Here is a 53,291-nt window from a genome sequence, read left to right as displayed (position 1 = left end):
CTCCAGTGGAAAAGGCCATGCAGCAAGCAGCTAAGGCCTCTGGCCAACAGCCAGCACCCACCTGTGAGCCACTGAGGGAGCCACTTTAGAGGTGGCTCTTCCAGTCCCTGTGGAAACTTCAGGGGGCTGCAACCTCACTGACATCTTGACTGCAGCCTTTTGAGAGACTTGAGCTAGAACCCATCTAAACCACTTCTGAATTCCTGACCCTTGGCAACTGTGTACGATAACAAATCTCAATGACTGTTTTAAGCCACTAAGTTATGGGATGATTTATTGAAGCATAAATAAATGACTAATGCAGACACAATTTAAAATCTTTTCTTTTTTACTTGTTAGGGCTGCACCCATGGCATATGGACGTTCTCAGGCTAGGGGTCAAGTCAGAGCTGCAGCAATGCTGTGGGATCTGAGCCATCTCTGTGGCCTACACCACAGCTCAAGGAGGTGCCAGATCCTTAGCCCACTGAGCGAGACCAGGGATCAAACTTGCATCCTCATGGATACTAGTCAAGTTCATGACCACTGAGCCATGATGGGACCTCCCCAATTTTACATTTTAGTGGTCTCACAAATTGCCCTTCTAAAGGACAACAGCAATGGACACACCTACCAATACCATGTGGCAGAGTGTGAAAAATAGAGAAAGGGGGCACAGAAACTGACTCCTGATAAGGTCCCATCTTTGGGGCCTCTCTAAGTTGTGGAACTGTAAGTTGGCCTCTTAGGACCACCTCTGATCCTCCAGGCTGGTGGACAGGGATGTGGCCAGAATCTGGCCTGGGTGGATGAGCAGGGTCAGCAAGGAGAAATCTGAGCAGGGACAAGGCCACAGGTGTCGGGTCGCATGATCAGGCCAGGAGGGCTCAGCAAGTGTCAGCTGCAGAGACCTGGCAGTTGAGCAGGCAGATTGGCAGAAATCTCTCCAGGCTGCTTAGGAAAGGGGCCTCAAAACACACACACGCACACAACAGAGAAGCTGGGTTAATAGTGAAGCTGAGTGCGTGGGCATCGGCTCTTGGGACCAAAGAGCAGCTCAGGTCTGAGCATTTCTGGACCACCCTGGCCTGGAATCCCTTGCATGTGACGTTAAAGGACCCAGGCTCAGGAGGAGGCAGGATTGTTACTACGGCAGAGTCCAGAAGGTAAGGAAGGGACCCATGTGTCCTGAGCACAAAATATGTGCCAGGCCTGGAAGCTAGTAGACAATCATTCCCATTTTATAGATGAGGAAAACAGAGGCTCAGTGAGGCTAAACTACTAGCCTCGTTATCCGACCCCAACTCCTGTTACATCACACGGCCTCCAGGGCAGAGGCAGAACTGATTCGTTTGTTGATTTCTCTACTGCTCCCGTGAGAGAGAAGCCCACACACCATCTCCACGACCTCACTTTCAGAGCTGTCCCCTCAGGCCAGGCTCCGAGGTCAAGTGCTTAGAAGGTCCCTGAGAAGTTCCCACCGTGGCCCAGCAGAAAGAAGCTGACCAGTATCCCTGAGGACGCAGGTTCGATCCCTGGCCTTGCTCAGTGGGTTAAGGATCCAGCGTTGACATGAGCTGTGGGGTAGACGCAGCTTGGATCCCACGTTGCTGTGGCTGTGGCTGTGGTGCAGGCTGGCAGCTACAGCTCTGATCCCACCCCTAGCCTGGGAACTTCCATATGCCACGGGTGCGGCCCTAAAAAGACCAAAAAAAAAAAAAAAAAAAGGAGGTCCCTGAGTCAGTGGTAGGGGGCCTCGCTCACCCACCTCTGACTGCTCCAACCAATGGGGTATGTCCATAATGTGAAACACACACATGTGGAATTTGAAGGTGGCTGTCATGTGCCAGACAGCGTGCCAGGCCTACAGCAATGAGTAAGGGCAGAGTTTCTGCCCTTCAAGGAGTTCATAGTCCAAAGAAGGAGGAAGAGGAGAACCCGGCAGAATGGCATAAGGCTTACAGTAGAGGAAGACAGGGTGACACGAGAACCCCGAGAAGGGGCACCTAGCCTGGGAGCATCAAGGAAGCTTCCTGAAGTTCACCTCTGAGCCGAGTCACAAACAATGAGAAGCAGTCTGCCAGGGGAAGGAAGAGAGTGTCAGGCAGCGGGAACAGCATGTGCAAAAGCCAGGAAGAGTAGGGCTTTCTAGGAACCACAAGGTATTGCCTATTCCGGGAGTGTCCTCTTTGGAAGGGTTGAGGGAGGGACAAGAGATGGGACAGGAGGCGTGTGCAGGGGCCAGAGCCTAATGGCAGAGAGCTGGAAACTGCGGGAGAGATGTTAGCAGCAGCTCTCCGCTAATAAAGACTATCCTTACTGCAGGGGGGACCCTCAGGGCAGCATGAGGGCAGGGAAGCCGGTTAGGAGGTCACGGTCGAGACCTCGGAAAGAACCAACGAGGGGCCTGGATATGGAAGTGGAGGCTGGGAAGTGCAGGCGAGAGGCGTGTAGGGAGCATTGTCTGCAGGACTTCTCCCCCAAGGAGAGGCAAAGAAATCCTGCCCCCAGTCTGTGTAGTTCCATAACCCAAAATTTGTCCCTTTTTTTTTGGCTGCACTCACGACCTATGGAAGTTCCCAGGTTAGGGGTTAAATTGGAGATAGAGCTGCCAGCCTACCCCACAGCCACAGCAACACCAGGTCTGAGCCACGTCTATGACTACACCTCAGCTCACGGCAACTCCAAATCCTTAACCCACTGAGCGAGGCCAGGGATTGAACCCAAGTCCTGATGGATACTAGTTGGGTTCATTAATGGCTGAGCCATGATGGGAACTCTCTAGTTGTCCTTTTCTTCTTCTTTTTTTTTTTGGCCCCAACCTGGGAGCTTCCATATATCACAGGTGTGGTAAAAGAAGAAAAAAAAAAGAAAAGAGATAATTATACAGTTATCTCTATTCCTTCCTTCTTTTTATTTACTAGATCTTATTTTTTGGAGCAGCTTTAGATTGAAAGAAAAACTTAGAGAAACTACAGTTTCATACACCCCTCTCCTCCCTCCCCTTCCCGTTGTATTTTTTTTTTTTTTTAGTCTTTTAGGGCCACTGCCTCATATGGAGGTTCCCAGGCTAGGGGTTGAATGGGAGCTACAGCTGCTGTCCTAGGCCACAGGCACAGCAACACCACATCTGAGTCTGAAACCTACGTCATAGCTCACAGAAACGCCAGATCCTTAACCCACTGAGCAAGGCCAGGGATCGAACCCACATCCTCATGGATACTGGTTGGATTTGTTTCTGCTGAGCCATAAAGGGAACTCCCTACTTAGCAATTTTTTTTGGGGGGGGGTGTTTTTTAGGGCCACACCCGCGGCATATGGAGGTTCCCAGGCTAGGGGTCCAATCGGAGCTACAGCTGCCGGCCTATGCCTCAGCCACAGCAACGCCAGATCCAAGCGGTATCTGACTTACACCACAGCTCACAGCAACACCAGATCCTTAACCCACTGAGCAAAGCCAGGGATCAAACCTGTGTCCTCATGGAAACCAGCTGGATTTGTTTTCTCTGGGCTACAAGGGAAACTCCCTGGTTAGCAAAGGGGAACTCCCTAGTTAGTCTACATCAGGGACTTGGTGTCAAACAGGAGCCTGGGCTGGATATGGCGCCTACAGAATACATTCTTCTCTCTCCTCCAATTCAAAGAAGACAAGAAGCACATCGATGTGAGGGCAGAGTCGTTTACGCTGTTTATTTAAAAAGAACAACTGTAAGGTAAAAATACAGATGTTTTCTTTATGGTAACAACAGCAGTTTAAAAAGAGAAGAAATAAATATGACAGTAGAAGTTCTTCTGTAAAATACAAGAAACCCCTGATATCTGTGAGCAATTCCAAGAACTCTCAGCGTGTAAAAATTTCTGCTGAAGAACAGCTCCGCCCCAGCACCTTCGAGCAGACGCTGGAAACCAGCTGGACAGTGAGGACGGTCGTGACTTTGGGGATTCTGAAAGGCTCTGGATTTGTCACTTGGGAATGTCAGGGGTCTACTGTAATATAATTTGCATAGAGTCAGAGTTAACAGGAATGCTTCTACTCGTTAATATTACTTATAATCATCCTTTCATTCTTACAGTTAAATAGCATAGTATTTAAGGGTAGGAAAAGAAAAAGAGGTTGAAGTGGGACGAGGGATGAAAAGGATGCCTCTTGGGGGGGATGCTAAGAGGACAGGAGAAAGGGGATGGGAAGGAAGAGAACGTGTATCTTTTCACTATTTTGTGTCATCTGGGCACCGTGCCTTGTCCCCTGTTGGAGGAGAGGGGACAGACAGTGGTCCAGCCTGGACTGCCTTAAACCTTACCATCATCCAAGAACAGGATGCAGAAGCACCTGCCAGGGCACGGCTAAGAATGGGAACAGGGGAGCTGGATGGGAAACAAAGGAGAGAGGGCATGACTGGAGAAGCCCAGAAAAGGACCACCCAGGAAAGTGGGTGACATTAACATCACAGCCCTCCAGGGACTTTCTCCTCTGAGGACCATGAAAGAAAGACGTAGGTGTACAGATTAAATGGCAGACCAGGCTTAGATGCGGAAAGGAAAAAGAGACAAGGAAAAAGTCAAGGGTGCCAAGTAGAGGCACATTCTGGCTATGAGGAGGGCAGAGGAAGGGGAGCAGGAAAGAGACCAGGAGGGCAGTTGGACCCTCTGGGAGGGGCTCCTACATGGGGTTAAGAGCCACTCCCCGTGACCCCTGCGAGGCTGAGGAGTTTGCATCGAGTGGTGAGTGTGGAGGCTGGTTGGGGCAAAGGGTCAGCAAGGGTGAAGATGCCCAGTCAGCTCTCCCCGGGGCATCTGGGAGGCGCAGCTGTGGATGGAGGTCAAGGTCAGCCCAACTAGGTACTGAAAGTGGCCTTGAGTTCCCGGAAGGCTGCCTGGCGGAGCTTCCTCTTCTCTTCCGCCTGTTTCCGCTCCTCTTGCTCCGCTTTTAGTTCTGCTTCAAACTTACTGGCAGAGGACAACGCTTGGACCTGCAGAGAAACAGCGAGAACAGACCGACAGAGTGAGGGAGGAAAGAGAAACCTGGAGATGGAGCAGCCTATCCAAGAGAACTTGGGGAGCTCCCGTTGTGGCACAGCGGAAACAAATTCAACTAGGAAGCATGAGGTTGTGGGTTTGATCCCTGGCCTCGCTCAGTGGCTTAAGGATCTGGGGTGGCTGTGAGCTGAGATGTAGGTCACAGATGCGGCTCAGATCTGGGGTTGCTGTGGCTGTGGTGTAGGCTGGCAGATGTAGCCTGGGAACCTCCATATGCCTCGGGTGTGGCCCTACAAAGCCAAAAAAGAGAGAGAGAGAACTTGGTTGTCTCCAGCCACGTGATGCGTCATCCTCGTCCTGCTCGGGGCAGGACCCCCAGGCAAATACTCCCTCCCCTTGGGCTCCAGATGTTTGCTTTCTAATAACCAGGATGCTGTCTCTTTATTTGCTGCTGTGTTTTAAATGCTCCTCACTCTCTGCTCCTAACCCTAACCCTAACCCTTTTTTCCACCTCAACTTCTTTTCCAGGACACCCTTAACCATCCAAGTCTATTGTCCTCTTCTATTTCCCACTTTTTTTTTCTTTTAATGTTTTATTTGATTGTGAAGACACCAAATCAATATTCTACACAATTTTTTTTCTTCATATGGAAATTTCCAGGCTAGGGGTCGGATTGGAGCTGCAGCTTGCAGGCCTATGCCACAGCCATGGCCACAGCTATGCCAGGTCCAAACTGCATCTGTGACCTACCCTGGAGCTTAATGTCGGATCCTTAACCCACCGAGTGAGGCCAGGGATCAAACCTGCATCTTCGCAACACGACGTTGGGTTCTTAACCCACTGAGCTACTACTTAACCCACTGAGCTACTACAGAATTCCCTCTATTTCCCACCTTTAGTTTCACAAATGTTCTTTAGTTCTAGGGGGAAAGAAAAACAAAAAATAAACGAGTGCCCAGCGGGCATTCTGACTGGGATTCCATCAGTCTGCCTGGACAAGGGGATACCTTTATTGTATACAGTTTTCCCTAAATGACTCAGTTTTTATTTGATAGTTTTATTTTTAATGTTACCCACTAAAATGTTCAGTTTTCCCTGAATCAATCCTTCTAAATTTACTTCCAAATATTACCTGTTTTTTGTAGGTATTGTGAATATGGGATTTGAATCCATCTTCAGTAGCATGGGCTATCAGATAAATCCACCCTTTTTTTTTTTTTTTTTTTTTTTTGGCTTTTAAGGGCTGCACCCACCTGCTACATATGGAGATTCTCAGGCTAGGGGTTAGGGGTTGAATGAGAGCTACAGCTGTCGGCCTACACCACAGCCACAGCCACACAGGATCCGAGCCACGTCTGTGACCTACACCACAGCTCCCGGCAACACCAGATCCTTAACCCACTGAGCGAGGCCAGGGATTGAACCCTCAACCTCATGGTTCCTAGTCAGATTCATTTCTGCTGCACCACAATGGGAACTCCTTTATCCTCTATTTTAGAATTGATTCTTTTTCTCTCTCTCTCCATGTGTCATCAGTTTGGTAAAATTTGCAAACACATTGGGCATATACATTATTTTTAATAAAGACGGCTAAATTGCTCCCCAAAGCGGCCACTCCAATTGGCGCCCCACCATCATGGAATGCAAATGTTCATTTCCCCACAACCTTGCCAAGGCTTATCATCAACCAGTTTTCCGGTTTGCCAATCTGATAGGCAGAAAAAATGGCACCTGATGTTATTTCCTCTTTGGCGAATTACTCATTTGTATCCTTTGCCCACTTTTCAGCTGGTGTTGTTGGGTTTTTTTCTTTAACTCTTCACATAATTTAGGTTTAGTTTCTATTATATATTTTTCAGTTACTTTCCTCCTGCCTTTTGTCTTTTAACTTCAAGGTATCTTGGGTCATACACTATCTAAAATCAGCTATTTATTTTCTGGCTTTTGTATTTTATATCATGTTAGCCATCTTCTTTACCCCTAAGGTTCTCAACCCATTTTCCTGTAATTTCTTCTAATACTTTCCTGGTTTCATTTTCACATTCAGTTTTTGTTTGTTTGTTTATTCGTTGTAAGGCTGCACCCACAGCATATGGAGGTTCCGAGGCTAGGGGTCAAATCGGAGCTGTAGCCACCCGCTTACACCACAGTCACAGCAAGGTCAGATCCAAGCCGCATCTGCGACCTACGCCACATCTTAGGGCAACGCTGGATGCTTAACCCACTGAGTGAGGCCAGGGATCCTTTCTGCTGAGCCACGACTGGCACTCGCACATTCAGCCCTTTAAGTCCCCTCCAATTTATTTCAGGGAAGGAGCATAGTGGAAGACTTCACTGCATCTTCCTGAGTGGCTGGCCAACTGTCCCAACACAATCATTATTTTCCCACTGATTTGCAAATATTTTTGTATACTAAATTCCCACCATTTCCCCATTATTTTCCATCTTGTTCCACTAATTGGTCGTTATTCCTGCACTTGTACATTATCTCATTTATTGCTTTATAGAATGTCTTGATATCTGTAAGGAAAAACACAGATATTCTCTTACTGCGTTGAAGAAGCATATTTTTTCCTTATTTTTAAATGTTATCCCATATAACTTTAGATATCTAACTACATTGATCATAGTTTCTTATTTAATCTACTTATGATAAGAATGTTTTTAAGGGAGTTCCCGTCGTGGCGCAGTGGTTAACGAATCCGACTAGGAACCATGAGGTTGCGGGTTCGGTCCCTGCCCTTGCTCAGTGGGTTAACGATCCGGCATTGCCATGAGCTGTGGTGTAGGTTGCAGACGCGGCTCGGATCCCGCGTTGCTGTGGCTCTGGCGTAGGCCGGTGGCTACAGCTCCGATTGGACCCCTAGCCTGGGAACCTCCATATGCCGCGGGAGCGGCCCAAAGAAATAGCAAAAAGACAAAAAAAAAAAAAAAAAAAAAAAAAGAATGTTTTTAAGGAGTTCCTGTTGTGGCTCAGTGGAAACGAACCTGACTAGTACCCATGAGGATGTGGGTTCCATCCCTGGCCTCGCTCAGTGGATTAAAGGATCTAGCCTTACTGTGAGCTGGGGTGTAAGTCACAGATGCAGCTCAGATCCCATGTTGCTGTGGCTGTGGTGTAGGCTGGCAGCTGTACCTCTGATTCAACCCCTAGCCTGGCAACTTCCGTATGCATGAAGGAGGTTTGGCCCTAAAAAAACCAAACAAACAAGAATGTTTTTAAAATTATCCTTGCAATCTTAACATAGATTTCAAAGGTTATAATTGCATTCCACTTCTTAATGCTTAAGATTCTTACAGCCATATTCACTAGATCGATGTAAATTTTTTTCTGCCTCTGGGGTAGGCTGATGGCTACTGCTCTGATTAGACCCCTAGCCTGGGAACCTCCATATGCCAAGGGAGCCGGCCTAGAGAAAGGCAAAAAGAAAAAAAAATTAATTAATTAATTTAATTTAATTGATGTATCATCTCTCACTATTTTACTTTATTTTTTGCCTTTTTTAAGGGCCTCACTGTCAGCATATGGAAGTTCTCAGGCTAGGGGTTGAATTGGAGCTGCAGCTGCTGGCCTACACCACAGCCACAGCAACACAGGATCCAAGCTGCATCTGTGATGACCTACACCTTAGCTCACAGCAACCGGATCCTTAACCCACTGAGCGAGGCCTGGAATTGAACCAGTGTCCTCACAGACACTAGTCGGGTTTGTAACCTGCTGAGCTGCATCTCATTATTTTTAACTGTGGCCATCACCTCCGGAATTTCTCTATCACTTGCTTCCATGTCTGGGTGTCTTGTTAGTCTAGTCTCTGGTCCACTCATGCACTTCTCTGCACAGCTGAAATTTGCCAGTCCCTACAATGCTCTTTATTTAATCCATTCTGAGGTTTATTTCATTGTATCCATGGTAGCCCAGAGCAGATTCTCATATCTCTAGGAAAAATTATATAATATCCTTTTATGAAATTCTCCCTGCATGTCACAGGGGTGCACTTCTGAAGACAGGATCCCAGTGAAATTCTCAACAGGAAGCACAGTTTACGTTTTTACCCTTTCATGGATATTATGTTTTCCAAACTTCTCAGGCACTGGAGCCCTGCTCTGGCCCAGTGGTCTCCCTCCTGGATCCCTATGTTAGATTAGAGCCCCCAGAAACTGCTCTTTCTTCACGATGGCAACAAGTCCAAGTTGGAGTTTGCAAGAACCCATGGTGATCTACAAGCAGAGTTCAAGTTCCCATTCCCAAATGTCTTGGCCTGGCCCTAGTTTACTTTCTTTTCTTTTCTTTTTTGTCTTTTTGCCTTTTCTAGGGCTGCTCCTTCAACATATGGAGGTTCCCAGGCTAGGGGTCTAATCAGAGCTGTAGCCACCGGCCCATGCCAGAGCCACAGCAACGCAGAATCCAAGCCGAGTCTGCAATCTACACCCCAGCTCACAGCAATGCCGGATCCTTAGCCCATTGAGCAAGGCCAGGGATCGAACCCACAACCTCATGGTTCCTAGTCGGATTCGGTAACCACTGCACCACGACGGGAACTCCCTTAGTTTACTTTCTAATCCAAAATGGACACCGGACCAATCTTTGCAACAACATCCATGCCCTATTGCCCACTTCTACCCCCCACCTTCTCTCTTTTAATGTTTTATGTGCCTATGAAGATCCTAAATCAGGAGTCGACACAATTTTTCTTTTCTCTTTTTCTTTTTTTTTTTTCTTCACATCGAAGTTCCTGGGCTAGGAGTAAAACTGGAGCTGCAGCTGCAGGCCTACGCCACAGCCACAGCAGTGCCAGATCCAAGCCTCGTCTGCGACCTACACCACGGCTTAACCCAGCTTCCGAGACCTGCCCTCCTGCCCGACGCACTTCGCCTCTCCTCGCCCACTCAGCAGGTCTCAGCCGTGGACCAAGACCTTTGTCTGCTCCTGCTTGCAGGCTGAGCACCTGCTTTCCTTGGAAGTCTCACGAGGATGGTGTCTGAACCCCTCGGGAGGGAGGATTTCCAGCCGGGGCTCGGCCTTCCGTGGGGCTCAGCCCTCCTTCCCTCATCCCTTTCCCCACAGCCTCAGCCCGCAGGGATCCCGCCACTCCGGCGGCCCGTCTCCTCCTCCCTTGCTTAGAAAACACAGAGGAATGTGGTCTGTCCGCTCTGGACTCCTCGCCCACCCATATCTCCTTCCCCTGTTCCCTGTGCTCTGGAGTAGGCAGAAGTGAGACCCTGGGCACTTCACTGACCATCTCGAGGCCCAGAGGTGCACTGGAGCTGGCTGGTACCTGCCTGCAAGCCAGTGGTTTGATTTTCAGGAATGTTATGAGCTGATTGTTAAATACTAAAAATCAGATGTATGGAGTTCCCGTCGTGGCTCAGTGGTTACCGAATCCGGCTAGGAACCATGAGGTTGCAGGTTCGATCCCTGGCCTTGCTCAGTGGGTTAAAGAACCGGCGTTACCGGGAGCTGGGGTGTAGGTCGCAGATGTGGCTCAGATCCCACGTTGCTGTGGCTGTGGCATAGGCCGGCGGCTACAGCTCTGATTAGACCCCTAGCCTGGGAACCTCCATAGGCTGCAGAAACAGCCCTAGAAAAGGGAAAAAGACCAAAAAAAAAAAAAAATTGGTTTCTATACATTCACAATTTAAAAAATTATATTACAAACAAAAGTAATATATATTTAGGAGTTCCCATTGTGGTGTAGCAGTAATGAACCCAGCTAGGATCCATGAGGACATGAGTTCGATCCCTGGCCACACCTAAGGATCCGGTGTGGCTGTGAGCTGTGGTGTAGGTTGAAGACGCATCTCAGATCCCGAGGTGCTGTGGCTGTGGTGTAGGCCGGCGCTGCAACTCTGATTTGACCCCTAGCCTGGGAACTTCCATATGCCACAGGTGCAGCCTAAAAAGCAGAAAGCAAAAAGCAAAAAAAAAGTAGTACATATTTAAGTCATCACTTCCTGATTATTTTACTAGATTTTACTATTATCTTGTTCTTGCACTGTATTTTGTTTTCATCTTTTTCTTTTTACGGCCGTACCTTCAGCATAGAGAAGTTTCCAGCCTATGCCACGGCCACAGCAATGCCAGATCTGAGCTGCATCTCTGACCTCCAACACAGCTTATGCCAATGCCGGATCCTTAACCCACTGAGTGAGGCCAGGGATTGAACCTGCATCCTCATGGACACTATGTCGGGCTCTTAACTTGCTGAGCCACAACAGGAACTCCACTATTATCTTGTTCCTGAGGCTCTCTAGTCTACTTTATCTCTAAGGTGGAAATCCTACGTGGTAACGTGCTACTGTGACTCTTCCCAACCCCGTGTTCAGCAACATCTTGTTGATAGCTTGAAAGCCATCCATGGAGTATTTACAACTCGGAAACCAACAAACCCTACAAACTAGGGCGTGATTATTTTTCATTGACTCTCTAGACAATCTTTCTCTTTCTTTTTTTTCTGTCTTTTTAGGGCTGCACCCGAGGCATATGAAAGTTCCCAGGCTAGGGGTCGAATCGGAGCTGTAGCTGCTGGCCTACGCCACAGCCACGATAACACCAGATCTGAGCTTCATCTGCAAGCTACATCCCAGCTCATGGCAACGTCGGATCCTTAACCCAATGAGCAAGGCCAGGGATCAAAACCATGTCCTCATGGATACTAGTCGGGGTTCATTAACCACTGGGCCATGATGGGAACTCCTAGGCCATCTTTTTCAAGAAAGTGATGGAGTCACTCCTTGGGTGTGGTTTGATCCATGGCCTGGGAATTTTTGTATGCTGCAGGTGCAGCCAAAAAAGTGCAGATTAAACTTCAACATGTGTAGTGTCTGTAGCCTTTGCATTATGATTAGCTCCAAAATTAAAGGAACATTCTTCCAAGATATTTGAAAATTATTATCAAGTTCAGCAAAGATGTTGCTCCCGTCACTGAGGAATAAATGAAGTTCTGACATACATCCTTTCACTTTTTTCTTATAAATTAACTTTAGATCACAACTAATAAACCACATTGAATTCCAAAACAACCCCCCCCCCACACACAAAATATCAACCAACATTCCTGCTGGAACTACATCATTTCGTCAGTTGTGATCACGGGCTGGCTACAGACAACAGAGTCTAGCAAAAAGTCAAGGAGCCCTTTTTTGAGAATCAATAGGCGACATGGAATCTACAATAAAAAGAGTGCATATTTTATTAGTTTTAAATTGTGGGCTATGTACTCTTTTATATCATCAAAATATGTAACAATCTTAGGCATGTGTATGTATAGATCTAAATATATAGATAGATATGGATATAGATATATAGCTCCACACTTTGTCCAGAGAACCAGTTGCTAAACATTTACCAACAAGCCACTGTCTAAGCCTCAATTTTCTCGTCTGCAAAGTGGGTCAATCACACCTCCCTCCAGAGTGCTTCTGTGAGCACCAGATCAGACATGAATCTGAAGTTCTCAGCAGAGGGTCTGTCAATCGCCCCACCTGCCCACTCCTGGCCAGATCAGAGGAAGGCTGGGGGCCCTTGCAATTCCTTTACTTCTTGGGGTCCTTCTTCTCCACTATAAAAGTCTTCCTCTTCTCTCCATTCTCTGCTTCCCAAGTCCTTGTTCCATCAATCACCCTACTCTTTATCTTCCTGTTTCCTTCTCCCTGGAGCGCTTACCCTGTGACCTAAAAACACATCAACATCTATCTTCTCTGGGTTTTATAAAAAACAAACAAGCAGGGAGTTCCCATCGCAGCTCAGCAGTTAACGAACCCGACTAGCATCCTTGAGGATGAGGGTTTGATCCCTGGCCTCTTTCAGTGGGTTAAGGATCCAGCGTTGCCATGAACTGTGGTGTAGATCTCAGACACAGCTCGGATCCTACGTGGCTGTGGTGTAGGCTGGCAGCTACAGCTTTGATTGGACCCCTAGCCTGGGAACCTCCATATGCTGTAGGTGCGGCCCTAAAAAGACAAAAGACAAAGCAAAACAAAACAAAACAAAATCCAAAAGTTCCTTCCTGATCCTAAGCCGCCATCCCCACTTTGTCCAGGCCTCCCCTGCCAACCTTCTAGAGAGAAAAGCCAGGCACCAGGGCTCTTCCCCTCCCACCCACCTCTTGCCCTATCACTATCTGCCCTCCAGAGTGAACCTCATCTCTCAAAAATCGGACACATTTGCTGGTCCCAAGACCTCTGCTCTGGCCTCACCTGATTCGATCTCTTCCTGACCTTGCTCCTGGCCTCCACTTAGCCTTTTCTCCAGGGTTTCCTTTATCTCTGGTTCCTTCCTACCCCACAGCCCACTCACCATTACATCCCACTCGCGGTCCAGCCTCTCTAGTTCTTGGGTTCCCACCTGTATCTTGGGAGGACAGATCCTGTGGTCTGTGGGGCAGGGTGTCCGTGAAACATCCATTCCCTCCCTTCTTTCTTTGCACAAGATGCTCCCCTGGCACATGGCCCAAGGGTCTAGGGGAGACTGACCCCACCCCCGGGCTCCAGGAGCGAGCCCAGTCGGGGTAATGATGTCCCGGCCTTTGCCAGTGGTTGGTGCCGGAATGGACAAGCGTGGACGAGATTATTCCCTGAGCCTCAGTCTCTACTATGCCCATCTTCTTTAGGAGCAGAATCACAGCTGGGCACACGGATCTCCAGGAAAACAGGCATTTTGCAGCTGCCCATGTAGCTGGGCATGGCCAAGTTCTGGCCAAAAGGCCCTGAGCCGAAACTGTGAGCAAACAACAGTATGCCCTTTGGACAAGCGGGCAGGTCTTCCCTTTGTCTGCATTCACCTAGGACTTAACAGTAAAACTCAGCTTGTAGCGTTTCCTCCCTAAACCAGTCACATTCAGGGGTGGGAGGGTCTTGTCTTGATTTTTTTAAAAGATCACCACGCAGCTCCAGTAACCTGGTGCCATTTTGCTTCCCACCTCCAACCAAATGGTCAGAAATACACAGAGCTCTAGGGAGTTTGGGGTTCACCCCTACCTTCTCCCCAGACATCAGCGCACACTTTATCAGACTGACAATTCTCTTCCAGGTGTCTATGGAAGTCTGTGGAAACTCCCCAGAACCCAGCCCCTCCCCAGGCGAGTCCGGCCCCGTAGTGCCCACCACTGATCACGTCAAGGCCCTGCTCAAACCCTTGGAGGGCTCCCAGCTCCTGCAGCTGTGCTTTCCAAGCCTGGCTCTGAAATGGATCCACCTGCAAAGCCCAGGTAGTGCTGGGTGAGGCCTGGGAAGCAGGTTGGCAGGGGATCCAACCTGGAGATCCGCAGGATGGGTGGGGAAGGCCTGACCTTCCGGGGAACCCAGAGCTCCTTGTCCACCTGCATCCAGTAGGGACAGGGGCCAGCCTCCAAACACACCCTCCTCTCCACCCCCACCCCCGCCCCGCCCATGCCTCGGAGCCTTCGCTCTGGCCGTTCCCACGGGAGGAACGCCTTCCCTTCTCTGATTACAAGGTGAATCCCCATTCATCTCTGAACATGGGCCACAAATGTCAGCTGCTTTATGGCCTCCTCCCAAATTCAAGCCATGATTCCCTCCATTCGTCATTCCTGCAAACGTTTATCGAGGGCCATTATTAGCCGGCACTGTAATTACAAAGGTAACACACCTACTCTGCCTTTGAGTCTGTGGGTGAGGACACAGACACATAAATATAACAAGTTCAAAAAATGTTAGTATTCTTTTCATCTTTTCTCTTGGCTGTAAAAATAATGCACACACATAAAATAAAAAACCTTACAAAATTATAAAAACTAAGTCTCTCGGACATCAAGATTACCGAATGCTTTGGTATATGATTATCTAGCTCATATTTAATGTTGAACAAAATTGGGTTTCGAACATATCATTTTGCCTAATTCATTTTGGACCTCTGTCCACACATAAATGCAGGTGCATCTCATTCTTTGATAGCTGCAGGGTGTGCAAATGTATCGTTGCACCGCAATGGACTCGATTCTCTGAGAATAGAATTTTGATTGTTTCCCATTTTCTTCTCTTATCAACCGCACTGTATGAAAATCCTTGTCCATATATCTTTTGTGTGTGTGTGTGTGTCTTTTTTTGTTTTTTTAGGGCTGCACCCGCGGCGTATGGAGGTTCCCAGGCTAGGGGTCAAATCGGAGCTGTAGCCACCGGCCCACACCAGAGCCACAGCAACGTGGGACCCGAGCCTCATCTGCGACCTACATCACGGCTCACGGCAACACCAGATCCTCAACCCACTGAGCAAGGCCAGGGATCGAGCCCACAACCTCATGGTTCCTAGTCAGATTCGTATCTGCTGCGCCACGACAGGAACGCCCCTTGTCTATACATCTTTGTGCATGAAAATCTCTGAAGGATAAAATCCTAGAGGCAAGTTTCCAGAGGTGAAGGATATGAAATATTAAACTGCTCTCCTAAAAGTTGAGTTAAATTATACTCTGACCAGAGTGTCCAAAAAAGGCCTCGAACAGATGAATTATAATCCTGCTTTCATTTCTAAGAAAGACACACATTCTCCTCCTGGAGAGTCAAGAAAAGCAGCCAAGAAGAGGCAACTCTTTAACATGAGTTTTATAGAATGAGTCAAGTTTTCAAGGGACAGGCGTTTGAATGGGACATTCCGGGCAGAAGAAACAGCAGGTACTGAGGGAGGCCCAGCCGTGAAAAGGCATGCCGGGACCTGAAAAACTGTGCACAGAGGTGGACGAGGCTGAAGCCGGGATCCGAGCCAGGTTATAACAGGTCAGGAATGGCCAGATAAGACATTCCTAGGAATTCCCATTGTGGCTCAGCGGGTTAAGAACCCGATGAGCATCCATGAAGTTGCGGGTTTAATGCCTGGCCTGGCTAAGTGCGTTAAGGATCCAGCACTGCCCTGAGCTGTGGTGCAGGTTGCAGACCTGGCTCAGATCCCACATTGCTATGGCTGTGGTGTAGGCCAGCAGCTCAGCTCCAATTTGACCCCTAGCCTGGGAACGTCCATATGCCACGGATGCAGCCCTAAAAAAAAAAGATGAAAAGAAAAAAAAAAAAAAAGAGAGAGAGACAGTCCCAGAGACTTTCTTTTTTTTATTTTATAAACTTTATATTTAAAATAAATTTTAATCTGTCTACTCACAAAACCTAGTTCAAAACATGATACATTTATCTCTCTAGCTGATCTGATGTTACTTTTACAAACAACACTGAATTTGTAATTATTTTATATTAAGAACCTGTACTGGAGTTCCCGTCGTGGCGCAGTGGTTAACGAATCCGACTAGGAACCATGAGGTTGCGGGTTCGGTCCCTGCCCTTGCTCAGTGGGTTAACGATCCGGCGTTGCCGTGAGCTGTGGTGTAGGTTGCAGACGCGGCTCGGATCCCGCGTTGCTGTGGCTCTGGCGTAGGCCAGTGGCTACAGCTCCGATTCAACCCCTAGCCTGGGAACCTCCATATGCCGCGGGAGCGGCCCAAGAAATAGCAACAACAACAATAACAACAATAACAACAACAACAAAAGACAAAAAAAAAAAAAAAAAAAAAAAAAAAAAAAAAAAAAAAAGAACCTGTACTAAATAAGTCTTAAACTTTTTTTTTTTTTTGTCTTTTCTTGAGCCTCTCCCATGGCATATGGAGGTTCCCAGGCTAGGAGTCTAATCTGAGTTATAGCTGCCGGCCTCCACCAGAGCCACAGCAACGCGGGATCCGAGCCGCATTTGCGACCTACACCACAACTCACCACAGCTCATAGCAACGCCAGATCCTTAACCCACTGAGCAAGGCCAGGGATCGAACCCACAACCTCATGGTTCCTAGTCGGATTCGTTAACCACTGCGCCACGAAGGGAACTCTCAGAGACTTTCTAGAGACTTCAACAAGAGCATGTGGCACAGACTGTAAACAGGGTCTTACTGATTGTATGGTTCAATCCTAGGCCCCTGCCCAAGACATCGCAGCAGATCTGCAAGAGGTGACTCAGTACCTGAAGGGAGAGGACGTATCCCACTGGAATTAACTGCTGCTGCCTTTCATTTTTATCAAGGCCGAGTTTTCCCAAGCTTAATTTGGTGCTGGCTGTTGCCGGAACTGAGTTGAATCAACATTAAGTCACAAAGGAAGGGCCAAGCCACCTTCAGAATTGGACACATGATGCTGGCACTGAAGGCACAGCAGGTGGTCTGCCTGACCCTGAAACTGCCAGATGACTGCAGGAGGGATTCAGGCATTAGGAGGCCACCACAACTCCCAGACCGGCTGAGAGATGGTGTGCTCTGTCCCCAACCAGCATCACAGAGAGGTGAAGAAAGCATGCTGCTTAGGGGCCCGAGCAGGCTGGGCTGTGTCGCCAAGGACACTCTGTCTCTGGGCAAACTCCTGGAATAAGCCAAAGCTCCACCAGAGGCTGGCTTCTGCCTGGCCTCACACAGGAGTGGGAGGGAGTCTCAACAGCTCATTTGTCTTGGACGAATGGAAGCATCTAGAAAGAAGGGCTCCAAGACCGTGCACAGGAGATTGCTTCCCAGCTCCCAGCCATTGTCAAGGCTGCAAATAGTATTCAGGGTATGTCACTAAGGTGCCCTCCTCTGGCCCCATTAGTCACTTGTTTACACACAGGTGTTCATGCTGCAAACATGGAGGTAGCTGTTCAAGAAACTCAACCGTGGTTGGGGGTAGAGAGGAATTCTTTTTTTTTTTTTTTTGCTTTTTAGAGCCACACCTGCAGCATGTGGCAGTTCCCAGGCTGGGGGTCAAATTGGAGTTGCAGCTGCAGGCTTACGCCACAGCCACAGCAATGCCAGTTCCGAGCCATGTCTGCAACCTACACCAATGCCTGGTCCTTAACCCACTGAGCAAGGCCAGGGATCGAACCTGCATCCTCACGGATCCTAGTCAGGTTCATTAACCACTGAGCCACAATGGGAGTTCCCCAGGAGGAATTCTTTAGGAAAGTCTGGATCCAGAGTCAGGCTGGGAACATTGAACTAGCAAACTTGTTTGAATCGGAATGTTGAATGCATGTGCTATTTGGCTGTTTTTCTGTTTTGTTTTTAATTTTTCAGACGGCACACAGACACACTCTCATCTCCCTACGTCTCACACAATAAAGCTACACCATTGACCTAAGGGAGTTAATGAGCTGGTCAGGGACTGGGAGCTCCTGTCAGGCAGGGGGCAGGGTGCAGGGAGGCTTGGCACAGGAAGGAGTCACCTACCTTGGCTTCAAAGAAGTCCTTGGCACCTTTGACACCCTCCAGGGCAACGTCGATCTCGGAAAGCTTTGCCAGCACCATCAGCCCGCTGTCTTCCTGCAGTTCCCCCGCTGCAGCCTTGTGGAATATGAGCAGGAACTGTGGGGGAAGGGTGAGTCGGGTCAGAGGCAACGTCCCCAAGACAGTCCCAGCAGTCCCCGCTGGCCAGAGCTGGAGTTGCTATCTCCAAGCCTATTCAAAAGGATATAGATGTGGGAGTTCCCGTTGTGGTGCAGCAGAAGCGAATCTGACTTGTATCCATGAGGACTTGGGTTCAATCCTTGGCCTCGCTCAGTGGGTCAGGGATTCGGTGTTGCTATGAGCTGTGGTGTAGGTCACAGACGTGGCTCGGATCTGGGGTTGCTGTGGCTGTGATGCAGGCCAGCAGCTGCACCTCCTGCTAGAGTTACAGACCGGCTAGAAGCCTGGGAACTTCCATAGGCTGTGGGTGCGGCTCTAAAGAGACCCCAAAAAAAGGCTGTAGACCAATTATTTTTTCCTTATCAAAAATGAAAACAAGAGTTCCCGTCGTGGCGCAGTGGTTAACGAATCCGACTAGGAACCATGAGGTGGCGGGTTCGGTCCCTGCCCTTGCTCAGTGGTTAACGATCCGGCGTTGCCGTGAACTGTGGGGTAGGTTGCAGACGCGGCTCGGATCCCGCGTTGCTGTGGCTCTGGTGTAGGCCGGTGGCTACAGCTCCGATTGGACCCCTAGCCTGGGAACCTCCATATGCCGTGGGAGCGGCCCAAGAAATAGCTTAAAAAAAAAAAAAGACAAAAAAATAAAAAAATTAAAATTAAAAAAAAAAAAATGAAAACATGCCCACTTTCCCGCAAGGACGCAGTGGAACAGGTGCCCTGCTATCTAGTTGATGAGAGTGGAAGTGGAGTCAAACTTTTTGGAGGGCACTCGGGAAATATGTACCAAAAATAAAATGCTTTCACCCAATGACTAATTCCACCAGTGGGACTCTTCCCCTCAGAAATATTTACACAACAGTTTAAGAAGCATTGTCTGGGGAGTTCCCACTGTGGCTCAGTAGTAATGAACCTGGGAGGTGTCCATGAGGACACAGTTGGATCTCTGACCTCACTCAGTGGGTAAAGGATGGATCCAGGGTTGCTGTGGCTGTGGCGCAGGCTGGCAGCTGCAGCTCTGATTCAACCCCTAGCCTGAGAACTTTCACAGGCCGTGGGTGCGGCCCTAAAAAGCAAAACAAAAAGAAGTAGAAGAAGCATTATCTGCACAACGATGTAAATTAATTATACTCTTTTCTTTCTTTCTTTCTTTAATCTTTTTTTTCCCCTTTTTCTTTTTTTAGGGCTGCATCCTCAGCCTCAGGAAGTTCTCAGGCTAGGGAATCAAAAGAGAATTGCAGCTGCTGGCCTACACCACAGCCACAGTAACGCCAGATCTAAGCCGCATCTCTGACCTATAAGGCAGTTTGCAGCAACACCAGATCCTTAAACCACTGAGCAAGGCCAGGGATTGCCTGCACATCCTCATGGATACTAGCACACTGAGCCACAATGGAAACTGTAAATCAATTATATTTTCATTTTTAAAAAGTAAATATTTTTTAAAAGGAAGCATTGTCTGCAAATGCAAAAAATATTGTCAACAATCTAGTTTATGGCCATGAAACAAAAATATCCAGTAGACCTCAGAGTACTATTTTTTTTTAAATTTTTTTTTTTTTTGGTCCTTTTTAGGGCCACACCCGAGGCATATGGAGGTTCCCAGGCTAGGGGTCTCATTGAAGCTGTAGCCGCCAGCCTACACCACAGCCACAGCAATGCCTGATCCTTAACCCAGTGAGCAAAGCCAGGGGTCGAACCTGCAACCCCATGGTTCCTAGTTGGATTCATTTCTGCTGCACCATGATGGGAACTCCCTAAGTACTATTTTTTAAATGAAATAATTCAATATTTCTGACTTCTTTTAACTATTCCTGTTTTCCATTTGTGTCCTATTTTTGCTCTAAATGGTTTGCCTTTCTTGGTGTCTTCTTTTAAAAAAAATATATATATATATATGTGTGTATGTGTGTGTGTGTTTTCTAAAGGATCTTTATAGATAGAACCTGGTATGTTTCAAATATTTTAGCTCTGCCACTTGCCTTTTAATTTTGTTTATAATAAAAATTTTCAAGTTATCGATCTTGGAATTCCCGTCGTGGCACTAGCATCCACGAGGACTCAGGTTCGATGGCCTCACTCAGTGGGTTAAGGATCCGGTCTTGCCGTGAGCTGTGGTGTAGGCTGCAAACACAGTTTGGATTTGGCACTGCTGTGGCCGTGGCTTAGGTCAGGGGCTACAGCTCTGATTCCTCTCCTAGCCTGGGAATCTCCATATGCCGCAGGTACGGCCCTAAAAAGCCAAAAAAAAAAAAAAAAAAAAAAAAAGGATCAATCTTTTCCTTTTTTCTCATCAGAGTTATACTTAGAAAATCCTTCCTCGCCACCAAGGTTACAGAAACAATCACCGTGTTTTCGTCTGTTGCTTTTATGGCTTTTTCTAAAACATGTAAATATTTAATCTCTGAAATTTATTCTGATCTGTCATGTGAAGTTGATCATTAACCCTATTTTCCTCCAAATGGTTAGTTAGTAATCCCCATGTCATTTATTAAATAATCCATCCTCTTCCTCCAGATTCAAATGTGACCTGAATGAATTTGTCTTTAAAGTCAACTTGTACCAAGACCTCTGCAGAATGTTTGCATAAATAAAAGCACCAACCCGCAAGAGCAGTCCCCGCCCCACCCCTACCCGCACACGTCCCATGGCCCCCAAGACAGTTTTGTGGCTTTTTACTTCTCTTCTTTCAAAAATTCTAGTGAGTCTATTTGTCAAGCAATTGCTGTCCAACTTCTAGTATTTATATTTCCATTTAGAAAGAATAGAAATGGATAACCCCAGAGAGAAGCTTCTTGGGTTTTCCAGTGCCTAATACACATGTACCTAAGAAGAAACTTCAGTTTTTCAGGGTTTGTTTCATGATTATCACCTTTAGAGATTGGCTTCCCCAAGGAGTTCCCGTTATAACTCAATGGGTTAAGAGTGTCGGTGAGGACATGGGTTCGATCCCTGGCTGGCTTCCCCAAGGAGTTCCCGTTGTAACTCAATGGGTTAAGAGTGTCGGTGAGGACATGGGTTCGATCCCTGGCTTCGATCAGTGGGTTAAGGATCTGGCGTTGCTGTGAGCTGCAGTGTAGGCTGCAGATGTGGCTCAGATCCTGCATTGTTGTGGTTGTGGCGTAGGCCAGCAGCTGCAGCTCTGATTCAATCCCTAGCCGAGGAACTTCCGTATGTCACAGATGCGGCCATAAAAAAAGTAAGAAAAAAGAATCATAATAAATTAATAAAAGAAAAGAAGTGAACCTAAAGCAGAGTGAGAGAGGAGTTCCTGTCGTGGCTCAGTGGTTAACGAATCCGACTAAGAACCTTGAGGATGTGGGTTCGTTCCCTGGCCTTGCTCAGGGGGTTAAGGATCTGGCGTTGCCGTGAGTTGTGGTGTAGGTCGCAGACTTGGCTCGGATCCCACGCTGCTGTGGCTCTGGCGTTGGCTGACAGCTACAGCTCTGATTTGACCCCTAGCCTGGGAACCTCCATATGCTGTAGGAGCAGCCCTAGAAAAGGCAAAAAGTCAAAAAAAAAAAAAAAAAAAAAAAAAGGAGAGTGAGAGGTAGAACAACTTCAAGAGGTTTTCCAGACTCCAACTTGAGTTCCTTTTACTGCTAATGCTCTTAATCCCTAGAGGGAAGTGTGTTTCTCTAAGTGGACGTCTCAGCTCCCATCTCCACCATCCCCAAAACGCTTTGCTAACACGTCTTTCTTTGTCATTCTCGCTTCCAGGGGCCCCGACTCCACTGTGACATGGCCAAATATAAAGCAAAGCAGTAAAGCAAGCCGTTCAAGGACTTTCAGCTTCCCGGAGCCCGAAGTGGTCAGTTTGGCTCGACAGAAATGCCAAGTTCATCCACCTGCAGCTTCAAACTCTCTCACTAGAGGCCGGCAAAGATTCAGTTTGCTGCAGACTAGCAGAGCCAGAACACTGGCTCCAAAGAAGTCTTCGAAATCAAACCTGTTGGAGGCAGGACCAACGAACGCATCGGGATGGATCGCTGTGTGGCGACATGGATTCTCCAGGCAGGGCAGGCATAAGGCCTGGACTCTTTCCTCCTGGAGCCCATTTCTTCATCCGTGGCCTTGAAGACGAACCACGCCGACCACGGACCGTGGACCTTGGCCTTCACCTTTCATTTCCGAACGGCAGCCAGGGCATCCATTGTCACCACCGCGGAAAAGGTGAGGTGAGCACCTCCATGGCATGCAGTGTCATCGCCACCCCCACCCCGGCTTTAAAGGGTCCTCTTTCAAGTAATCACGTTGCCACAGCTGGGACTTGGATCGGATCCCTGGCTCCGGAACCCCATATGACCTGGGGCCGGCCAATGCATCCCTCCATAGCGTCCTAAATCCGTACATCGTTGATTCAGGACTTTCCCTCGTGGCACAGAGGAAACGAATCTGACCAGGAACCATGAGGTTGCGGGCTCCATCCTTCGCCTCACGCAGGGGGTTGAGACGAGGCTCAGATCTGGCACGGCTGCGGCTCGGGCGTAGGCCAGCAGCCGTAACTCCAGTTCGACCCCTAGCCTGGGAAGCTCCATAGACCGTGGGTGCGGCCATCCGAAGACCAACAAGAACCTCCTCACCGTCCTAATACAGGGACAGCAACGTTGTCACGGCAAGGGCGGCGGGGCGGCGCGGGCCAAATAAAATGCTATGCACCCAAAAAAAAAAAAAAAAAAAAAAAAAAAAAAACCTGTTGGAGTTCCCATTGTGGCTCAGCAGGTTAAGGACCCAACCTAGGCTCTGTAAGGATGTGGGTTCAATCCCTGGCTCCGCTCAATGGGTTAAAGAAAGGGCGGTGCCGTGAGCTGTGCTGTAGATCACAGATGTGACTCAGATCTGGCATTGCTGTGGCTGTGGCATGGGCTGCAGCTCGGATTCGATGGCCAGCCTGGGACTTTCCATATGCCGGGCTATAAAAAATAAATAAATAAAAGCCTGTTGAAGGAGGTGAGGTCCCCAAGAATAGGATGAGGGACAAGGCGGGTGGGGGACAGTTGTGGTCAGGCTCTTAAGAAAGAGACTGAAAGCAGCTAAGACTTTAGTGCTGCAAACATGAGCTTCCGGCAGAGAGAAGGGGTCAGATATCCATCAGTCGCTCAGTACGGTTCCCATTCTCAAAGCAGTTAGTTACAGAAGGCGCCCAGAAGGCAAACGCAAAACAGGTAACCCCTCCACACAGAGAAGCAACTTAGGAAAGATGGGGCACCATCCCCAGCCCAGCAGCAATCCCAGTGACTGTCGGGGGAGCGGGGCGGGGGGGGCTCTCTGCATCTCTGAAGTGCATTTTTCTCACAAGGGTCTTTCCCCAGAGCAGGTCCCAGCCACGTGTGCTCACTCTCCCTCTGCCAGCTCGGCAGATGATCACCAGCATCTCTGTCAACTTAGGGGTCCCCCCACCTGCCCTGGGAGGTTAAAGAAGAAAACAGAAATCCAGCTCAACCTGAAAAATATCAGCCGTCCATAAAGCATGGCAAGTCAGACTTTCCCATTTAATCTATTACAATCACCAACCCCTGAATGACAATTTCTCCAACTGCCCAGCCTTGTTTGTCTTCCTATTTATAGCCCACAAAGACTGGTATGTTGCAGCGATTTGGACAGTGTCCGAGCTGTGACTCTGAGCAAAGAGGGGGAGGGAAAGAGAAGCAGAAAACAAAGAAACAGAGAGAACTAACAAAGCTAAAGAGCAGGTTCAGACACAAGCTATCAAATGCTTCTAATAAATGCGAGGAAATGTTGAATTTCACGGCTCTGCTTGGCGATGCAAACACCTTCCCGTATTAGTTAGAGCCCTTAGGTGGCAAGTGACAGAAATACACTTGTTGGCTTAAGCAAAAAGGAAGTGTTCACTATATAACAAGGATGTCTCAAAAAAAAAAAAAAAAACCAGGGATAAAATTCAGGGGCCTGGAAGAGGATTGAAACAGGGAGAGGCAACATTCTTGGGATTGGAGGCAACTTCTCCTCTCCAGCTCTCATGCCCAGACCACATGGTAGAAAATGGCCACCCCACCTCGAGTTATTCTTGAGGGAATAGCCACCTGCAGAGCCAACATGCAGCCCTAACTTCAAATTCCCAGATAGAGAGTCCAGGTGACCTAGTCTGGCCAGAGGTCTGTCCGTGGTCTAATCAACCTAACCAGGCAGAGGTGCAACCCAGCACAGCCAGGGCTGCCAGGAACCCACCCTAGGGAGGTTGAGGCGGGAGGAGCAAACGGGACCCACAGTTCCCAGTGGCCAAAGCTTTAGCCTGGATGGTGTCACCAAAGTTGTTCTAAAACCTGGTCACACTGACGTATCTAAAGGCCTTTCAATGATATTTACACAAGGAGTTCCCGTCGTGGCTCAGCGGTTAACTAGCATCCATGAGGACTCAGGTTCGATCCCTGGCCTCGCTCAGTGGGTTAAGGATCCCAGCGTTGCTGTGAACTGTGGTGTAGGTCACAAACGCAGCTCGGGTCCCACGTTGCTGTGACTCAGGTAAAGGCCAGTGACTACAGCTCCGATTGGACCCCTAGCCTGGAAACCTCCATATGCTGTGAGTGTGGTCCTAAAAGAAAGAAAGAAAGAAAGAAAGAAAGAAAGAAAGAAAGAAAGAAAGAAAGAAAGAAAGAAAGAAAGAAAGAAAGAAAGAAAATAAGAATTACACAGACATGTAATTCCCATCCTTGTGGGGCTGTATCCTTGCCATGGAAGAAAACTAATGGCTTAAGATTTATTCACTGAAATAAAAACAGCTGAGGTTTTTACCTTTTGGGGGCCCACAATTTTAGGGGTTCAAAGACCAAAAAACCCATCTTTGGACCTGTTTGAGGGAGCAGGTCCTGGGCACAGAATAAAACCCTTTGCATAATTGCTTTGCTTTTTTTTTTGGTTTTTTTGTTTTTGCATTTTTACTATTTTAAAATGTTTATTATACAAATTTACAGTTTAAATATATTTTTAAATATAAAATTATAAAACCACCAACGTTGCACCCACAAACATCCACAATGGATATTTTGGTGAAAATCCCTCTGGATTTCTCAATATTTGCCATTTTACCCAAATGAGGTTATGCTACCCACATTGACTTTCAATCTGCTTGCTAAGCATTTTCCATGTCAGCACTGTGGTTCACTAGCTCCTTAAAGATATTTTTAAAAAGCAGAACTGTATGGAGTTCCTGTTGTGGCTCAGCAGTAAAGAAACCTGACTAGTATCCATGAGGATGCAGGTTTGATCCCTGGCCCTGCTCCATGGTTAATGATCCGGCATTGCTGTGAGCTGCAGTGTAGGTCGCAGACGCAGCTCGGATCCAGTGTTGTTGTAGCTGTGGCATAGACTGGCAGCTGTAGCTCTGATTTGACCCCTAGCCTGGGAACTTCCGTATGCCTCGGGTGCGGCCCTAAAATAAATAAATAAATAAAAAGCAGAACTGTAAGGGGAGTTCCCTGTTGGCTCAGTGGGTTCAGGATCTGGCATTACCACTGCTGTAGCTCTGGTCGCTGCTGTGATGAGGGTTTGATCCCTGGCCAGGGAACTTCTGCAGGTTCAGCCAACAAGAAAAAAGCAGAACTGTAAGTCAAACATCCAAGCCATTTGCACTCCAGGGGCTGTAAATCTGCGGTTCTCTCAGGAACCAGGGGCTTGGGGCCAACAAGACACGGGTACCTCACGGAAGCTGAGTTTGCCATCAAAGTCCTCGTCCACCTCCTTGATCATGCTCTTCAGGCCCAGGTGGGTCTGGGGGGCGCCCAGCTTCTCCATCATCAGCTTCAGCTCCATCAGGTCAATGTAGCCATCCCGACCAGCATCGTATCTGCGGGGTCAAAGACAGCCCATTGGTGAGGAATGAAAGGACGCTGGCTAATCTACTAAACACGTAGTCCTTTTTTTTTTTTTTTTTAACTTGATGGCTGCCCTGCAGGATATGGAAGTTCCTGGGCCAGAGATGGAATCTGAGCCACCACTGCTGCAAAACTGAATGTCTTAACCCACTATGCAGGGACGGGGATCAAAGCCACAAGCCTCTGCAACAACCCAAGCCATTGCAGTCGGATTCTTTTTTTTTTTTTTTTTGGTCTTTTTGCCATTTCTTGGGCCGCTCCCACGGCATATGGAGGTTCCCAGACTAGGGGTCCAATTGGAGCTGTAGCTGCCAGCCTACGTCAGAGCCACAGCAACACGGGATCCGAGCCACGTTTGCAACCTACACCACAGCTCACGGCAACGCTGGATCGTTAACCCACTGAGCAAGGGCAGGGACCGAACCTGCAACCTCATGGTTCCTAGTCGGATTCGTTAACCACTGCTCCACGACGGGAACTCCATGCAGTCGGATTCTTAATCCACTGTGTCACAGCAGAAGCTCCTAACTGTGTCATACTTTTGACCTTATTTACTGAAAAATGACTCAAATGCCTTTTCCTCTGCAGTGTCCACCTGTCACCACTGGAAGGGACTCCTCTCTGTCCTCCTACACCTTAGGGTCCTGTGTCATGCAACACAAGTGGGTCTTGTTTTCATGACTTTTATCTCTGTAAGTTTCTTGAGCATGAAAAGCATGCCTGGGTCCCTTTGCTTTTCCCAGTTTCAGTCAACAAACCTCAAGAGCCTCTTGACGCTGGACAATGGGACATGTCCGAGGATGCCCCTGATACCCATTCCATTACCCAGAGCAACTGACAGTCCCACAAGTCTCCCCTTGGTCACCGGCCCCTGGGCCTCTGCCACCTTCATGTCCACCGACCCCTCCTCTCATCCTTTGGTCTCCTGTCTCTGGAAGCTGCTTCCTGCCCCCGTGCTGGGCCGTGAATCAGGCCTGGCCCCAGCACTCTGGTCTCACCCTTTGTCCTGTGGCTCACTGCCTGGTCTCAGGTCTGAATGGTCACAGGTGTGAGCTCGATCCTAGATCTGCCTTCTTGGCGAAGTTTCCTTTTTTTTTTGCTTTTTAGGGCCACACCTGAGGCATCTGGAGGTTCCCAGGCTAGGGGTCTAATCGGAGCTGTAGCTGCCGGCTTACACCACAGCCACAGCAACACGGGATCCGAGCTGTGTCGGTGACCTACACCACAGCTCATGGCAGTGCTGGATCCTTAACCCACTGAGCAAGGCCAGAGATTGAACCCGCAACCTCGCAGTTACTAGTTGGGTTCGTTAACCACTGAACCACGATGGGAACTCCTTGGCGGAGTTTTAACACAGAGCCAGCACCTCTGCTGTCCCTCCAGCCCCCCAGCCAAACTGCCTGGAAACAAACCCAGCCTCCCCACAGGGGGATCCCGGCCGTGGCCTCTACTCCCAGGTGCCTGGGTCAGCCCCATGGGAGCCCTCGTCAGCCTCTGTCCTTCTGCCCCAGGCACTCCACCACTCCCTACCCTTCTCTACACACTTGGGCTGTTACAGAGTTTTCTCACACACTCCCTGGCTCTTCTTCCATCAAGTCCATCCTATTTTTCCACTTCTTAGAGATCCCTTGCTGCTCAGGTATGAAGATCAACCTTTAAAATACAAATCCGTTTGGGAGTTCCCGTTGTGGCTTAGCGGTAATGACACCAACTAGGAACCATGAGGACGCAGGTTCAATCCCTGGCCCAGATCAGTGGGTTAAGGATCCAGCATTGTCATGAGCTGTGGTGTAGGTGGCAGACACGACTCAGATCCGGCATTGCTGTGGCTGCGGCATAGGCCAGCAGCTAGCTCCAATTCGATCCCTAGCCTAGGAACTTCCATATGCTGTGGGTGTGACCCTAAAAAGCAAAAAAAAAAAAAAAAAAAAAAAAAAGATGGTAAACATTATATGTATTTTACCAAACTGTATTTTACAGTGAAAAAATTTAAATACATATACAAATGAAACAGGCTTTTTCACTATCACACCCACTCCCAACTCAACAAAAGAAAACCATTCTTGGGAACCATACCTCCATCTGCCAAGAAATGAAGCCTGTGGGCAACCAGAAATCTAACTCTGTGGGCTGGTGGTATTTGAGCCCCATGTGGTTGTGCTGGAGATGAGGCCCAGGACTCCCCAGCACGTCCGTTCCAGCTGTGGTGGCCAACACATGCCATTCCTCCCACCCGAGCACACCCCCACCCACCCACCCACCCCTCCGTGGCCTTTTCTCTGTCCCAGAACTTGGGGAGCTCCCCCTCCTCCTCTGATCTCCAGCAGCACTGTCTGTCCTCTGCTCCTCAGCAGAGGCCACCGCCTCCCAGCAGCGCTGTGCTCCCACTGGGCTCCCACTGCCAGACGAGACCCCTGGAAGCCTATTGGCTTCTGGGGACCTGGAAGGACAAGACAGGTGTTCCAGGTGTGGAAAGGAACAAGGTGCTTCTGGGCTCCCAGGGAGTGGGCAGAGTGTGTGACTCACAGATGGACCAGTCCAGGATCTTGTACCATCAAGGGATGGTTTGCGAGCCCTTAAAAGAGGAAGCAATTGATCACCACGGGTTTCCCGTAAGTGATTCAAGGATTGGCCTCGTTCACTTGTTTTTAAACTTCTATTATTTATTTATTTATTTTATTTATTTATTTATCTATTTTTAGGGCCACACATGCAGCATATGGAAGTTCCCAGGCTAGGAGTAGAACTAGGTGCTACAGATGCCAGCCTACACCACAGCCATAGCAATGCCAGATCCCAGCCTCAACTGCGACCTACACCACAGGGCACGGCAATGCCAGATCCTTAACCCACTGAGCGAGGCCAGGGATCGAACCCGCATCCTCATGGATGCCTGTGGGATTCATTTCCGCCGCACCACAGCGGGAACTGCAAACTTCGCTCTTAAACTGCACAGCTCAGTGATTTTTGGCGTGCCCACGAGCTTGCACAGCCATCATCACCATCTAATTCCTCCTCGTGTTCATCAGCCCAAAAGAAAGCAATTCAAGGAGCTCCCTGTGGCTCAGTGGGTTAAGGATCGGGTGTTGTCACAGCTGTGGCTCAGATCGCTGCCATGGTGCAGGTTCGATCCCTGGCCCAGGAACTTCCATGTGCCACAGGCTCCGCCAAGAAAAGAAATTCACGCCCTGCAGCAGGCATTCCCCATTTCCTCCTCCCCAGCCTCCATCAGTGACTAGTTTGCCTTCTGTCTCTGTGGATTTACCTGTTCTGGACCCTTCGCATGCACAGAAGCAGACACTATGTGGCCTCTTGTGTCTGGCGTTCTTCATTTAGCATCATGTTTCAAGGTTCACCCATGCTGCAGCACATTATCAGTCAACACTTTATTCTTTTTATTTATTGCCAAATAATAATCTATTGTATACAATATTTTGTTTATGCATTCATCAGCTGCTGGACATTTGGGTTGTTTCACTTGCAACTGTTATGAATAATGCTGCTGTGGGAGTTCCTGCCATGGCGCAGTGGAAACGAATCTGACTAGGAACCATGAGGTGGCGGGTTCGATCCCTGGCCTCGCTCAGTGGGCTAAGGATCCGGTGATGCCGTGAGCTGTGGTGTAGGTCGCAGACGCAGCTTGGATCTGATGTTGCCGTGGCTGTGGTGTAGGCCAGCAGCTGTAGCTCCAATTAGACCCCTAGCCTGGGAACCTCCGTATGCCGCAGGTGCAGCCCTAAAAAAAAAGCACAATAATAATAATAATACTGCTATGGACACTCCTGTACAAGTTTCTGTGTGGACATATGTTTGCATTTCCCCGGGTATATATCCAAGAGTAGAATTTCGATTTCATATGCTTACTTGCCTTTTTTTTTTTTTTCTCCTTTTAGGGCTGCACCCGCAGGATACAGAGGTTCCCAGGCTAGGGGTCTACTGGAACTACAGCTGCTGGCCTACACCACAGCCACAGCAACATAGGATCTGAGCTGTGTCTGCAACCTACATCACAGCTCCCTGCAACGCCAGATCCTTAACCCACTGAGAGAGGCCAGGGATCAAACCCGCCACCTCGTGGTTTCTAGTCAGATTCATTTCTGCTGCGCCACAACAGGAACTCCACTTATTTGTTTTTGAAACAAGGTTATCGAGCTGGTCCATCAGAAAACCATGATGCACCTGTTATCTCTGCCAGAGTCAGCAAAGTTTCTTGCTAGCTGTACAGGAGTAGCTGCCCATACAGTTCCGTGGATTTCCTGTTAGTTGTGGTAGGGCCACCTAAGAAGGGTGCTAACTCTCAGATGTGCTGGTGACACAAAACTGGGGCAGAATCCAGGCCCCCCAGATCTCAGCAACTGGTGATATCCAGGGATAAAACAGAGCAAGGATGAACACAAGGTCCTGAACATAGAAGTACCGTATGACCTAGCAATTCTGCTTCTGAGTATGTACCCAAACCTGAAAGCAGGGGCTCACATGGATATTGGCATCACGTTCATGGCAGCACTATTCACAGTTCACCAAAGGCAGCAACAACCCAAGTGACCATCGACGGATGAATGGAGAAACAAAGTGTAGTGTGTAATTCAGCAGAATATTATTCAGCCTTAAAAAGAAAGAAAGGAGGAGTTCCCGTCGTGGCTCATTGGTTAACCAATCCGACTAGGAACCATGAGGTTGAGGGTTCGATCCCTGGCCTTGCTCAGTGGGTTAAGGATCCAGCATTGCCGTGAGCTGTGGTGTAGGTCGCAGACGCGGCTCAGATCCCACGTTGCTGTGGCTCTGGCATAGGCCAGCGGCTACAGCTCCGATTAGATCCCTAGCCTGGGAACTTCCATGTGCCACGGGTGCGGCCCTAGAAAAAGACAAAAAAGAAAAAAAAAAAAAAAGAAAGAGAGGGATTCCTGGGTGGCCTAACAGTTAAGGACTTGGCCTTGTCACTACTGTGGCTCAGGGTTTGATCCCTAGCCTTGAGAAATTCCACATGCCATGGCGCAGCCCAAAAAAAAAAAAAATGGTTACAATGGTAAATTTTATTGTTTTCTTTTTATGGTCATACTTGCAGCATATGGAAGTTCCTGGGCTAGTGGTACCAGCCTACAGCATAGCCATGGCAATGCGGGATCCTAGCTGCATCTACGACCTACACCGCAGCTTACAGCAATGCCCATCAAGTGAGGCCAAGGATAGAACCCGAATCCTCATGATACTAGTCGGATTCTTAACCCGCTGAGCCACAATGGGAACTCTGAAAAACGGAAAGTTTTAAGTTATACATCTTAGGGCAGAGTCCCACAGTAGAAGTATGCTGGCCCCTTAAGTTATATACACCTTACCACAGTTTGGTGTTTTGTTTTGTTGTTGTTATTGTTGTTGTTTTTTAGGGCCACACCCTGGGCATACGGAGGTTCCCAGGCTAGGGGTCCAACAGGAGGTATAGCCACTGGCCTACCCCACAGCCACAGCCACGTCAGATCCAAGCCATGTCTGCGAGCTACACCACAGCTCACAGCAACGCCAGATCCTTAACCCACTGAATGAGGCCAGGATCGAACCTGCGTCCTCATGGATGCTAATGAGATGCATTTCCACTGAGCCGCAAGGGGAACTCCCACCTTACCACAATTTTAAAAGGAAAAAGGCAAGGTCCTATAACCTAGTCCTCCCAATTGATCTCTCAGGTTCAGGTCCCCAGGGAAATAGAGACCAGTGGCTCGGGGATGACATGTGGACACAGGCGACACTCCAGTGAGCTCACGAGGCTGCCGAACCCCACGGGGTGAAATAATGACAGCAAGAACGCAAAGCCCTGAAGCCCAAATAAAGGGGCACAGCCCTGGCCCGTCATGACAGTCTGTTCCACTCCAGGCCAGTCCCACACTTTGGGGGGCCTGATAGGTGGGGGCACCCGGAAAGGTGAACAGACAAGACCCTGTGCCAGGATGGAGCAGAAGGAGCTGGGAGTATTCGGCTCCGGCACCTGAAGCGCTGTCTTCAGATTATCCATTTAAACGTCCTGGAGTTCCCGTCGTGGTTCAACAGAAACGAGTCTGACTAGCATCCATGAGGGCACGGGTTCGATCCCTGGCCTCATTCAGTGGATTAAAGATCTGGTGTCGCCGTGAGCTGTGGTGTAGGTCGCAGATGCAGCTCAGATCTGGCGTTGCTGTGGCTCTAGCGTAGGCCAGTGGCTATAGCTCCAATTCCACCCCTGGCCCCGGGGACTTCCATACACAGTGGGTGTGGCCCTAAAAAGACAAAACAAATAAGTAAATAAACTTCCCAAGAACATTCCAGGAGGACTGGCTCTGCGTGTGGACATGACAGAGACAGGCTGTAAGCCAAGCGCAAGGAAGAGCTTTCTGGCAAAAACAGCTGGCACAAGACCTGGGGCGAGAAGAGCTTACAAACAGGCCAGAGGGACAGTTTCTATTACAGAGAGTCCTGCTGCGAGTAAACAGGCTTCCATTGTAAATCAACTATAAATCGATAAAACTAAAACATAAAATAAAATTATCATTAAAAAAAACAAAGTAAACAGGCTTCTTTAGTGTGGAACCTTCCAGAGCCTTCCATATGGTCATGTGTCTGAAACGTAGCAGAGGGAAGAGCTCCCAGACTCATCTGACCACACAATCCTCTACTGTCCAGGTTTTCCACTAGAGAAGGCGCGTCTTGGCATTCTAGTGTTCCAAGGAAAACACTTTGGGAAACGGGCAAATTCTCTGGGCGAATCTGCATTAGAAGGGCAGCCAGGCAAACGACCTCTGTGTTTGCCTCTGAACATCCTCTGCCCGCTGCTCAGCACTCGGTTCCAACGAATTTGCAGAGGAGACACCAGGACCCCCTTTGCAGAGGGTTAGGGTCTGAATGAAGAGAAGAGAGGCAGGGGAGGGAGCAACTGAAAAGGGGAAAGGGGCCCCAGAAGCAGAAGATGAACTGTGACAAGAGAAGGTCAGAGAACACGGGCAGGCGTTTGTCCCCACCCAGCAGAGGCAGGAAGGACCAGGCTCCCCATTCACCTGAGCCCGCAGCGAGCCCCGCCTCCCCAGCACCAAGGGCTCTCGGATGGAGCCCACGTGCAGGGAGGGGCTCGCAGGCCTGACCCCTGCCTTTCTCTGGGGTTCTGAAGAGTCAAGAAGGACGGAAAACCTCTTTTAGGCCCTCAAGCCTGAAACATTCTCCAGGCCTAAGAAAAGGGACAAATATGTGAGGAAGGGCCTTGGCAAAGTCTGGGCCACAGGCTAAAGGCGTTCCAATTTTTTTTTCTTTTAGGGCTGTACCCGCGGCATATGGAAGTTCCCAGGGGGATTAGAGCTGCAGCTGCTGGCCTACACCACAGTCAGAGCAACAGCAGATCCAGCCGAGTCTGCGACCTACACCACAGCTCACGGCAACACCAGATCCCTAACCCGCTGAGCGAGGCCAGGGACTGAATCTGCATCCTCACGGATACTAGTCGAGTTCTTAACCCGCTGAGCCACGACGGGAACTCCTCCAATTTCTTTACGTAGGCAGGAAGTTTGGGTTTGACGGATTTGCTGAGCATGTGCAGGGGAGCAGAAGCCCATCACGTCTGCGGGCAAATCCCAGTCAGAGGAAAGGGTCGAAGTTGCAGCGAAAGCAGGCGCCGTTGGCATCCTGCTGGGAGCACTGGTTTGGCACAGGGACAAAGCTGGTGTGTGGACTGAGAAAGGACATCTCCAAAGCGAGAAGGGCAGGGAAGAAAGGGGTCACGAGCCAGCCACTGCCTCCACTCCCAGGGACTCAGTAAACACCGCGTCCCTTTGTTCCTGCATAAAGCACCAGCCAAGCGCCGCAGTTACGTCCTGGCAGGACTATAAAGTGACCACATCAGAAGTGTCCCCACCCCTCCCCATGGACCTGGGAGTCATAATCCAGAAGCACATCCTGCCCTCTTTATTTTTTTCTTTTCTTTTCTTTTCTTTTTTTGGCCACGCCCATAGCATGTTCGATTCCTGGCGAGGGATCGAACCCGAGTCATAGTCTCGACCCAAACTGCTGCTTCCCTCCGGGCCTGCATTTGCAAGACAGGCAGGAAAGCCCCCCAGGTACCCCCCCTCGTGGCCTTACTGTTTTATTTGCCCCCTCAAAGCATCCAACACATGTTTAACACACATAGTGGGATTCAGAGCTCCTAATAACTACAAATGATCTGCTTTGCTGTTCACAAGACAGTCTCACATCGACTAATTCTTTCATCTTTACAACAGCCCTATGAAAAATTAATAGGAGCCGCCTGTGTTTAGTGTTTATTGAGTGCTTACTAAACGCCGGGTACTGTGCTAAGTCACCTCATTTAATTCAATGAGCCACCCCACTTGACAGGTGGTGAAAGCTGGGGTACGCGGTGAAGACGATTCCTGTGGCTCAGAACCAGCCTGGGTTTCCAAGCCCAGCGCCTCGCTTGACGTGGGAGCAAGAGAAAGCAGGAAAGATCATTAACTGAGATTTTACTCTGTGCTCCTTAACTTGGTGGGGAGCCAGGGGAGAGAGGGCATAGGCAGTGCCCCAACAAACAAAGCACCAGTTAATCGTGAGAGTCATGCCTTTTATTATTGCCGATGACTGTGGCAGAAATAATAGCAGCCACGTTGCTGAGTCCTGCATGCGTGTGGATCTGATTTTGGTCTTGAAGAGGCGTCAACTTTATGCCCCCATATGTGCAATGATGAATGTCTGACCAAATTTATCAAAATTAAAATGATTAAAGTTTGACCAAGGCAATACTGATGTCTCCCAAACATCCGAAGAAACAGGCTCACCAACCCAGCCTGTCAGATTGGGAGTTGTCACTATGGCGCAGGGGTTAAGAACCCATCTGCCGTGGTTTCGGTCACTGTGGAGGTTCGGGTACAATCCCCAGCCCAGCTCAGTGGGTTAAAGGATCCAGTGTTGCTACAGCTGTGGCAGAGGTCGCAGCTGTGGCTCGGATTCAACCCCTGGCCTGGGAGCTATGATACGCCACGGGTGCGGCCATAAAATTCACTAATTTATTTAACACTGGAGATTTAACCCTCCAGTGTTCCTCTGAGTTGCACTGTCAGGCTGATGAAGAAACCAGGCCCATCCAGGTCAACCAACCCCACGGTCCCTAGGCCTAGCAAGGTTAACCTGGGGTTTAGGGCACGGGGAGGGCATTCCCCAGTTTGAGCCCCAAGCCCACCCCCTGACCTCAAGGCTGGGCATCATAGCCGCTAGCGACAGGTTTGGGGGGAAGGAAGACTTGCTATCGGGTCAGCCCTCACGGAACCCAAAGGTTCCCCTCCAGGGACAGTGAGAGACAGAGACAAGTCAGCCAAGGCTGAGACCGAAAGAAGTTTCTGGGGGATGCTGTTACAGGGATAAAGGCCCTTCTGAAGGTTACAGGACAACATCTACCAACAGCTTCACTCCACGGTGGGTGTGGCTGAAGGCAGCTGGAGGAGAGGACCCCCAGCAGAGCCCCCCGAGGCTGAGCCAGGGAGCGAAGCCTGCTCAGAGCCCCTCTCCTCAGGAATTGCAGTGTGAGAATTCCCTTAGACAAGGCCATCTGCAAACAGGGCATCTTACACCAAACCTTGGGGCCTTTGGGGAAAATGAAGGCAACTGGACCTGTTTTCCTCATTCCGGAAACCTCCTTTGCTCACCCCTCCCCCCCACAAACATTCCAGCACATGCCCTGCAATTTGGAATCCAGCCCCAGGGAAAAGGAGCAGCACCTGCCCGGGCCGGAGCTGCTGCTGCCGGCCTACACCGTGGCCCCCACAAAGCAGGGTCAGAGCCACATCTGCAACCTACCCCACAGCTCCCAGGAACCCTGGGTCCTTAACCCACTGAGTGAGGCCAGGAATCGAACCTGCATCCTCACGGATCCTACTCAGGTTCATTCACAACAGGAACGCCTCCGGTTTTTTTCTATAATTTAAATTTTAACCCAGATTTTCCTTTTTTCTTTTTAGGGCTGCACCTGCAGCATATGGACAGTCCCAGGCTAGGAGTCGAAAGGGAGCTAGAGCTGCTGGCCTGTACCCCAGCCACAGCAACAAGAGATCCAAGGTGTGTCTGTGACCTACACCATAGCTGGCACAATGCTGGATCCTTAACCCACTGAGGAGGGCCAGGGATCGAACACACATCCTCATGGATACTAGTTAGGTTCATTTCCACTGAGCTACAACAGGAGCTGCCAGATTTTTCTTATTAAAGGCAATTCAGGATATTAAAACCCAAAACACTCGTAATTCCAAGACCTTGCATTCCTTTTTTTCTCCTAGGTCTTCCTTCTAGCCCTTCTCTGCACTGCTGAGCTTTTTCCACGTTTTGTCTTTTAAAACGTCCTCATTCATTAGAACATGATAGAATGTAGTAAGAGAAAAAGAGGAGTTCCCGTCGTGGCGCAGTGGTTAACAAATCCGACTAGGAACCATGAGGTTGTGGGTTCGATCCCTGGCCTCGCTCAGTGGGTTAAGGATCCAGCATTGCCATAAGTTGTGTGTAGGTTGTAGACGCGGCTCAGGTCCCGAGTTGCTATGGCTATGCCGTGACCTGTGGTGTAGGTTGCAGACCCGGCTCAGATCCCACATTGCTGTGGCTGTGGCTGCAGCGTAGGCCGGCGGCTATATCTCCGATTAGACCCCTAGCCTGGGAACCTCCATATGTCACAGGCGCGGCCCTGGAAAAGACAGAAAAAAAAGAAAAAAGAAAAAGAATGTGTATACATGCATAACTGGGTCCCTTTGGTGTACTGCAAAAATTGACACAACATTGTAACTCAACTATAATTTTAAAAGAAGATTAAAAAAATAAAAATAAAAAATAAAAAAACAAATAGAAAACCAAATAAATAAACATTGATATAGTACTTTTAACTACTCTATAGACCTAATTTGAATTTTGACTGTTTTCCTACCAATATCCTTTAAAATCTATTACTTTTAAATTGCACCTATTTACTTCATTTCTGCTTCAATTTGAAATAAATTGAATTTGTCTTGTACAATAAAACAAAATAAGGAGTTCCTGTTGTGGCTCAGTGGTAAGGAACCCAACTAGTATCCATGAGGATGTGGGTTTGATCCCTGGCCTCATTCAATGGGTTAAGGATCTGGCGTTGCCTTGAACTGCAGCACAGGTCACAGACACAGCTTGGATCTGGCGTTGCTGTGGCTGGGGTGTAGGCCGGCAGCTGCAGCTCTGATTCGACTCTTAGCCTGGGAACCTCCATATGCTGCAGGTGCGGCCCTAAAAAAAAAAATAAAAATAAAAATAAAGGCAAATAAAATAAAATAAAATAAAATGTCCTTATTCCCTTCATCTTCCTATTCTCCAGGAGCCATTAGGGGGAGATTCCGGTCCCATGAGCACTGCTCGTGGCCCTGCAGACACAGGCCAGGGTTCAAACCCAGCCCCGCCATTCCCTTGGGAGAGATGGGCTGGCGAGCCTGCTGCAGACTGATGCTAACGGGAGCAGTTTGTGCCTTGCAGAGTTGTAGGGAGCCCAGAAGGAGATGACACCCCAGCCCCGGCCCCCGGCCCCCAGCCAGCAAGCAACGGGAGGGATATTTATAGACTGAAAAGCAGGACCTGTCCACAGCCATGGAGAGGAAGCACACATCTCCCAAGGCTGCTGCCCTGAAGAGCTGCCCACACCCCCCGGGCCTCAAACAGCCTCCACTGGCTTTAGCACCTGCAGGAAACCCAAACCCACGGCCTGCCATGGCCCCTGTGCTGAATTTCCACGGAGCCCTTCCTCAGTGATTCTCACCGCCCAGCCCATCCTGTGTGAGGCTATCAGAGCTGCGAAGCGAATGGCGGGGCTGGGTTTGAACCCAGCCCTGTGTCTGCAGGGCCACGAGCAGTGCTCATGGGACTGGACTCTCCCCAGTCTCCCTTTTCATGTCCAGTGAAGACATGAGAAGTCTGGAGTGGGATGGAGGGAGGCAGGATGGGCTGAGGTCCCCAAACACTGGGCCCGCAACCATGCGTGCCTGTGACCCGGCAAAGCCCCTGCCCTGGCCAAAGGGGCCTCCACCAAAAGCCCACGAGCAAGGGGACGGCAGCCAGGGCACGGGGGCTGGTTTCCAATGCCCGCCCCGTGCTGGTCCATGAAAGGCTTGTTCTCTCGGCTTCCACGGTGCAGAGCCCCTGGGTTTTCTTGGTTTTCACCTGACCAGAATAATCCTGCTATCAAGGAAGAAAGAATCGGGCCAGCCTTTGTCTGCCGGAGGGAGGCTCTGGCATCAGAAACTCCCCAGGGACCTCCAGGGAGTAGGGGGTTTCTCAGGAGGACGGCATGGCCCCAGAAAATTCAGTGTTGGGAGATTACCTACACCTCAGAGCCCCAGGACATTGGAATAGCCCAGCTTTTCTTCAGAAAGGCCTTGTATGGAAACCATGCCTTGCCTTTTCAAAGAGGCAGGCTCTGGCCACTGCAAGGGTGGTCTGAGCACCAGCAGCATCACGGTCACCCGGGATGCAGAATTTCAGGTCCCTCTCCAGACCTGCTCCATCAGAACCTGCTTTTTCACAAGACTCCCCGTGTTGCCCAGGTTCTTTTGAGTAGAAGAAGGGCACTGTGCCAGACAATCCCCCAAGCAGGTGGCCTTTCCCGGGGCCACGGTGTTCCCAACTGCGCCTATTCCTGCGAGCACCAGGGCTCCCCGAGATCACAGGACCCTTGTCCCTCCTCCAGGCTACCCTGCCCGCCCCGTTCGCCCGTCCTTCCTTGCGATTTGCTGCAGGCTGGGAAACCAGATCTCCAAGTGTGTTACAACTGCATGCAAACGAAGAGTGAGCAGGCTCTGAGGAATTAAGTGCCAAAGCTTTGGGCCCAGAGTCTGATTTCCAATCAGGCTGTTCCCAGCAGCCTTTGTGGGATGAACGCCTGGCTCAGTGAGTTCCATTCACTCACTCACCACCTGGCTCACGTCTACCTGGGGCCTCTCCAGAGCAGAAGGAAGCACAAAGAGTGCTCCCGGGGGAGCCAGATGTACAGACAGTTGCGCTGTGATAAGGCCGGAACTTGGGCAGAGCTGGATCTAACAGCATGTGCGAACCGTGGGAGGGAGCCCCTGTCACCCAGGGCGGCCCAGAGGTGCCAGGATGTCCCAGAAGCTCCCACAAGGCATTCTGGGAGAGCCGTGTCTTCCTATGGGTAACAGGTGCAACCCCCAAAGAGTGACTTCAGAGGGCTGTTTCAGTGTGCTCGGCTCCATGTGCAGGAAGGATTTGGGGGAATGGGGAGCAGGGTGGAGAGTGGAGGGAACAGACTGAGGCGGTTGGGGAGCACACACAGTCCTTGCCGGGAAGAGATGCAGGGAGGTGATGGCAAGGTGGGAGTGGGCTCAGTGAGTGCCTGCTTCTGTTCTGTGCACAGCTAGTGCTGTGGGGATTCCTTTCTGGCAAATATCCTTTTTCTGATAAGCGGCTATGTGGATCTCCCAACCACGAATCCCAGGGGTCTATACAAGGTGTCTGGAAGTTGATAAAGAAAGATAGGGTAGCAGGGCAGAGCTCAGGGTACCCACCCCCACCCCTACAGGGCACCCACTATGTGCTCAGTGCCCTGCAAGACAGCAGAGTGGACACAGAGTCAGGTAGCTGAAACCTGGGCCTTCAGGACAAGCAGAGAAATCCGCTTTGTCCCTAATGCAGGCGGCGGGAGTGCACAGCCACCCCCCCACCCCACCCAGAGACTCCCACTGGATTCAGGAGAGGATTCAGGATTCACGCTCTCAAACTGGCTGCCTGCTGTAACTCCCCATCGGAAAAGGCCTCAAACTGGGAGACTTCAGCTACATGCACATTCTCCCGCTGAGGCCAGCAACCCAGGGTGGAAACAAAGCAAACCAGCTCCCGTGACCACCCCGTGACCACCCCCCTGCAAAGGAAGGTGCCGGTGACAACCAGTTAACAGGTCAGGATCGCAAAGTGCTTCAGCTACGCCGAGGGCACACATGCCCAGACCCTCTGGCCACGAATGGCTGAGTGGAGCGGGAAGAGTGTCCGAAAGCTTCCGCGCTGACAAGTGTAATCCGGCCAATTCGGTCTATCGGGGCCTCGGTGGGGGGGCTCCACCAGGGGAAGGGGGAGGGCGGTGATGGCTGGAAGAGTGCTCCTGGGGTCACAGTGCCCGGGTTCAAGGCCTCGGTGACGGCCTGAGCTGTGCGTCCTTGGGCAAGTTACTCTCTGGGCTTGGTTCCATTGCTGTTGAGGTTAGAGGCAGGCAGATAAGCAATCAGCTTATTAGTAAGCTTATCCATAAAGGCTCATTTTTTGGTTTCGTTTTGGGGTGATTAAGAGAAACTTCTCGTTGAGAGAAAGACCCTAATCCTGGGGTCTGTCCTTGGTCCTATGAAATCAGGACCCTTTTACTGGCTTTGAGTAAACGGGTACCCGGGGACTCCATGGGAGCAAGCAGATCTGGGAATTTAATGTTACCAGCCAGCCAGCCATTCAAAAAGGAGGGGGGCGTGGTGCTGCCTTCCAGAAAGGAGGAGGGGGAGAAAGGGCCTCCCAGGGGACGCCCCTGCCCCCAGCACTTCCTGATGGAGGCTATGGGGGGCCCGCAAGAGCTCTTCTGATGGGGGGTGTGGAGAGGAGTAAGGGGGGGTTCTTTGTTGTGAAGGTGCAGTCGTGAGATGCTCCCCTCAGCTCCCCGCACCCCTCGTAAACATCCTCATGGGCTGGGGACCATGGCTGGAGGTGCCCCTGGTAACCTAGTTATCTGAGGAATTCTCAGGAGCCCTGTGGATCTTGGGGGACAGGGACCCCCAAACGACCCGGGGTTTCCACACCCAGACCCGGTCAGGTCTGGCACAGCCCTGGCAGTGCCCCGGCCCACGAGTCACAGAAGGAAATGGCCAGGGGGAGGCGGGGAGGGAGGGAGAGGCCAGGGGCAGCAGACCCCACCGAAAGGGGACTGTGGGGGGACTCAGGTGTCCCTCCAAATAGAAAAGAAAAGCACCCGGGCTGCCAGCCTCTGGGTCCTCAGTCTCCACCCCTGCCCACGGCTCCCCTGCCAGCCGGCCCCTTTCCTGTGCTTCTTCGAGGCTGGTACCACCTTAAGTGCCCAGCCCGGCTGGGGCCTGGACCTGCATCTCCCTCAGTGGAAGGAACCTGGGGCTGGAAGGGAGTGACCTAATTAAGTGTGACTGCACACCGAGAGGTCACGTGATCTTGGGGACAACCTGAGAAGGTGGTCACCTTCCTTTTTCCGCATCTCACTTACAGGTGTATGCCAAGGGGGGGGTGGCACTGCCAGAGGGGGCCACACAACCCCACCATAGGCCCCTGTTCCTGGCAATCCTGGGAGCTGGGAAACTCCACTGGGGCATAATTCGGGCCTCGGGGCAGCTCCAGAAGCAGAGCTCAGACCGCTCCTCAGAGGTCAAGCTACCCCAGCCCTGCCTATGGCCCTGGGGTGAGTGTGAGGACTGAACCATAAAGAGCCGCCCCTGCTTTCCCAGGGCAAACACTATGGAGGGGGAGCAGACCCTCATAAGAATCAACGATAATGGACAGATTGGAAATTGGGGGGTATGGGAGAGGGGTTGTGGGGGGGCCAATAACCCAGTGAGAACAGGGCCAGGCTGGGGCGACCAGTGAGAGAGAAGAATGCAACAGCTGCTGTGACTGGCCTTCAGGGTCACTGTGAAGAGTCTGGACTTTGGTCCATGGGCAATAGGGAGCTAGTGAATATTGTATGTCATCCTCCACCGCCCAGGGTGTCTGAAGAGGGAAGCAAGGCAATGAGATCTGGGCTCTGGCAAGAGGGCACAATATGTAGGATAGATGGGGGGGGGCCCAAGCAGGAGGCAGCTGCCCCAGGCCTGGAGCAGGTGGTCCCACGAGGCCTGGAGTTCAGGCAGCCTACAGAGGCTGTGCCACCCACGGCCCCATGTGACTGTGCGGGGGAGGTTGTCAAGGATGGCATTTGAGATTTGGTGGCACAGGGGACAAGAACACAGGCTGCCTGGATTCAGCCCCCAGCTCTACCACCTCCACAAGGTGTCATGTTGGGCAAGTTGCCTGGCTACTCTGCGCCTCGGTTTCCCCATCTGTAAAATGAGGGATGATCACGCTCACAATGTGTGAAGGCTAAGAACAGCGCCTGCACGCAGTGGATGCTCTGTAAGCAGTGGCTGTTGGCAGTGGCTGGGCTCAATAAAGGTGGCCATTGTGGGAAAGGGTGGGAGGCGCCTGAGTCATTTAGGGAGGGGACAGAGACCCTGTCACCAAGGCCAAGATGGGCACAGCTGCACAGGACCGGGGCCAGCACTTCCCGAAGGCTGTGTCAGAGCTCACCAGGTCCCTGTGGGAGCAGAGCAGGGACTGTCAGTAGCTAGATCGTACCCAGAGAGGGCTGAGGACTGGGGGCCACCACCCCAGGTACAGTGAGCAATGCTGGGTGGGGCTGGTGTTCCCTGGGCACTGTCTAATCTCAAAGCTGGAATCGGCTACAGCCTTGGGGTCCCTTGTCGTTCTGACCAAGAAGAGGTAGCAGGGCCAGCTCCGGGCATGTGGCAATTTCTAAGTCACAAACAACCTCCTACTTCCTGCAAACCTGATCGGAGCTGGTAGAATGCCAGGACATTATCATCAACCAGAGGTAGGCTTGCACCGGGAGAGACCACACAAAATCATCTACCTGCATTCAGCCACGCAGGGGCTGGCTGAGCTGAGACTGAGAGAGAATATAGCCAGACCTGGACACCACCTGACACACACCCCTAGCCACCCACAACTTGTACAAAGGCCTCCGCACCCAGGGAAGTGCCCTTAGCAACAGAACATCAGGCCGCCACCAAAAGGAGGAAGAGCCATCACGGTATGTGATGCCCAGCAAAGATAGCAGCTGGCCCATGCTCTCTGCCTCTCTACCTGGAGACCCTTCTAAAAGGAGAGGAAGTCAGAGATTTGGGATAATTAAGAAAAGAAAGGAGGATGCCAGGGTGGGGGGGGTGTCGGGAGAAGAGGTAGGCATCAGCGAGCAGTTTGCAAAGACAAAGCAAGCGAGATGTGTCACTGATGAACCTACCCAAGGAAGCCAGCTGGGCTCTCCAAATCCAGAGGCGGGGCGGCGGGGTCCGGCTGTGCCAGGCCCCTTGCAAGACAAAGGCAAAAGCCATTTTATGGAGATCTGGCAAAGGCAGCAGTTGACACAGACACATATCCCCTCACCCCCAAATACACACATATAGCCTGGAGGTGCCAGGGATCGACAACCACTGACAAAGAGAAATCAGAGGGGCTCTTGATTCCATTGGCAGAAGTTAAGTGTCCCCGAGGAAAGACGCCTACATTCAAGCATTCAGGAGCCCCCGGGAATGGGCTTCTCCCCATCTAGTCTCCAAAATCCAAGCCCCCCATCTAAGTCTCCCCCATGTACACAAACACACAGGGCCACAAGCTGAAAGGGACATGGTGGGTCCCTCCCCTCCCTTCCCTGGACCCTCTTTGGGCCAGGTACCTGCCCCCTGGGGGAGGGGGCCCAGTCACGGTCCCTGGTCATTGCCTTCCTCTGGGCAGTCACTGGCCTCAGTGAGTCTGTGACAAATGCTGGCCAAAGGGATGCCGGAGGCTGGCTTGGGGGCTGCTTCTTGGAAAGATCTCATTGTTTGGAAGAAGTCTAAGTCCTTCTGCCTCGGATTTCCTCCCAGCTGGAGGGCACTTGGCGAACCTGGCCATCTTGCTCCCAGTCCAAGGATGACGCCAACACGACGACCGGTGGATGCAGAGGAGACCAGACCAGCATCCCCGATGGAAGTAGCTGCCAGCCATGCCCTTGTCCTTCTGGCCTAGAGGGAACTTTGAAAGTCATAGAGCCTATCCCCCAGCCACCCCAAGAGATGTCCAGCCCTTGCCTGCTGCAAACCTCTCCCTCCATGAAGACAGACCACCCACCTATCAATGGAACTCCCAAGAAAGGGACTTAGCACCTTCGAGACTATTCTTTCTGTTTCTCAAGGACTCCGACCGTGAGAAAGCCCTTTCTTCTCCACACTGAACCAAGGCTGTAGCTCACCTCCACTGCCCCCACTGCCTGCTTCTGCCCCGTGAGGTCCAGCAGGTCCCCACCACACTCCAAGCTCTCAGCCCGCATCTTCCAGCTCTAAGAGCCTCAGCCCCAAGGCCTTTGTTCCATCAAGGGCCGGAATCCCTTCCCAGTCCTGGCGGGCTGCTCTTCCCCGGCTGTGTCCAGAACGATCACCACCCCCTGCCTTGAATGCAGCGTCCTCTCAGGGCCTGCCAGGCTACACAGGGTACATGGCAGGTGGATGGCTTTACCAAGATTTGCATCCTTCCCTGGCAAGAGCATCATGTTAAATCCAGCCCACTCTTAAAAGCTGGTCAAGCTTCTCAACGGCAGACACCTCTCCAGATCAATCTATATAATCCTAATACCTGGCATATGCTTCACTGAATGAATTTTTAAAAAATCAAATGAATGGGAATTCCTGTCATGGCTCAGTGGTTAACAGTCCCGACTAGGATCCATGAGGACGCAGGTTTGATCCTGGCCTCGCTCAGTGGGTTAAGGATCCGGCATTGCCCTGAGCTGTGGTGTACATCACAGATGAGGCTCAGCTCCTGCGTTGCTGTGGCTGTGGCGTGGACCGGCAGCTGCAGCTTCGATTTGACCCCTAGCCTGGGAACTTCCATATGCTATGGGTGTTGCCCTAAAAAGACCAAAAAAAAAAAAAAAAAAAAAGAATGAATGAATACACAGCTCATAGATAGCAGATAAGAAAGGGGCTCATCATTATCCTCACTATGGTAACAGACGTTAGCAAATGTATGGACAGGAGGTCCATGCAGCCTTGGGGGTCCCGAGTCTGTGGGGCAGGCCCCTGAGCACAGGTCAAGTTTCATCCTGCAAGATGGCACCGTCCACACCCCAACATCTCGGGTATCCTTGTTCGCAGGATCGAGAACGGTGATGCCCTTCAGTCACCCACACTCAAGGGACACAGAGGCTGGGGGAGGCTATGGAGGCTTGTGCCCGGAGGACTCCAAGGTGATGCGGAGGCCGGGCACTGTGAGTGTGAGCACGCCTGTAAGCGTGTGCGAGCCTGCGAGGGTGCACGTGACACACAGATTTTCATGAAGCAGGAAGTTAAGAGCAAGCTGTGCAAAACCTAGCTTGTGTGTTGAGGCTCTCTCCCCCATGTCACGGACCAGCCTGGCAGCCACCAGCTCCCGGGACCTGACTCATTCGACCCATCCTCAGACTCACTGGCTCAGCCAGGCCGTGAAACCAGGCAGGATGTAGCCTGGGTACATCAAAGCCCCCAAGGTCAACGGGAGAAGGCATTTCTATTTACTGGTTAGACCGGGGCAGGGAGGTCTTACAGGGCTAAGAAGAGAAATAAAGTCAGTCGCCTGGACCTTAACGCTCTGAAACTAGGCACTCTAATTTTGCAAGAGAGAAAGGGAAAAGGTCTTTTTTTTGGGGGGGGGGGCATTATGTGAGATTTTATTGTATTGTATTGTATTTATTTTTAGGGCCATACCGCAGCATGTGGAAGTTCCCAGGCTAGGCGTCGAATCAGAGCTGCAGCGGCCTGTCTACACCACAGCCCCAGCAACGTGGAATCCGAGCTGTGTCTGGGACCTACACCACAGCTCACGGCAATGCTGGATCCTTAACCCACTGAGCGAGGCCAGGGATCAAACCCGAATCCTCATGGATACCAGTCGGGTTCATTACCACTGAGCCATGATGGGAACTCCCGAATTATGTAAGATTTTAATAAGTCACTCCAATTCTCGTAAAAAGCGGTGCTCTGTTAAAAAGGAGGGGGAGGCTTCCCAGAGAGTCAAGGTGAGAAGTGACGAAGGAAAAGCAGGGAAACTCTGCAAAGATAAACCGCGGAGCCTCCTTCCAGCTGCCCCAATATCACACACGCTGCACAGATCACACCACGGCTTAAGCCGCTCCAGGAAATTGCTCCCCGATCACAGTGTCTTTCTGCTGAGACCAAGGTCCCGAACAGAAGCCAGCCTGGGTTCTGGCTGACGGCCCGCCAGGAATGCAGACAGGCCTGGGTTCCCTTGTCCGGCCTGCAACCCGGAACCGCCAAATGTGCAAAACCCAGGGCAGGTGACGGAAGTTCAACTCTAAGGTGTATCACTGTGGACCAAAGACACAATCAGGGGAGTCAGAAGCCCTCGCCTCTCCTTCAGGGGGAGAAAAACTCTTAACTTCCATGGATTTCCATCCACTGTTTCCTGTCCGTAAGGCAATTTACTCAAAAGATGCTAATGAGAGAGCACAGGCCGCCACCTCCCCCCCACCAGAGTGAACGTGCTTAACCGGACTCCTTCACCTCTCTGGCAAATTCCCACTCACACGCGTTCCTCCCTCGCTCCAAGAAAAGTCCAGGAAGGAGAAAAAGAAATGAGGTGGGCTGGGGGTGGGGGAATGAGAAATGAAGAGTTCCAGGACAGCCCCGCCCTTTCGGGGTCCAGGGGTGCTGGCGGGGTGTCCATGATGTCATCATTTCGGATTCTTAATAAAAAGACCACTTGGCTACAGCCAAACGCTGCGCTCCCCACCCTCTCTTTGGGGAATTGAAACACAAGCTCTTACTCTGCTGCGAAAACATCACAGCTGCATTTTAAGATGCTGGGTTTGGGTCCTGCATTTAAGTGGTTGCCCTCATTACCTCCCTTTGAAAGAGGCCTCTGGATAAGCCCAGGGTAATTAAAATTTCCTGTCTAACCTTGACCGCTCCACCAGCTCGTATTACAGCCCTGGACACACACTGAAGAGTCAGTTTCTTTGGGGCCTTCTCACTCTTCGTTCAAAATCAGGCCACTATTCTCCTGGCCCAGGCTATCCAGTAACACACTTGGAAAGGGAGAGGGAACGTTCTCCGGCCGGGCTGATGACGCCTCTGGCTTCCCACAGTCATTAGAAAATTCTTTCTTCTACAGTACACCAGGCTCATTTACGGTAGGTCCGAATCATACAAAGACAAGTGACCCTCCCTTTCAAGAACCCAAATTGTTCACAGGCTGGAAAGGACTGGGGCCGGGGGGCGTGGGGGGGGTGGTTAACCTTGAATGCATAAGAATTCCCTAGGCAAAATATGTTTAAATAGGAAAATCAAATTTAAAAGATCAAACCACGTTTCGAAGTGTCTGCGTGGATCTGTACAGCCCAAACAAAAAGAATGGGCATACTTTGTTCTGGTCAAGTCAGGTTCTGAGTGAATTCCAAAGTGACATCAGAATCTGGATTTTTTTTTTTTTTTTTTTTTTTTTGCCTTTTCTAGGGCCTCTCCCACAGCACATGGAGGTTCCCAGGCTAGGGGTCGAATCAGAGCTGCAGCCGCCAGCCTACGCCAGAGCCACAGCAACTCGGGATCCAAGCTTCATCTGCAACCTACACCACAGCTCACGGCAACACCGGATCCTTAACCCCCTGAGCAAGTCCAGGGATCGAACCTGCAACCTCAAGGTTCCTAGTCAGATTCGTTAACCACTGCGCCACAACGGGAACTCCCAGAATCTGGATCTAGAAACTGATCAAAAGTGAAATTCTTGCTGAAAGTAAGTGCCCTCCTGGCATGAGTCGAGGGTTTTCTGTTGATCTGGAGTTTGGTGGTTAGACGGCTGGGTTAGGGTTGGGCTTTGGGAAGACAGCTCTGCCTTCTGTTGGGATAGAAATCGTTCTGGCTTTGGTTAAGTTTCAGACACTCCTAAATTACCTAAAAAATTGAAAGTGGTTAAGATTCTGACATTCCTAAACCTGAGGGCCTCCGTGGAAGGGTCCCCCCTGCCAACATCACCACCCCCAGGGCCTCCCCCAGGAGGGCAGGAGGAGACAGCCATGGTGCCACACAGGCTGCGCACTTCTGCTTTCCCTCAGTGGTGGCTTGAATAGGATCCCCCCACCCCAAATTCACAGCCTCCCAGGACGTCGGAATGTGACCTGTTTGGAAATAGCATCTTCGCAGATCTACTCAATTGAATTAAGACAAAGTGATACTGGATGAGGATGGGCCCTAAATCCAATGACTAGTGTCTTTACAAGAAAGCCATGTGGGAGGTCCCTGGTGGCCTAGCGGGTTGGGGACCCGCCATTGTCACCACTGTGGCTCAGGTTCAACCCCTGGCCCAGGAACTTGTCATGGGTGCAGCCAAAAAAAAAAAAAGAAGAAGAAGAAGGCCGTGTGAAGAAAGACAGACAGATAGACACGCACACACGCAAAGAGAGAGAACACCATGTAACCAGCCAGGCGGAGACGAGCGTGATGCATCTACAAGCCAAGGATGCCCTGGATGGCTGGCACCAGCCAGAAGCTGCGCGGTTCTTCTCTAGAGGCTCCGGAGTGAGCATGGCCCTTTCTGACACCTTGACTTCAGATTCCAGCCTCCAGAACAGTAAGAGAATACATTTCTCTTGTTTTCAGCCACCAGCCTGTGGTCCTTGTTTTTTTTTTTTTTTTTTTTTTTTTTTTTTGTCTTTTTGCTATTTCTTTGGGCCGCTCCCGCGGCATATGGAGGTTCCCAGGCTAGGGGTTGAATTGGAGCTGTAGCCACTGGCCTACGCCAGGGCCACAGCAACGCGGGATCCGAGCCGCGTCTGCAACCTACACCACAGCTCACGGCAACGCCGGATCATTAACCCACTGAGCAGGGGCAGGGACCAAACCCGCAACCTCATGGTTCCTAGTAGGATTCGTTAACCACTGCGCCACGACGGGAACTCCCTGTGGTCCTTGTGACAGCAGCTCTAGGACACTCTCCACTTACCCAGCAGAGGAGCCCTTTAAGTCCCCTCAACAGAGCCCTGAGCACAGTCCTGGGCAGGACCAATGACCTACCAAGTGGCCACGTCCACAGCTCAAACTGCAGGCGACATCAACTTCAACAGATAAACCAGATACTGCAAAGTGCTGGAAATTATTTCATAAAAAGGACAACACACAGCTTGCACATCCACCAAACTTATAGCTGTGGGAGTTCCCGCTGGGGCACAGTGGAAATGAACCTGACCAGGAATCATGAGGTTGTGGGTTTGATCCCTGGACTCGCTCAGGGGGTTAAGGATCTGGTGTTGCTGTGAGCTGTGATGTAGGTCGCAGATGCGGCTGGGATCCTGTGTTGATGTGGCTGTAGGCTGGCAGCTGTAGCTCCTATTGGACCCCTAGCCTGGGAACCTCCATATGCTGCAGGTGTGGCCCTCAAAAGACAAAAAACAAAAGAGGTTGAGCAACTTGGCCGTGATCACAGTTAATGACCCTGGAACCAGGGGGCTTCATCCCCCCCTTCCACATTCATGATGGATGACTGGGTCTTGATACTAGGTTTAAGGGGAGGCCTTTCCAAACCACTGTGGGGGGGACAGGCGGGCAGCATTCCCCTAGCGGCCCCTGCCCTGGCAGCCACAGCTGCTACTTGGCCCTCATGGGAAAGTGGTACTTTTACCATCAAGAAACTAAGACTGAGAGGGATGATGCAGCATCTCCAGGGTCACAGGTCCTAGGCCCTGGCCCGTCCCTATGCCTGTATGGCTCCTCCTGCCACATGGGTGTCTCCAGCCACCGCTCAGCCATCTCCAACTGGAGTGGCTTTGCCACCCCGCCTTCTAGGACACGGGGGACAATCCCCAGGAAGGTGTCTTTGCAGTAACTCCTGCCTCAGATGCCATCACCTGATGACAGGAGCTGCCGGTCCTGCCTCAGACCCTCGTGGCTGAAGCAGACCTGAGCCTGCCCACAGTCAGGGGCCAGGATGAAGCTGTATATCCACCCCCCCCTTCTTCAGCAAGAGCCCCACTGCCAGTCCCCCTGCTAGTCACTCCAGGGGTGGGGCACATGGCTCAGGCCCGGCCCATCAGAGCAACGAGTTTCCCTGGCCACTGCGACTGGTTCAGAGCCAGTAAGAAACAATAGTAAAGCTACAGAAGATATACACACAATAAGGCTTTTGCTGTGGTTTCTTCCCATTGGACTTGCTGGAGCTGCTGTGGTCACACTGCCACCAGCAGGGATAAGCCACTTGAGAATGGGGACAACACAGAGAGGAAGCTGCCTTAAGAGAAGGAAATTAAGCTCTGATGCCATCATCTGAACTCCGAGACCCAGCCACACCTGACATCAGATGCCCGTTGTTTTTTGGGGTTTTTTTTGTTGTTTATTTTTTTGCTTTTCAGGGCTGTAGCTGCCGGCCCGTGTCACAGCCACAGCAAGGCCAGATTCAAGCTGTGTCTTGGACCTACACCGCCACTCACGGCAATGCCGGATCCTTAACCCACTGAGCAAGACCAGGGATTGAACCCAAATCCTCATGGATACTAGTCAGGTTGGTAAACCGCTAAGCCACAATGGGAACTTGGCCTTTTTTTAGTTTTGAGAGCCCATTAACTCCTTTGTTGTTTCAGCCAATTTTGGTTGCAAGTGACAGAAAACCCATCCTAGACTTCCAACTGACACAGTAGCTCTGGAGAAAGAAGTACCATGCACAGGCCAGACGGCCAGCTCTGTGGGACCCCAGACCATACACTGCCCGATTTCAGGACCTGTTGTTTCCTCGCCAATGGCACCTTGCCTGGTCTCCCAAGACCCTCTGATTATGTGCACTCCCTTTATTAGTCTTAGGCCATCAACAAACAAGCAAACATCCTTTCAAAGACTGTTCTGCAGAAAAAGAGTAATAGCAATAATACATTGATAATAAACGAAAGAACGGAGTCACCCCAAAGCGACAGCACGATGAAGGCCCTCGAGCTGCCCTCCCCGAATCCAGCTGGACTGCGAGGAGCTGCTGGGCCCTGAGCACAGCCAGTGGGGGAGAAGTTTTCCCAGAAAAGGCACAACCCCACTGCAATCAGAGGGACTCTGACAAACCACTCACTGGTCGCTTTTTCTTCTCTTTCCTCCCTCCCTTTCTTCTTTCTTGCCACCCCTCGGGCGTATAGAGCTCCCAGGATAGGGATCAGATCCGAGCCACAGTCAAGAACTAAACCGCAGCTGTGGCAACACCGATCCTCAACCCACTGTGCCGGGCGGTGGATTGAAACCCGAATCTCAGCACTCCCCCAACTCTGCGATTCCACTGCACCACAGCGGGAGCTCCTGACTGCTTGTCTATCTACACCCCGGTCGCATTCTTTTGCCTCAACGCAGCCTTCCTTAATGGCCCAAATGAGACAGGTGTTAACACCGGAGAACAGTGTCTGGAAGCCAGAAACCGGGAAAGCAGGGTGTGAGGGAGGCAGAGGAGATGCAGAGGCTCCGGGTACCAGCCCCTGCTGACCTCCAGAGGCACAGGGGCTGGGGCTGGACCACAGCCCAGCCTCAGGAAGGAGCCCAAGCTCCGGCCACACAGCACCAGGCCACAGCGCCTTTAAATAGAACCTCCACAGGGGAGGACAAACACATTCCAAATGCTTTTTAAAACGCCCCAAGCATGACCTGGCCAGCGGCCCCGGCTCCCCCAGGCATTTTTCCGGTCTCGGCCCAATTCTGGAAATAATATTAATAGCTCAGTTAGAAGCCTATGGTGTGCAAAATACTTCATGGCCTTAAAAGGCAGGGACAATTTCTTCCCCCACTTTCCAGATGAGGAAACTGAGGTCCAGACAAGAAGGCCAACTACTGGGGTCTCTCCACGCTGCTTCCAACGTCCTGTGTTGGTATCACCATCAGCTCCCCTGCCTCCCGGGGCTGGGGGCTGACGAGGCAGGATCGCAAAGAGACCGGCCAGACCAGATGCAAGCTACCAAGTCTGGTTCCCAAGGGCGCCTTCTGCCCAAAAGGCAAGAAGCGCGTAAACAGACAAGGTGATGCCTCCAGGAGGCTCCCCAAACGCGCCGGCTCCAGGAACGTACTGCTCTTTGCTGAAGAGTTTACGAAACACCCAATTCTCAGTCTCTTTTAGTACATCCAACCCCTCGAGCCAGCCAAGGATAAGTCTCCTCTTTTGTTGTAAAAGATGAAAGGACAATGAGGCTAATTTTTCCCTCGGGAGATGAAGGTGGCAGGTGAGGCGCAGCGCGTCTCCGTTTCCTGGAAGTTGGGCTCTGGGCAAATCTCGGCGCCAGCCGGCGGAGAGGGCGGGACCCGCCGTCGGTACCCGGGGGTCCCAGACTCGGGCTCGGCCGCGCGAAGGGAACGTCTGACCTGGGTCAGGGAGAACTGCGGCTTCTGCTCTAGAAATCGCAGCAGGGCTGGATACCCGCGCCTCCACCGCTCAGGGATCGCTCCGGGCGCGCGGGACCTGGGCGGCGCTGGGTTAGATGCCAAAGGCACCCCTGGAACCCCTGCATTATCCCATCCTGTTCCCCCCGCCCAGGGTCAGAGCCGGGACGTCCAGCCAGAAAGACCGACCCACCGCCGCCTTCCCCCCACCCCTTCCCTCCCGGGCTCAGGGTCCTCGGGGTGCGTGGGGAGGGAGGCTCAACTTGAAGGGCGACGCGGGGCGCTCACAGTTTGAACATGCTCTCCAGGTCCTTGATGAGGCGGCGGCTGAACTCCGGGAACTCGGAGTAGGGGTGGAAGACCTTGCAGCGGCGGGGCCGCGCCGCGCCCTCGTTGATGTCCAGCCGTCGGTTCAGCTGCACGCTCAGCTCGGCGTCGGCTCTGGCGATGGGCGCCCGGGCGGGTGGCTGCGGCTGGGGCTCCGGGACTGGGGCGGCTCGGGGCTCAGGCTGGGGGCCGCCTTCCTCCATCTCCTCCCACTGCAGTCGCCGCTGCAGCTTGCTCGCCAGCTCCTCGCTGGCCATGGCCACCGTGGCTCTGGAACGCGGGGACGCGAGACCCGGCGCGGGAACGGGGCGGACAGCGCACTCCTCGCGGGCTCGCGACTCAGCGACACTCCGCCAAGGCGGCGGGCAACCGGCGGTTGGGTGGAACCGCGGGCGGGGAGGGTGGCGGGCGGGGCGGAGTCGCGGCTTTAAGGAGGCGCTGGGGCTCAGGGACCGCCTGCCAGGCCAGAGGCCGCAGGTGTCTGCGCATCCCAGGGACGTCGACCCGCTCCCCACTCCCTGGGGCTCCGGATCGGGAGCTGAGCGCCTCCCAAGACAGGGCGTGGACGCTTGGATCAGCTCTGACCTTGCCGCGGGCTCCTGGGGAGCCCGGGGACTTTGAGGTCCCCGGGGGAACAGCAGCAGGAATAAGTCTAACTACCGTT

At 51.0% G+C, this 53,291-nt stretch overlaps 1 protein-coding gene across 1 annotated transcript; it reads right to left on the bottom strand.

Annotated features, from left to right (window-relative positions):
* Positions 1-3,644: 3,644 nt before the first annotated feature.
* Positions 3,645-52,979, bottom strand: EFHD1 (EF-hand domain family member D1). Its single transcript, XM_001925385.8, has 4 exons — positions 52,589-52,979; positions 25,969-26,116; positions 18,139-18,273; positions 3,645-4,949 (listed from the first exon to the last, which is right to left on the bottom strand). Exons 1-4 carry the CDS (start codon positions 52,882-52,884, stop codon positions 4,815-4,817), a joined length of 714 nt encoding a protein of 237 aa, XP_001925420.5. The 5' UTR covers positions 52,885-52,979; the 3' UTR covers positions 3,645-4,814.
* Between the last annotated feature and the right edge of the window lie 312 nt (positions 52,980-53,291).

Source organism: Sus scrofa, chromosome 15 (genome assembly GCF_054392235.1).
Source record: "Sus scrofa isolate SSC_HxYL_T2T_F1_AM1 chromosome 15, Sscrofa_HxYL_maternal_Yorkshire_Landrace_v2.0, whole genome shotgun sequence".
Taxonomy (NCBI): domain Eukaryota; kingdom Metazoa; phylum Chordata; class Mammalia; order Artiodactyla; family Suidae; genus Sus; species Sus scrofa.
This window is presented reverse-complemented; position numbering and strand designations above follow the sequence as displayed.

Coding starts and splice junctions, on each gene's coding strand:
- EFHD1 (XM_001925385.8), bottom strand. CDS start 52,884: ATGGCCAGCGAGGAGCTGGCGAGCAAGCTGCAGCGGCGACTGCAGTGG. Junction 26,117..52,588: donor CTGGAGAGCATGTTCAAACT/GTGAGCGCCCCG, acceptor TTGACCCCGCAG/ATACGATGCTGGTCGGGATG. Junction 4,950..18,138: donor AGGACTTCTTTGAAGCCAAG/GTAGGTGACTCC, acceptor GTTTCTCTGCAG/GTCCAAGCGTTGTCCTCTGC.